Genomic DNA, 72,089 nt, shown 5'->3' on the forward strand with positions numbered 1-72,089 from the left:
TTTCCAGATGTCATATAAATGAAGTCATACAGTTGAGTCTCTCTTCTTTCACTTGGCAAAAAACATTTGATATTCACCCATTTTGGTGCATGTGTCAGTAGTTTGTTCCTTTTGACTCCTGAGTAGTATTCTGTGGTACGGATGTACCGCAGCTTGTTGATCCATTCACACTTGGTGCACATTTGTGTTATTTCCATTTGGGGGCAATTATAAATACAACCACTATAAACATTTGTGTGTAAGTTTTTACGCAGCCATATGCTTTCAGTTCTCTTTGGTAAATATCTGGAGTAGGATTATTGGGTTATATTACAAGTATATGTTTACATTTTTAAGGAACTGCTAAAACTCTTTCCCAAAGCGGCCGTGCCATTTTGCAATCCCATCAACACACATAAGAGTTCCAGTTGTTTTGCATTCTTGCCAGGACTTGGTGTTGTCAGGTTGTTATTGTTTTCTAATTTAAATCATCTTAATAAGTGGGTTGTGATATTCTATTGTGGTTTTATTTTGACTAATGATATTGAGCATCTTTTCATGGGATTGTCACCTATATGTCTTCTTTGATGAAGTGTCTATTAAAATATTTTGTTCACTTTTTAAACATTGGGGTGTTTGTTTTCTGAGTTTTGAGGTTCTTTTTTGTATATATTCTGTACACAAATATTTTATTAGATATGTATCTTTTATGTATTTTATCCCAGTCTATGGCTTACTTTTTCATTTTTTTTAGTGCTTTTCAAAGAGCAGAAAATTTTATCAATTTGTTCTTAACTTTATTGTTCATACTCTTTTTGTCTAAGAACTCTTCACCTAACTGAAGGTCACAAAGATTTTCTCTTATGTTTTTATCTAGAAGTTTTATATTTTAGGCTTTACGTTTAGATCTATACTAAATTTCTAATTTTTCAACGTAGTGTGGTTGTTCTTTTTCTTTTCTTTTAATTTTTTTTTTTGAGATTTATTTATTTGAGAGAGAGAGAGAAAGAGTGAAGGAGAGCCAGGGGCGGGACAGAGGGAGTGGGAGAGAGAGAATCCTTAAGCAGACTCCCCGATGAGCGTGGAGCCTGACCTGGGGCTCAATCCCAGGACCCTGAGATCATGACCTGAGCCAAAATCAAGAGCGCAGTTTAACAAAGGAAGCCACCCAGGCTCCCCTACAGTGTGGTTTTTCTTTTTTAAATATCTTTGTTAAAATAATCTTTTACATAACAATAAAACATCTCTGTGCCATTAATATAAAGCAGTCACTGGCTAGCCTAGGTTTCATTCCAATAGAAGTGAAGGCGAGGAGGGCAGCTTGGTTTTTCTTCCTAAAGATCCCAGACTCATTCAATGTTCCTCTATCCTTAGTAGTGCCCATGGCTCAGAACCCAGGCATTTTCCATCATTTAAAGACACAGTGTCATGTCTGATCTGGCTTACTGGTGATTTTCAGCACATGACAAGTCAAAGAGTTTTGGCTCCCAAGTATGGTAATTCCTCAGGGTATTCCCAGTCCACCTTGGGTTTCCCAGCACTCACCACCCCTTAACCCATCTGTGGTTGCCATCTTGGAAAGACACTTTTTAATTAATTAATTAATTAATTAATGAGAGAGCGAGGGGGGAGGGGCAGAGGGAGAGAGAATCTTAAGCAGCTTCCATGCTCAGTGAAGAGCCTGTCGTGGGGCTCATCTCACAACCCTGAGATCATGACCTGAGCTGAAATCAAGAGTTGGATGCTTAACCGACTGAGCCACCCAGGCACCCCTGGAAAGAGACTTTAAAGATAAGGCATTCATAGCCCTCTAGGTTGCTTTGTCTACAGTCTGCCTTTATTATTTTTTCAAATAAGGACCATGCACAGAGAATATACAGAGGAATCAGCAAATTAATAAAGATCTTATATTCATTTCAATCTGAATTTCCTAGAAAGGAAATTTTAATCTTGAAATTTTGCCTTGCTTTATAAGCACTTAATGAAATGTCTTGACCACCAGGTTTAAAATGTTTAGTTTTAACACTTCATGCCCTAGTGACTAGCCTAAAAAACAGTATTGTTTGTCTAAGGTGCATAAATACGCACTTCATTCAGAGTCTTCTCATGGATGGATGAAATATTTACTTTTGCTAATTAAACCGAAGAAGAAAGAGAGAAAGAGAGAGAGGGAGAATATGAGTAGCTGTGGTAGAAGGAAAGATATTTGGAGGATCAATTCATGTGCGCTCTTCCCTGAGTGGGGGCAGAAAGAGTCAGATCTGAGTAGGGCACGCATACCCCTTGCAGATTTGCTAAGGGACACTGTAGTCTGGGAAAGCGAAGAAGGGGGAGGGACACGATACTCAGGAGAGGCTGTACTGGGAGCATCAGCTGGAGCTAGAGCCCAGACGGAAGTCAAGTCCCATAATCACACTGTTCCGCAGTGCTTCTCATGGCACGCTGCCAGAAGTAGATCCACAGGATCTCGCCAGTCTGTGCTCCAGAACTCTGCTCCTCTCCTTGAAGTCAATCCCAGGAAGTTCAGCGATCCAGATTCTTGTGATTCCTCTAGGGCTGGAGGGTGAGGCCCTGGGCGCCTGTGAGGTAGTGACTGCAAGAAAGGGCAGTGCCCATCCCTGACAGAGGAGGGGCTGGACAAGACCAGCCTGCATGGAGGCTCCCCACAGAGCAGGGGCAGCGGTAGACACAGAGGCCCCGAGCCTGGCGACGGGAGGCGCTAACACACATGTGCTCACACACCACATGTGGGGTCCGAGGCAGCTACCACACGCCCTTCACTCAGGTGACTGGCCAGCCAGTCTCACCTGGGCACCACACCCACAACCGGTCAGTACTTCAGAAAACAGACAGGTAAGAGAGTAAGAACGCTTTGAAAGCAGAGCCCTACATTTGACTTCTAGGAAGGAGAAGGGTGACAGCTGGTAAAAAAAAGCAAGCAGGCAGCTTGGGAAGAGACAGCAATTCAAGGCCTTCTTTATGGGAAGAGACGCTGCCTCCTTCTCTCTGCAGACTGGCCTCCCATGCTTTGACCTTGTGTCTCTCAGGACCACTTCTCAGCCTTCAGGAGATGGATTCTGACATCTATTCCTAACCAGAGTAGGCTGGAAAGCATGAGCTACAGTGCAAAGGTGGCTGCCAGAGAGTTTTTATCCGAGGGTATGGAAGGAATTTCACCAAGAAAGGACCCAGGGCTGGGCAATCACCCCAAAGGCAGATGTCTCCCTGTAGTAACACTTGGCAATTGTCACCTCACACTGTTGGCTCCTGTCGAGCTCATTGTCTAGCTAATTGTCTTCTCACAGGAAGGCCTGCCAACCCAGATTCCCCCAGGCAATTACAATTTTAAAAACCTGAAGATATCTTGTTGCTTTGATCCTTAGGAACATTAAGATAATCTTGGATCTCCTTTTGATCATCAATTACTTTTAGCTGTCTCTGCCCATAGTCAGGGCTCAAAGAAAGGTTTGATAGGAAGCTAAATTTTTGGATGAGATACTGTCTCTGTTTTATGTGAGTCATGGATAATAATGTATGGGTGAATCAGTCTAAAGATCTCTCTAGCTAGCATAGCTCCGTAAGTCAACACTCCTCGTTTCCAGAGATTTGATAAGATATAAATCTGCCTAATTGTGCTATTATTCAGTTCTTCATCACGAGAATATATCTGGAGATTCTGTAATCTCTCTGACTAAAAATTAAGCTATCCTACTGCCTGGAACATCTTAACAGAGGAGGGGCAGGAAACCTAATAATTGCCCCAGTGTGTCTGAAAAGAAATGAGTTGGTACATGGAAACCACACAGATAGAGTAAATCCCGATAGGTATTAATGTTTTTGTTACTATTAATATTGCTACTATTATTTTGATGTAAATCATCAGAGAAATTATCAGTGTTTTAAGTGTCACACACCCACACAAAAGAAAACATTTATACAATGATAGTAACGACAGAACCAAACTGCTCCAAAGTTTACCATTGCAACACATCTCCCCCACGTTATATCACTGAGGAAAATTATTGTCGATTTCCCTCTACGAGGAATCTGGTCCATCGATTATTGTTCAAGGAGGCGTCTCAAATTGTGCCTTCTTTCTCTGCTTCTTTAGGTAACTTTTCCCTCCTTCCTGTAATAGGTCAGGATTCTGGTAAATTGAAGTTTAGGTATCAGATAGCCTCTGAGATACCAACAAGAAACTTAGACAAATCAGAGGGTGTCACATGTCTTCTTTGACAGGGATGACGACTTTCTTCCACCTCAGTTCTCTCTGTAGCTGCTCTGTCACGGAAGCCCAGCTCTTGCACTTACTTTAAATGTCCTCACAATCATCACCAACCCTGAAAATCCCTGCACTGAATTCACCCTCTCACTGTGGCTTCATCTGTATTCCAAAAGAATTTTGTTTTCTTTTTCTTCTTCCCTCAACCCTTTTAATCCTGTAGTTCAAGCAATTAGCTCTACAAATATTAGCTGCAATCAAGGTCTAGCACATGTGGTAATTTTCCCCCTAATAAATCAATCAATTCTTTCTGTGGAGTGTTTTTTTTTTACCCCTTACAGTCATTAGAGAATTACAATGCTACTTGAGGATCACCAGCAACTTGAATTAGTCAAGAAACGTCAATCAAATTTGCCAGATTTTGCTTTAAAGATGAGAAAAATGGGATAGATTCACAAAGGCCCCTTGTCTTAGAATAGGAAGCCTGATAAACCCTTGTTGAATCCCTCTTAGGAGGCCTTGGGAGTATAATGATCCATTTGGAAGAAAATCAAAATCAGTATTACCGGTGACAAATTGGACAAAAACCCAGAAACTCTCATTAAAAAATCTAAAAATTAATAATTGGAATAATCAACCATCTAGTGTCTCTAAGCACTACAATATTCTATAATAGCTCATAGGTTAGTATAGCAAAGAAAAAAAGAGAAATAATCTAGCAAATGGACGAATTTGAATCCTATAACTTGCAAAAAAAATTTTAGTTAAAGGATCATGGGGCCCATGCTTATCATTGTGCATCTCAGAGCTGACTTTTGGGCTGCAAGTGGGGGCTCTTAGGGAAAAAGGGTTAGGGTTAGGGGATCCCATGGCAGAGCTCCTTAATCCCCACTCCTTCCAGTATAGAGCTCAATTTTTATCTCTTATTCCACCCAAAAGTTCAGTTGAGCAAATGGTTTCTCTGGTTAAAAATAATTTAAGAATCACCTATGTAGCCAAGACCTCTCTTTTCATAAATGAGTAAAATGAATGCCAGAGAAATTAGGGAATTCTTAATTTAGTGTTGGATCTGGAACCAGACCCTGGATCACATCTTTCTCCCCAGTGCTCTTCCCTCATGGCGCCATGCTCTTACTCTCAGGGAGCGAATCAGGTGAGAATTCCCATACTTTTGGATTTGGGCTGTTTTTTTTGTTTTTTGTTTTTGTTTTTTGCTTTTGTTTTTGAACAACCATAAGGGAAAAAACTAAGGAAGCCAAATTAGTATGAGAAGAGGCATAAAAGCTACATTGAAAGTAAAAGCATAGTCTGCAATTGTATTCCTTTGTCTATATTGTTTCCAGTCACACTGAAGAATTATATCATCAGCCAGCACCTGAAAGGGGTCATGAGGGAGGGTAGAAAGGCCTAGTTCCATTTTCTTATGTCACCAAATGTATTCCTATTAAGATTGAGAGAAGTAAAGATTTCAGTAGGATACTTGGTGAAAACTTGCTGACATTAATGACTCAAATTCTCAGAGAGACTGCAAGGAAAATGGTGTCATCACTGTCATTCAAGACATTTAAGATGAAATTTCAAAAGGAGGCTGTCAAGCATAATGACTGCCAGGTTCTATTATATCATGCTCAGAGGGTGGATCACACACACTACTATGCAGGCTGTGGGTGGTTGATACTGAAGTTTGAAAGGAAGCTGCAGAGAGGAGGTGGGGTGGGCGTAGGACCCAAGAGGCGCTGCTTCACAAGCAGGACACATCACCGTTGACATTCTCATGGTGACTTGGGGTAAATCTATGATCCAGGGCCTAGTCTTTAGTCTTGGATATGCTGAAACCTGACCCATCAGGATATTGTGACAAGATTGTGCTCTTGGTGCTGAACAAAATTCAGGAAATTTGAGCTATAAATGGTGGTACCCGTTTATTAATTTACAATAGGAATATCCCTCTCTAGTGACTGGATGTTCATGTTTGCATGCACAAAGCCTAGTTAGTAATTAGAAGGCAGCTGTATGAGAAGAGCCCCCGTTTTCAACTGTCCATTGAAATCACCTAAGGTGCTTTAACACTAAGGCCGTACTCTAAAATCAAATAAATCTGAATCTCAAGGATTAGGATGCAGACATTTGTATTTTTAAAATCTCCTCAAGTGATTCCGATGAGCACCCAAGGCTGAGAACCACTGGATTAGAGTAGAGGCCTTCCACCCAGTTGCTGTGAGCCCGAGGACTCATTCTTTCCACCCAGAGGTCCATGCTTTTGCATATCCTAGACCAGTGAGTTGGTTGGTCATTCAAACTTGGAACAGATAGAGGTTTGCCAATTTTTTAATTTGCCAAGTAAGGATATTAAAAATCCAACTATCATTATTTCATTAAAGAAGGGAAATTTTAAGAACACAAAAATTAAGGACACAATTTTACAATAAAAGAACTCACTCTCTTCTATTTTTTTTTCTCATGTTTCTCCAGATCAGGGAAAACTTCACTATAGACTAATACACACGTAAGAACCAGTGTGATCTAACCACTCTCTATGTCCAGAGTCAGGACTTTAATTCTTGGACCACTTTCCATACACGTGGCTGGGTTTGGTTCATTAAACCACTGTCCAACGCCAACTACTCCTCCTTACCATATCCTTCCTGTAGATGTATTAATAGTATTGATTAAGGTAGGTAATTTCTACTCCCAGGCTTGGAAATGTTCTGTCTCTTCCAATTACAGAATATATTGATTTAATTAGCATAGCTCTTCTTAGACATCTTTTTTTTTTTTTATGCAAAAAGGTGGTTTTATTAAAGCACGGGGACAGGCCCTGTGGGCAGAAAGAGTGGCCAGCTCTTAGACATCTTAAACTAGGGTTTCTGGAGTGGGCGCAGCACATGTGCCCCCAGATAACCACTTATTGGGGCCATTGCTGCACCCTTGTTTTGCTAGTGGACAATGATGGCAATTATTCTAAATCCAATGGAGAATTCATTGGGAGGGCAAATAACCTATGGCGAGTTGCTTATTGTGTGTGTCAAGTTACATGAAATAAAAAAAACCTTACCTATATTGTAAACCTAATTTTGAGTGCCTCTGAGGAATCTAGGGTGTGTCCCGTTCTTCTGTGGGCATGGTTTATGTTGCCCCCTTCCTCCCTTGAAGGGATATTGGCATTTTGGGATCAGTTCTATACTTAGTTGTCTATCTTTAACAAGACAGCCTCTAGCAGCTACTAAGAGAGGGTAGCTGTGCCAGGAAGTCCAAGACTGTACCTCAAAGTCTTCCTCAAAGTGCATATAACCTAGAGACTCATTTATGCTGACAAAGGCATAAAATACATCTTCCTTTATTAATTTCTCTTAAGCTAACAGGCTTAAAGGTAGATCAAGAGAACAGAAACTAGCATAAATATGTGCTTTTGACCAGCTGGGAAAGTTCTGTTTGCAGATGTCTGTGTTCTCCAAGCACCCAAGATATGCAATGAATAATGAGCTACTCTGCCCTTATTACTCCCAGCCCAACACAATCCAAAATGAAGAGCTTGTCTTCTCTTCAAGGCCAAGGGCTTTGCTTAGGATAGCGTATAAACCTCAAAATTAGAAAACCAGATTTGAGGGGCTCCCGGGTCACTCAGTCAGTTAAGCCTCCAACTCTTATTTTCAGGTCAGGTCCTGATCTCAGGGTTGTGAGATCAAGCCCCACATTAGGCTCCAGGCTCAGCTCAGCACAGAGTCTGCCTGAGAGTCTTTCCCCTCCCTCTCCCTCCTCCTCTCCCTCCCTTTCTGCTCCTCCCTCCACTTTTGCTCTTTCTCTCTCACTCTCTCTCTAAAATAAATAAATCTTAAAAAAAAAAAAAGGAGATCCGGATTTGAATCCCAGCTCCACTACTCTTGGGCAAGTTGCTTGATCTCTCTGAGCCTCAGTTTCCTTATCTATAAAATGGAGAGATCATTTCTATCACCTTCTTCATCATCACTTTATATGGTAATTATGAGGACTAAATAAGATAATTTAGGTAAAATACTTAACAATGTACCATATATACTAAGTTCTCACTAAAAGTTAACTTTGTAGGTCAGAGCCTAGCACAAAATGCGGCATACGATAGATATTCAGCAAAACTTAACACACACACACACACACACACACACACACACACACTCATGACCTGTATCTTGTTTGCAGGAACAGGAAAAATCTCTTTGGGAATGCTGAGTTAAAAAGCTGTTACAGGACACCTGGGTGACTCAGCTGGTTGAGCATTGACTCCTGATTTCACTCAGGTCATGATCTCAGGGTTGTGAGATTGAGCCACATGTAGGGCTCCATGCTCAGGGGGGAGTCTCCTTGAGACCCTCCCCCCACCTCTCTCTAAATAAGTAAATAAAATCTTAAAAAAAAAAAAAAAAAGCTGTTACTAAATTCTGAACTTTAGTTTTCAGATCTTGACAATGTAACTGGACTCATTTTGCTATTTAATCTTGCTCATGACTTTGTCTCTTGTCTCCCTAACTGATGACTTCTGCTGGACCCTTGCTTTTCTATGGTGAATTCATAGAGCCGGCTATCTGAGCACAATCTCTTCTTTCCATGACAATGCTCTTGTCTTCTTTATAGATTCTGATACTTCTCAGACCCAGAACCTCATTTCCTTGCTATAGTCCTGAAGCAGCCAAGCGTTTTGAACGAAAGCTTTTAGAAATCTAGATATTTGTACCTGTGTGCCAGTAAAAACTGGAATCCACTTCTCTATTGACACACTGATTCTAAATCATGGATCTGGGGGAAGAGAAGTTAGGATGACAAGCCCTGATGGTTGGTCTAGGGCACCCAACTCCGTTCAATATTTTATCCTGCTATGATTAACATTTTTTAAAAAAGATTATTTATTTATTTATTTATTTATGAGAGAAAGAGAGCATGAGAGAGAGCGAGAGCATAAGCAGGGGATAGGGGTAGAGGGAGAAGCAGACTCCCGGCTGAGCAGGGAACCTGACCTGAGACTCGATCCCAGGACCCCAGGATCATGACCTGAGCCAAAGGCAGACACTTAACCAACTGAGCCACCAAGGCTCCCCCAATTAACATTTTCCAAAATCAGTTAATTACCACTAAATATACACGTGTTCTTCCTCTGTCCAAACTCCTCTTCAACTCCCACCAAAAACAAAAACACAACAATACATGAGCTTCTCCAGTTGCTGAAAATTTACCATAGGAGCCAAGCCTGTTTCTGAAAGTTTCAACTCACCCAATCAGATGAAAGACTGGGGGAAAGGGAAGGCATTTATCAAGTTACACGGAGGGCTCCATCTGTTATCTTAGACCTTTGTTACCCAAGGGACACGAGAGGAGATACTCGAAGGCAGTGTGAAAGAGTTTTATTTTACAGATTCTTAGTCCAAAGATTTCAAATTTGAGAGAAGCAGCAGCAGAAAAGGAGAAAAGTCAAGTAGGTGTGATGAAGAAGCTTCCATCCTGGCATTCTACCGACAAGAACCAGCGTCGAGAGTGAAGGTGCCTCTTCGGCCGGGATCTGTCCGTTCAGCCACTATAATAAATGCAGCCAAAGGGGCAGTCACTTCTCGTCAGTCGCAAAGGTCTCGTTTTTGAACCTCACCCTCACAAAAGCCATTTCTCATCATGCCAAACCAACAAAAGAAAGTCATTTTTTGCATGGCTGGGGTGTTAAGCTTCGTGTGCGCCCTCGGAGTGGTGACAGCCCTGGGAACACCGTTGTGGATCAAAGCCACCTTCCTCTGCAAAACGGGGGCTCTGCTCGTCAATGCCTCTGGGCAGGAACTGGACAAGTTCATGGGCGAAATGCAGTACGGGCTTTTCCACGGAGAGGGCGTGAGGCAGTGCGGGCTGGGAGCGAGGCCCTTTCGGTTCTCACGTAAGTAACAATTGCATTTGAATTATTTAATACTTTAGGCATACTCTTTCAACTGTTGCAAGGGATTATTTTTAAGAGCCTTGCCCTATTACAGGCCTTTTAAAACAGATGTGAACCCTTTGAAATAAGTCGGTCTTTTCCGAGAGACTTCTTCTTCCTAGTTTTTATTATTTTGTTTTTATTAATTATTTCATTCTGTTTTTATTATGACAACATATAGTTAATGAGCTGCGATGGAATTAAACTTTGAAAGGATGAGCAATTAAATTCTTAAATATTAATATTTATGCTAGAAATTTCGGTATCTTTTTAAAAGGGGAGGGGCGACCTGGAGAAATAGAAAGCTGTAAGAGAGGATCTTCATTGTGTTCTTTAAAAAACAACAACAACAAAAAGGGATCAGTGTCATGGGTTCCTTAACCAACTCTAGCTGCTTTTCCACCTTGCTCCTGACTTTGTACACTGTCTACCCCTGTATTATCCCTGCTAGGACCTTTCCTGCTGCTAATATTCTTTTTTTTTTTTTTTTTTCCTTTTTTAACCAATTTGAATCACTTGGCTAGAGAAATTTAAAATGATCTGCTATGCTAACTGGGAAAGAAATAGATGCCTATTTAGTATAGAAAATCTGCAACTGATTCACCTTCAAATCATGTAGAGAATATGAGACAGATTTTCCTGTTCGATTTTTGTGAAATGGAAGTGTTACCCGCAGTATTTATAACCTGTTTATCTTAAGAAGGGAATTTTTAAAAAATTACCATGTGAATAGGCAACTCATTAAATGAAAATTAATAAGAAGTCATTTGTTATATCTCTCACAACACACATTCAGAAATTATTATTATTTCAAAAGGGCTGGTTTGGAACAATCTTATGAAGAAACCACCAGTAAATTACTGCATAAATCACTCTTCAGGAAAGGAGGTTACCAATTGAGGCATTTAAAATGAATTATTATTTTGCCTGGGTATTTTTTTTCTCTAGCATAGGTAGAAAGCTAAATTAATTGAATTTATTATTAACCTATGCAGTGTCTAATTAAATTTCAGTGTTGGCCTATTTATATTTCTGCAACATTCCTTATATCTTCTTAGCAGTCATTGGACACCAGCCTTCACTCACATAGGTTATTAGGTGATATGAATTGTCACAGGGCTCCAAAAAATCCCCACGAATTAGTCTTTAGCTTTTCAAAAAATTATCATCACTAGATTTGATGAAGTGAATACCAACTCTTTTCACTGAATGGCTTTAGTTCATTAAGGTAATGGGGCTGTTAGAGTTGCTTAGCTTTCCTTAGGGGGGAAAGAGAACAAAGCAGAATATCACATGATTTGCAACTGTATTAAAAAATAAAAAAGGAAAAAAGATGAGTGAAATGATTTAACCATGAGTCATTGGCAGCTAAAGCGTGAGTAAAGCTTCTCACAAACGAATTTAGACAAAAGCAGGGAACATACAGTGAATTTTCTGGAGCCTTTGCATTTTGTACAGTGAAATAAACTTTACTCATACCACAAGACAGGTTTCAAAATAATATGTTCTCTGAATACTTACTAGACACTAAGCATATTTTGTCTTATTTAATCCTCACACAACTACATTCCTCGGTGGTTTGATGCACGGTTTTTTTATGGCTGTGTTCTCTGCCGGCCCCGTCTGTGATGCGGTTGTTCTAATCACCTGTCCCTCCCTCCTTTGGCTTTTATGAGGACTCAGAGTCAGTGGGGTTTAAACCATACCTTCATCTGTCACAGAATTGCATTCGTCCCCATGATACTCTGAACAATTCCCCCAGCCTTGTGAAGAAAATCTGACATTTGTTTGTTCTGTGGTGACAGCCTCTCTACAGAACCTCTCTAGATGCTAGACCTGTTAAAACCTCATTTATTTCCATGAGACTCAGCAAAGTAGACTTACAGTATCACTTTTTCTGCCTAAGCATATAAATATCTCTTTCAGTGGAACCTGAAAGAAAGTTGGGAAAACTGAATACCTCCAATGGATTCCCTAAAAAGCATAATTCTCATTTAAATGAACAGCTCTCTTGGTGATAAAATCTTCCTAACCAATGTGCCTTTAGAACACACTGCACCCTCTAAGTTTACACTCCTGTTGCAAGATAGCTTCATGGTCCATATCTTCCCACTTGAAATGCCATCACCCTGCCAGTGATGTTCTAACCACGTATTCTGGAAGGAAGAGAGCCCTCTGATATTCTTCCTAAGAGAAAAGTATAGCCCCATTAATGTAAGAGAATGAGAGGCCTAAACCTGTCTTCTCAATAATGGCAAACTTCGAGCAAAATCCAGAACCCCCAAAGAGCTCGGGGTAGATGATTTTCTGTTTCTTCCAGAGCCCAACTTATGATTAGGGCACAATTCCTTTCCCAGAACTTCCACCTTTCTCATTTTCCCTTTAGAAAGTTATTAAGCAAACATATGGATTTTAAGAAACTTTCCAGTGTAGAAGGAATGGAAAAGGCAACTCATCGAAGTATCAGTCACTTCTTGACCAGTTTTCTTCACGTTGTTGTGTTATCATCAGTTAATATGAATTTACATTTCAAATCTGTGGGATTGCTAAATGCTTCTTTGCTTAGCAAACTTTTTCATTTAGATCAGTATTGGTCAACGGAAATACAATGCGGACCATAAACGCAAGCCACATTTGAAACTTTAAATGTTCTAGGAGCCATATTGGAAAAAAGAGTAAAGGAACCACACGAAATTAATTTTAAGGATAATTTTCTTTAACCCAAGATATCCAGAATACTGTCATTTTAACATGTAGTCAATATAAGATAGGAGATATTTTACTTTTTTTTTTCCAGTGCTTAGTCTTTGAAATCCAGGGTGCATTTTACACTTATAGCCCATCTCAACCCAAACTAGCCACATTTCAAATGCTCACTCGCCATTTCAGTGTGGCTAATAGCTATCACAACGGGACAGTGCAAATTTAGCTAGAGATTTACTCTGAGTAAACTCAGCATTGACAGTGTCCATATCCATATTCTAAATGACTTTTTGCTTGGTTCTGCTGTACAAGTTGATGTGTTATTTTTATGGGCAATGCACGTGTCACTTTTAAAACACAGACACATAGTATAACATGAGGATAAAGAATGGACTAGAAAAATATTAGGCACTGTTGTCATGTTTTTTCCTATTAAATGTTCCCTGTTGACCACTCTATCTCTTTTAATTATAACAAGCATCTTCCCTGCCAGCATGCACAGTTATGCTGGGAAAACTTCTGCCTCGTTTACTCTGGCTGATTCTCATCCATTTAGGGGTCAGTGCTTCATTTTCTAGAGGTCACTAGCATTCATACCTAGCACACAATTTCATTCATTATAATGAAGGACTGTTTCCCTTTCAAGGAAACACAACTGGTGGGCTTAATTTTTCCTGATATGTCACCTGTAAAATTTTAATGATGCTGTTTAAATTCTAACTGTAGCCATCAAGAGAAAAACTGCCAGTTTTGAGCTTAGTATGTGTGGGTGGGTTTCTGTTTTGGTGGTTTGAAACACTGCAGAGCATCATCAAATACGATACCCAAGAATCATATGGTATCAATCATTCCTAGATATGCTGATCTATTTATTGCCAAGATAGTTCAATGAGCTGGTAAAAACATATGGAGGGTTTTTTTTTTTTTTGAAATGTGAAAAATAGTATCTAACCAATCGTGTATCACAGCATGCAACTTCAGTCATACTTTTAAAGCATTTTAATTGAGACCTTATGATTGAAAATTTGTTAAAAATCTTAACAGAGATTTAGCCTACTTCATATTTTTAAAAAGCAGACTTTCTTTACCAAATGAGGTACGTCACCCAGATTACAGAGAGGATGTTGAAGCTATTTGTGTCAGCAAGCAGGTGGCTTCTCAAATAGATTTTGGGGTACAACAGTTGGGACTCGGGGTCTCTGCCACCATTGCCGAGAGTCGTCACTGTACCTCCATGGTCTCCTGCGAGCGTGACTCCCCCACCTGCCCCCGATGCTCTACTACCCACCATCCTGCACATCCTGCTTCTCTCCTATCACCCTGCCTGCCCATGGCAGAGCTGCAAAGGTCTTTATGTACCCCTTCTGAGAACACTGCCTGTCCCTCCTCCCTTCCTTAATGGATGGTCTGGTGGGATAGAAACCTGTGGAGTTCACCAGGGAAGACGCCCTAGTGGGAAGAAAGGGGGAAGACAGTTGTACCATTTCACCTCACTAGTGTGGGTCCTCCTGCCTGTTAGCTCAGGACCCTCTTGTCTGGTCTCACCCATTCCAACAGTCCAGCAAATAGAGATTTTGTTTTCCTTCCATTGGAAAAAAAAAAAAGTGATTGTGGGATGGAAGATAGTAATGGTTGAGAAGCACTAGTGTAAAAGGAAAATCTTCAACTTTTCTTGGCCAAATAATTGTTTCCTGCTTTGTCCTTCCCAGACCTTGATGTTCACTCTATTATTTCAAATCACCTTGGATTATAAGTCTTTGAGAATGTGTATATCTCTGCAAGGAGATCCTGAGCCATCAGAAGGCAGGGGCTGGGTATTCTTCATCCCCAAACTCCCTCAAGCAGGACCTAGCACAGTGCAGGTCACAGAAAGGTGCTTGATAAATGTTTGGTAAACAGACACGATTGAGATTAAGTAACCTGAGTTTGAGGCAGGTCTGTGTCACTCACTGGGGATTAGATTTGGAGCAAATCACATTTCATTGGTTTTCAGTTCTTGCATCTGTAAAATGGGAGATGAAACTGGGTGATTTCTAACATCTCTTCTAGTTCAGACGCTTTATGATCTATGTAATGAGGGGCTGGCTGTTCTAGACAAGGTCCTTCCAGCTTTAAAATTGCTTGACCCTTCTACTCTGTCACTTAGAGCCTCCGCTGACAGATTCCAGCCACTATCGTCAGAAGTGGGGATTTTGTGTGCCTTTACTCTTTGGTCCTCAGAGCCCATGATTTTTAAAGTATTCTGAAATACCTACCATTTATCAGGACCCAAATGAATTTTGTTATCACAGTGAATGCTTCTCTTCCTCCCCGTCAAAATCTTTTACTATTTGTGTGGGAAATGGCAGGTTAAAGGAGGAGAAAATGAAGAATGGGATGCTAGGGAAAGAGAAAGAGCAGCTATTAACACCCACACGGTCTAATGGCATTATTGAGGAAGCCTAAAGGAAGGTCAAAATACAGTGAGAGGCTGACCTCCCACTTCCTCCAACTTTTCCCGGAAACTTCTCTTCCATCTTCACTGGAAAAACTCCTCTTTCCTGCATTTGATTTCCTCATAATGGCAAGACATTAGGAATGAGCAGTATGTTTAACACTCTCAGGGTTTTCTTCACCCAAAGGACGAACTGAGCAGACATCGTTCTCAAATTCGTAAGAAATATCAGCCAGGAAAAGACAGATCTTCTTCCCTAACAACTGCTTCCAGTACCCTTACCAGGAAGAATCCCTCACAGAATCAGCCTCGTTTGACAATTACAGTTTTGCATACACGTGTGCACACATGCATGTGCACGCACACACATACACACTCAAGCACACACCTTCCTTTCCTTGAAATCACTCTTCACCCTAATGGTCAGTAAAGTCACTGACCTGGGCTCACCAGAGACATGAAGTTTGGGGCTTCTGGAACTTAACCCTGATGTGTATCAACTTCACCTGTTGGAGGAGGACTCCAAATCATTCTTACAATTTGTCGCTGTGCTTTCTCTTCTAATCTCCGAGGATAACTTATCTTCCCCGAGGATGTTCGGACACCTCCGAAGAAAAAATACTTATTTCAGCCGCCCATTTCCTGGGCGCCTCCGAGGCACCAGGCGCGGGGCATAGGTCATCTCCAGCCCTTATGTGGGAGGTATTATGATGCTATTCCTCCTGAACTAAAATGGAAAATGTAAACTCAGAGAGGTCACAAATTTCTCAAAGTCACAGATCGAGTAGGTAGCCAGCCTGAGACTGAAATTCAGATGCATAGGATATTGGCCACATCTGTCTCCTTACCACAAGCGAAAAGGACACAAAAAAATGAAGAAAATATAAGAGTGCACTTCAGTTTCACACGCCAGTTAAACAATGATGTCGGTACTTCACAACAACTGGATCTTGTATACCCGTGTGATGGCACTTGGCCTCAGCACTTGAATTCATTCACTGCCTCTTTGTCTCGTATTTCAGTGGCCCTGATGTCTAAGCCCTAATCTTTGACCTTTGGAAGGTAAAATTGTCAAGTCAAAGCCTGTTTAATAATCTAGGCTGAAAAAAAAAGAATCTAGGTTGAGCAGGTCACATGCTTAGGGCTAATCTTTGGGTTATGTCATCATATCACCTTGATGTTGACAATTTATGCCGAAAGAGGAGATAACTGATTGCGCATGCGGCTAGCTGATCTAAGCTCACTGCCAATGAACATCTTCATGGTATGATCTTCAAAGTTAGTGACTTGGACTGCAACCATTATTTCGCCACAGCAATGACCAAATGGCAGGTTCTTTCCTGTGGTGTCATGAACGGTTTCAAAACAGGCAGGGACAAAAAGAAAAGCAGGTACACAGCATTTGCTTCACTTTAAAATCTGGCGTTTTATGAGGAGCCAATGGGTTAGAATTAGAGTGTAAGTTAAAAATCTCATTTTGTTTGTTTGTTTGTTTATTTATTTATTTATTTTTAGGTTTTATTTATTATTTACTTGACAGAGAAATAGCGAGAGCAGGAACACAAGCAGGGGGAGAGGGAGAAGCAGGCTTCCCGCGGAGCAGGGGGCCCGATGCAGGGCTTGATCCCAGGACCCTGGGATCATGACCTGAGCCGAAGGTAGATGCTTAACGACTGAGCCACCCAGGAGCCCCCCATTTAAAAAAAAACGAAAAGTAAAAGCTAATTTTTATCTCTGAAGTAGATCGGGGTTTCATAAAGACTTTAAAAAAAAAAAAACCTTATTTAAATTAAACCATGAGAAATTCGCCTTTCAATCCAGTCATGCACCGAACTACCCAGACTGGCTGTGAGATGATACACTTTTTATTCCAGGTATGATAGAGCTGACTAATAGCGAACGGTACCTGGCAGACTAATTTATGCAGGATTCATATTTCGCTCCCTCTCAGCACGTTATAACTGTAGCAAAGCCATTCTCGGGAGTTATCACCCCAACCTAATCATACCCTGTGGATTTGGAGCAGTTAAATGGGTTCTGTTATCAGAGACACATATGCGCCAGAGCAGCGTCGTCCCTCAGCCACCATGGGTGATTAAGACTCACCGGTGGGGCTGCCTCTGAATTGGGTTGAGTCAGGTAAATGCACTTCAGCTGAGAGAAATTCAGGCAAGGTACTGAAAAATGGTATTTTAAATGGTTCTATCCTACCGTCAGGTCTCTTCCTCTGAAGTGCTGGGGTCATGGATTTCCTTCTCCCTGACCATGCGGCCATCTGAAAGAAGCCCGGCTCAATACCTGGGTGTTGATGGCGGCTATTAAAGGAGGTGAACTCACTGAGCTTATGTCAGGGAATAGCTTTCCCTGGATTTTCATAATGACTGGCTGCAGATGGGCTGAGGGCAAAGTCAGATCAAGAGCATTTCTGTAAGAAGAAAGAAATTTTCCCTCTTGTTCCCTTTCAAGAAAATGAATCGCTGAGCACCAAGGGGCCAAATGTAACTTCTCTTTTTACACACCTTTTATGTGGAGAAGGACGAGTTGAGAAGGAAAACAGGACCTCTGCAGCCACCATATGGCTTTAATCTAGTAAGAAGTTGCGGCAGCACTGCTGGCATCATTATCGGAGGCCGTCTTCATTCTGAGGGCTTCACAGATGGTGTTACCTGCATTTTACATCTGGCCAGAGGAAGACAAGAGGGTTGATGAGACCTACACCATCAGGTCAGCGGTCCACAACCCTGGCTGCACCTTAGAATCACTTGGAGAATCTTTAAAACGATGGATGCCAAGGCTGCATCCCAGGCCAATCGAACCAGACTCTTTGGAGGTGAGGCCTGAGGATTGGAATGGTTTAGAAGCTCCCAGGGAGATTCTAATGTATATCCAAGGCTAAGAACTACGGAGGCGGATGGTGGCCAAGACAGGCGGGAGCAGGTGAGAAGTCCAGAGCCCTCCACATTAGGGAAGAGAAAGACCACCAGAAGGAGGGCAGAGAGGAACAGCGGTATTTAGCACTGTTTCCACGCAGGTGGGAGGTTTGGGGATCCTTAGCTTCTACTCCTTGAGCTGCATATTTCCATGAAGGGTCTCACACTTTCCCTACACCCTCCTGGCCTCAGAGGGAATGAGAGATCGGATTGAGGAATCTGAGTAAGAAACAGATACTCGGCTCTCAGCCCTAGAGCCTTCCCCTCTTTCCAAGTCTGCCCACCAGGGATAGGAGCCTGCTCTCCACCTGGTCAGGATCAGGGAGCCAGGACTGCCCCGGACTGGGAGGCTTTCAGCTGTCCAGCCCCGCCTGTCACTGGGTGGGTGAGGCTGCCTAATTCAACAGAACTTGGTGGAAGATCTAAGCCACATCCTCCAGCACTTTATCAGAAATAAAACTAACATTTTGACCTTCACCTGCCTGCCTCCTGTGGAAGGGCTCTGCTCCTTCCAAAGAAACTATCAGGGGTCCCTTTAGAGGTGTGCCATCAGCCTAAAAGTCATTTAAGATAAGTCATTATACAGAGAATGTCCAAGAAATTGCACAAGGGAAATAGAAATGAGGATGAGAGCAATATATCAGATGCTGAGGAAAGTGTGTGACAGGTACCAAAGAAGTAATTAGCTATAAATCTAAGGTTCCTGGATTATTTACAGGAATAGTCACCCACCTGGTCAGGGAGGGAAAAAAAGGTAAAAGTTTGAGCTACCAGATAGACAGTTTGCCTGAATTCCATGTATCTAGCGACTCCTATGGGGGGCAGGGAGTCTTTGGTCTCAATGTACAGATAAGTGCTCTGACCACCTGTGAGCCAAAGAGTTCCCTCCCACCCCCAATGACTGATCATGAGATTTGAAAATGCAGACACTCTCACAGCATTGGGTTCTTCTATCTCCCACTCCTCTTGGTGAAAATACAACTGCCCTGCCATTCTCATCATGTTAGAAAAATATTTAAAGTTACTTACAATGTACATAGAGCATCCACATAAATGATTCCACTTGTCTCCCTTGAAAATTCTGTGACTTATTTCTGTCACTACTCACATTTACACATAAGAGACTTGAGGTATACAGAGGCCCACGTGAGCAGTAAATGGCAAAATCAGATTATTCCCCAACTTTCCTAACTCCAAAAGCTATGCTTTTTTCAACCTGCCATGCTGCCTTTCAGTTAATGCCTGGCTATTTGTCTCTCTTCCCACCAGCTCCTCCGTCCTTCTTGCTTTGGTGTTGCATGATATTCTAACTACCTAATACTCTTGGTTAATGCCTCAATACAGGTTTAGATTGGATTTACTAAATTCCTGTTGAAGAGCTGTAGGATAAAAGATAGGATTGTTAGACTGGAATCAGTAATGGCTAAAAAGGAGAACAAAGTTTCAGGATAAAATATATCAGAGGAACCCAGCAGATAGAAATAAATTCTAAGGCAACTGAAATGAAAGCCATACATTTAGAGATCTCAAATAAAACATGGATTAACGGCAAGTAATAAAGGAACATACTTAGTTTGTAAGAACAAATGGTTCTTTATCTTATTCTTATTACTCTCCAATGATCTATTGAAAACAGCATGACTTTACATGTAAGACACAAATTCTTTGTAAGTTAGACTATATGTGCCCTCAACCCCCACGCCCCCCAGGAAGGGGGGAAAAATCATTGGGGCCTATTATGTGCCTAAGCATTCTAGACTCGGGAGCTATGAAGGGAAAGGAGAGAGGATGCTTGTTCACAATGAAGAATCTGGCCAAAGTGTTTTTAACTGATTGACAATTTGTAAAAGCACACAGGCACATCAGTCAAGACGGACTACATTATGTTTTAGTAACAAGTACGTTCATACCGCTCAGCTGAATCAGCAAAGATTGATCTCTTGCTCACAGTACATGGTCGTCAGAAATCAGCTGGAGGTCTGTTCCAGGACGCAGCCACCATCTGGAATGTCACCAGTTATTAGAACAGAGGGCAAGAATTGTGGAGGCTCTTATTCTAGCAACTAAATCCTCTGACCTGGAACAGACACGTGCCACTTCCATTTATACTTTATTGTTCCACAGCCGTGTCTAACTTCAAAGGGGCCAGGATGTGCAATCCTATCAGGAGCCCAGAATGGGGAAGAACCAGAATTGTAGATGGCTGGAGAGTACTAATTACTATCACAATTATTGTTTTTATCCAGAAAGCTCCAACAAGGAGAATTGCTCTTGGTCAGGGTAAGGCACAGGGGAATTGGAAGAAAGTTCTTAAGAACTAGATTTCACTAGATTGAAGAAGCCATTCTGAACAAAGGAATAGCATGAGCAAAGTTATGAAGAGCCTAATGTGGCCAGAGTACAGAAGACGTTAGAGAAAGGAGCAGAAAGGTCAGGCTAGGGAGGAAGGCAGTGATCAGAATGGGAGAGACTTTGCTGTCACGAGGCAGTGAATTTCATCTTGTAGGCAATGGGAAGCCACTGGAGGGTGTCAAGTGGGTTGGTGACAAGGCAGAAGATGGATTGGAGGACGACCAAAAGAGAGGTGAAGAGGCCAGTCAAGAGGCTCCTCCATCCAGTAGTTGGTGGCCCAAACCAGAGCATTGCCAGAGGGCTGCAAAGGAGGGGAAATATTTCCAAAATAATCAGATGCAAAAAACCAACAGAACTTAGTGACGTGAGGTAAACCCCAGGTTTCTGCAGGACAGAGAGCTGTAGCAATTCACAGAGATAAATACAGACGGAGAAAGTTTAGAGGGAAGATGAAATTCTTTTTGGTCATGTTTAGTGAGGTCCCCTTATAGGCCAGCAACAAGTGACATCCATCAGTTGCACAAACTTGGAGGTCATGGGAGCGGCCTAGAGTCAAGGTAGAGAAGAGAGCTCAGCAGATTAGAGGTGGTACTGGGACCTACAGTGGAAGGAGAGGTTCCACAGGGAGGGGAATCAAATGAGAAGGTGAACAAGTGGGTTCTAGAAAACACCAATACTTACGGGTTGAGGAAGAGGGACTGGCAAAGCAGGCTGAGAAGGGAGGGTCAGTGAGCTGTAGGGGAACCAGCAGAGGGGAAACCAAGGGAGGAGAAACTTTCAAAAGGAAGTAATGGTCAGCAGTCCCAAACACCACAGAGGTGTCAAATAAGAGAAAGTGAAAATAGTCCTTTGAATTTTAACACCACAAGGTCACGGGGGACATTTTCTAAGGCAGTCCTGATAGAGTGGTGGGGAAGAGAGGTCCTCGTAGGAGCTGAGGAGGGAATGGAAGGCCAGGACTCAGAGCAAGGCTGTGGTCAGGCTCCTAGAGGAGCGCCATGGCCAGGCATATATGTGCACATGCCTCTGTGTGTGTGTGTGTGTGTACACGCGTATGTGTGCGTCCGTGGGTATGTTCACAATGGGAGGGTCTGGAGTGTGATTCTCTCCTGAGAGGATAAAGCAGTAGGGAGGAAAATGCTGAGGACAGACCAAAGAGGTAGGTAATGGATTGAGAAGGGACCCTGTGAGGTAGAAAAGGATGAGTGTGACAGCACAGGCAGAAGGCCAGACAGTGGACAGAAAGGAAAAAATTTCACTAAGATTAGAGGGAAGGTTGGGCACGAACCAAAGACAGCATGGCAATGGGGAAGTGCAAGGTGAAGGAATTCCCTTGATGGCCTCTGTTTTCTCTTTGAAATGGAAGAGTTCCATTCACTGGGTGTTTTCAGGCCTTCTGTAAGCTAGGCACACAAACTGAGGGAAATGGAGGCAGGGGTGTGATAGGTGCTTAAGAATGGGGGAGGACTGGAATATCTGACAAGGGACAGAAGAGGGAAAGCCTGGAGAAGACTTGGCAGAATGGCTGGGGGTTGCGGTAGACCACAGATCAGAGGCCCAAGTTGGAATGGGGGCACAGAGGCAAGGGACAGAGCCCAAAGGATAGAACCCCCCCACCAAATGATGGCAGGAGGGTAAATTTCCTACGGAGAGCTCCCCTGGGACTGCATTTGCACTCTGAGCCATTCAGTTATGCCTTACTCAGCTGTGTTTTGTAATAGCCGACTGCAGTAATGAGGGTCTGACCGCCTTTCTCCGTACACTGGGCTAGTTATGCAATGTGGATTTCCTGTCCCCCCGCCCCATCTCCTGTGACAGGTGCCTTCTATTCTGCTATTAGGAGAGTGACCTCAATGACTAGTTTCTTCTAGTTTTCTGTTTCTGATTAGATATCTTGTCAGAAATCTCTGCTTGCAGACTGCAGGGAAGAGAAATTGAGCTTTGAACCAGTAGTTTAATATGTATGTTACAAAATATAACTCACCCTCTTTAGGTTACATTGTATCAACACATGTACAGCATCCTTCTAGAAAGCACTCTGATCCAAGTAACTCTGTTCCTGGAAGTTCATCCAGAAAAGCTAGTCCTGCTCATCATCTACCCCCATAATAAGAAAGAAGGAATGTGCCTGAAGATGTTCGTTACAGCATCAGCCAGAATACTGAAGCCATGAAAGACAACCTGACAGACAGCAGTGCATCAGTTTGATGGAAAATCCATATTGTTACCTACATGAATTAGGAAGGCAACATGGAAAATGCTTATATTCTGAATGAGAAGTACAGAATATGACCTCAAAACCGCATTATTATTATAATATAGGAAATAAATATTAAGATGGACACAGATTTGAAACAAATAAAAATAAAGGAAAATCTTGTTTTTATATTGGTAGGATTGTGGGTGAAATTTTTATCTTAATTTCCATTTCATTGTTATAATGTTCATTTATTTTTAAAAATTCCTCTATGAACAGTTGAACACTTGAACAGAAACACAGTGAGGAGCAAGCCCATCTTCTCCTAATCCTCCTGCCCTGCTAACAAAAAAGAGCTTTGTCATGTTCAGGGTAGAGATGAATTCTTTTACAAATCCCAAACTTTAAACCCAGTTATTAAACAGCCATCAGTTTCCATGTAACAGGTTGACAATCCCCCAAATATGTTGGATTAAAATTTTTCTTTTAATAAAGAGATTTGAAATTCTATTCTGGTTACCAACCAGGTCTTTCAGCTTCTTAAAAAAAAAAGTTTCCTATTATCCCTCTGGTGACTACTCTATTTTATCTCCATTGCCCCAGATTCTCTCCAAAAACTCTCTCAATCCAGTTTCTATTACCATCAGCAGCTTACATCAAGGTCAACAGCAACTGCTGGACTCTGTGGACAAGTTCAGGTTCTTAACCAAAAAATTCCCATCAGACTTAAAGCTGCCAAGCCCCCTCTTTTTCTCCCCTGGCCCTGGGCTCACCAAATGGACTGTCCACTCCTCTTCCTTCCCTTTTTGCCTTTGTGGTCCTAATTCCCTTAGTATAAACCACTGACTTCTACCAAGAAATCCTAGACCTGCTGACCACATCAGGCTCCCTCCCCGCATCCTACTCCAAGCAAAATGTATCCATCCAACATATATGTATCCCACAGCTACATCATGCATCCTCAATGGCTGCCATAATCCCCCTAAGGGAGTGAAAATTGGTTCTTGGCAGGGGGAGAAAAAAAAACAAAAACCTTATTCTTTAAAAAGTGTGTATGTGTATAAAGCACAGATATAAATATAATACAGAAATCAATACACAATATACCTGTGGTATTAAAATTTCATTGGGAAAGGGTGATTAGAAGTGTCTAAAAAGACTCCTGAGGCAAGGAGCAATAATGAAAAAAAAAGTTGAGAAAGACTGATCCACACTGTGCCAGGCATTCTTAGGTGCTAGGAATACAGCAGTGAATAAAACAGACCAAGAAACAAGTCATGAGAGAGACAAGTAAAAATATAGACTTGGTCAGGTCTATATTTTTAACTGCTACGGAGAAAAGTAAAAGCAAGGAAAGGGGTTGGAGAGGTGACTGGGCAGGGGGTGACAACTTGAAATAAAGTGGTTAAAGAAGGTCCCCCTGACAAAGTGGCATTTAAGTCAAGCCATGGAGGTGAGGGAGCAAGCCATGAGGATATCAGAGGAACATCCAGGCGAGGGAACACTATGTGCAAAGGCCCTGAGGTAGAAACACTCCAGGCATGATTGAAGTACAGTAAGGAGGCCAGTGGCTAGAGCACACTGTTCAAGGAAATGGGTAGCAGATGAAGTCAGAGGTCTGACAAGGAGTCCAAACACATAGGTCCATTGTAATGAGTTGGCTTATACTCTGAGTGAGAGTAGAATCCACTGGAAGGGTTTAAGCAAGGGATTGACATACACCAATTCATTGATTAAAGATCCCTCTGGCTGCTGGGCTGAGAGTAGATTGTAAGAAGGAGGGGTGGAAGCAGAGAGACCAGTTAGGAAGCCCTTGCTGTCCTCTGAATGAGAGATGACGGTGGCTTAGACTGGGATGGAGCAGAGGAGACGGAGAGAAGTGGTCAGATTCTGAAGGTCATGCCAACAGGTTTTCCTGATGGATTCAACATGAAATAGGAGAGTAAAAATCAAGGATGAGGCCAGGGAAGAATGGAGCTGCCAGCAACTGAGGTGAAGAAGGCTGAAGGAAGCAAGTGTGAGGAAGGGAAGACTATAGGTGCGGTTTGGGACACCATGAGATGCCTATTTCATATCCCAGGCAACATGTTCAGTAGGAAGTTGAGGACTTACAAGTGTGGGATTTAAGGGGAAATCCAGGCTGGAGATAGCGCTTTGTAAGTGTTTCTAGTAAAAGCCATGCTACTGGATAGAGCACCAAGGAAGGGAGTGAAGAGGGAGAAGAGAAGAGGTCCAAGAATGCAGTCATCCCTAGAGAAGTCCAGAGAGGAAGATGAATCAACAAAGCAGATCAAGATCGTAGCCAGTGAGGTAGCAGAAGCCGGAGAGTGTCATGTTGGGGAGCTGGGGGAAGGAAGCGTTTCCAGGAGGAGGCAGTGAGCCATTGTGCCAAATGTAGCCCAGGGAAGATGGGGACAAAGATTGACTGTTGGGTTTGGCAGCTTGAAGCTCTTTGGTGCCTTGGGAAATGTAGTTATCAGTGCAAGTGCGTTCAAGAGAGAAAGTGGAGGGAGGGAGGAGACTCGAGAATACAGCCAACTCCCGGAGGGGTTTTGCTCTAAAGGAAATAGAAAAAAAAGGAATAATAGCTAGAGGGCTTAAGTGAGGTGTTTTTTTTTAATATTTTATTTATTTATGTTTAGAGAGAGTGTGAGAGAGCGCACATGAGCTGGGGGAGGAGCAGAGGGAGAGGGACAAGCAGACTCCGTGCTGAGCAGGGAGCTGGATGCAGGGCTCGATCTAACCACCCTGAGATCATGACCTGAGCCGAAATCAAGAGTCGGACATTTAACCGACTGAGCCACCCAGGCGCCCTGATATATATATATATAATTATTTTTTTTAAGTTGAGGAAATGACAGCATGTTACTTGTGTGCTGATGGGACTGATCCAAAGAGAGGGGGAAATGGACCTGGCAGAGAGAGAACTCCTCAGCAGTGTCTCTGAGGAGGTGAGAAGGGGTGGCCATGAACAGTGGTGGAAATGGCCCTTGGAAGGGGCACACCATAGAGACTTCTACTGAGCACCTACCCTGTGCTAAGTACTCCATATGCTGAGGTCATGCAGTCCTCACACATTTGAGAGAAAGGTAGAATTTCCTTTTCAGATAAGGAAGTCAAGGTTTAGGGAGTTCGCAGACTTAGAAAAGGAGCTGCAGTGTGAATCTCCTCTGATTTCAGAAGCCCGGTCCCTTCCCAGGCTGCCCCAAGGAAAACCTTCATTTTACAGAGAGAAACAGGGACCCTTTGACCTGCTCCAGGGCACACGGTGGATTAGAGCCTGGCGCTTGATTCTTGGCCCTCTGCTCCATTCTTCTCTCTTACGGAGCTCATCCTCCTCCATGCCAAATGGTCACTTTGGCTGAGGGTCTTGTTCATGTCTGGAAGAGCCTCCTCAGTCCAGACCTTATCCTCCCACTCTTTTTTGGTTTTAGTCAGGTTTATTGCAGTATAATTACATACAGTAAAATTCACCATTTTTAAGTGTACAGGTCTATAAAATTTTGACTAATACATAAAGCATGGAAATACCACCACAATCAAGGTACAGAATACTTCCATCACCCTCAAAATTTCCCCCGTGCCCCTTTTGTGGTCTATCTCCTCCCTCCCTGCCAACCTGGGGCAAAAACTGATCTGTTTTCTGTCATTATTTTCCAGATGCCATGTGGATGGAATCCTACAACATGCAACCTTGTGAGTGTAGTTCACTTCAGTTAGCATAATGCATTTCAGATCCATCCACATTATTGTATGCACCAATGGTCTGTTCCTTTTTATTACTGAGAAGTATGTTATCTTATGGGCGGGCCAAAGCTTGTTTATCCATTCACCAGTTGATGGATACTTAAGATGTCTCCAGTTTTTGGCAAATATGAATAAAGCCACTGTAAACATTTGCATACAGATTTTTGTGGACATATGTTTTTAATTCTCTTAGGTAAATACCTAGAAATGGAGTTGCTGGGTCATATGTTAAGTCTATGTTCAGTTTTTTTAAGCACGGAAACAACTGGATATCCATATGCAAAAACAAAAATTAACCTTGGCCATATAAAAAAAATAAATCAAAATGGATCACGAACTTAAATGTGAACCTAAAACTAAAAAATGCCTAGAAGAAAAACATAGGCAAAAATATCTGTGACCTTGCATGAGGCAAAGACTTCTTAGATTTGACATCCACAACATGATACATAAAAGAAAAACAACTGATAAACTAGAATTCATAAAAATAAGAACTACTCTTCAAAAGGCACTGATAAGAGAATGAACAGACAAGCCACATACTTGGAGAAAATATTTGTGAATTACTTATCTGATAAAGGGCTCATATCCAGCATGCATGAAGAATTCTCAGAACTCAATAAGAAACAATCCAATAAAAAATGCACATAGATATCAACACACTTCACCAAAAAAGATATGTAGAAAGCAAATAAACTCACAAAATGATGCTCAATATCATTAGTCATTTGGAAAATGCCAAGTAAAACATTGTACAATGAGGTAAACTACACACCTATTTAAATGGCTACAATTTTAAAAAGCTGCCAAGTGCAAGAATGCGGAAGGACTGGGACTCTACGCTGCCCGGTGGGAAGGTGAAATGGCACAGACACCCTGGAAAACAGTTTGCAGTTTCTTACAATGTTACCCATGCAGGAGCTGGGGGCTGGGGGCAGGGGGCAGGTGGACAGCAAAGGGGAACCCAGAAGTTTTTGGAACAATGAAATTGTCCTATATATTGATTGAGGTCGTAGTTACATGACTGAGTGTCAAAATTCACAGAAAATAAAAAGGGAGAATTCTTTACGATGTTAATTTTACTTTAATCTTAAAAACGGGGGCGGGGAGGGCATAAAAAGCAAAGACAGCAATACCCCTGTGTGACTAGGCAATTTGACTTCTCTGTGCTTCCGGGTTTTTTGTTTTGTTTTGTTTTTTTAAATCTATACATTGAGGATAAAATAGTCCTGTCTTTATATTGTCGTAAGAATGAAAAGATTTAAATCTCTCATTTATATTTCAATTTATGTTGTAAAGATTAAAACACGTAAGTCTCTCATTTATGCAATATAGGTAAAGACCTGGAACATAGCAAATGCTATATCATTTCTGGCTGTTATTTTTAGTCCTGTTATTATTACTCATGTATTGCTCTTTGAGGAAGTTTGGTGATGAAAGAGCAGAGAAAAGGGCACTCGGGCTGGGGTGGTCTGAAGATGGGGAGAGCGAGGCACATTGACTCACGCAGAGTGGAGGAAATCCATGAGAAGAGAATGAAAGACGAGTCATTCTCAACGCACAGACCAATCCTGTCCTACTAAGGTGGCATCAGCCCTGCTTTAATAAATAACTCCCTTTCACTTGTCAACAGCTAATTAAGTAATTTCTGGAGGCCAGAAGTGACTTGCTGGATTTAATGACAGGCCCTCTGCAGCTCAAAATGTTCAAATCCTTTCTCTGTGTTATAATCCCAAACCTAAAAGAACGGAAAGACCAAACCAACCTACCTCCTCGCTACACCACATCTGATACGGTTAAAGTGACACCTCCCTATATTTATTTGAATGGTCTGCTCTCAGCTTCAGCCAAGCAAAAGTCACGTGAATGTTGGTCGGAAAATGGAGGGCTGTTACCAGAGTTCTGGCCGGTCATGACAGACTCAGGGAATTTTCATCAAAAACAGAAACCAGAGAAAACGTAAGTAACTGTATAACTCGCAGGGATTAGTGCCCTGCTGGGTCACTTTCTCAACAGAGTGGAAATTGTTAGAGACTTCATAAGAATTAGAATGCTCCATGTGACAATTTATTTTAGCTCCTAGCTTTTCTTTCTAGGAGGCAAATCAGTGCAACTTCTTTCTGCCTCGATTTTCAGACAGGCTTCCCCTAGCTACCCTATCAGAGACGCTGAGGTTGCCACTTCTTTTAACAGGTGGGGAGATAGATGGAAGTGGGTTTTTGGATAACTGCTAGTAAAAACCAAATCAACAGCTGATAGAGCTAAGAATAGCAGGTTGGGTCGATGGTACGGTATCAGCAGTTGGAAGCTCAGGAGGCCAGGGCATCGAGGAATAAGATTAGCTGCTTCACTCTGTGCCCCCAGAACACAGGGCGGGGGGCACAGAGGCTTAGCACCCACAACTTGAACGTCCACATTGCCACCCTGCCATTCCTCCAAGCAGCTGAGGAATTTCCTTATTTTATCTTTCAGCCCACCCATCCACATCATTTCTAATTGCTAAGGACTTTTAAAAGTACAACCACAAAAAAGAAATAAAAAAATAAAAGTATAACCACAATACCATTAATATAACCAAGGAAATCAATAATAGTCATGTAATATCATATAATACCCAGTCCATGTTCAATTTTCTCTGGTTATCTCAAAAATGACTTTTATAGAGCATTTGTTCAAATCACAAACAGTATCCATACATTTCATCTAGTAATAAATCTCTGAAACCTCTAATCTAGACGAGTCACAGGAGTTTTTGGTCTTCATTTATCCATTTATTATTTTTTTAGGTATTTATGTATTCATTGAATAGAGAATGCTTCCAAGGTGGTAAAAAAAAAAAAAATCCAAAAGGTACATAATGACATATCTCTCAGTCTCCTTCTCCAGAAGCAATGCTACAAATTTTGTGTGTAGCCTCTAGAAACGGTGTCTGCCCGGATAAGCATGCCTGTCCCTGAGACTGCTCTAGCATGCTGGTTAAGAGCGAGGACAGGAGTTCAAATCTCCATCACTTACTAAGTACAAATCTGGGGTATGTTACCTCACCCCCTGAGCCCCAGTTTTTCCTGTAGTAGGTGGGTTGTTGAGAGAATGAAATCAGGTAAGTACTTAATTATGTGTTATTATATATATTCCCCTCTGGCTTTTTCCAAATGCACATTTCTATTAGTTTGGTTTTTGTTTTTGTTTTTTCACCTCACATATTTTGATGATCATTTCATACCTGTTCTTATAGATTCACATCATTGTTCGGAACATTTTCTTCCCTTGGCTTCTTTGCTCTCCCACCCGTGGATTTGTTCCTAACTCACAAGCTCCTTGGCTGGTTTCTCTTCTCTCCTGTACAGGTCAATCCCCAGGGCTCTTCTCTCCTCTAGCTCCAGTTTCTCCACAGGTGATAGCCATTCCTCTGGCTTTACATACCAAGATGAGGCCATGGAGGCCCTTAGGTCATAAAATTTAAGGAGACATTCATGCTTGAGCTCGTGCAAGAGGGGGTTGATCCCAGAGAGTGATTGTCCCTGTAAGCTGCATGCCCTAGGCACCTTGCTGGCCTCACCCTAGTTTCACCTCCCTAAAAACCTCCACCTTCTCCCTGGACCTCCGGACACATAAATCCTATTTGGCACCTCTACTCGCATTTCTTAGGCGCAACTCAAACTTAAAATGTCTAAAACAGAACTCCTGCCTCACTTCCCGTTCCCATGTCCAGACCCACACCTTCTACTTGTCTATGTCAGTTAATAGCATTACCATTTATTCGGTTGCTTATCCTTGATTCCTTTCTTTCAACAAGTCCTATCTTCTATCTCCAGGATAGATTCCAAATCTGATAACCGCTCACGACCTCTACTGCTGCACCTTAGGTCGGGCCCCCGTCTCTTGCCACTGTGAATACTCCCTGCCTCTGGGTCTCCCTGCTTCCACACCTGCCCTCCTCCCTCCCCTCACCCCCTTATTCCTGCTCTTCAGCAGCCAGAGTGATCTTTTCACATCATGAAGGAGACTGTGTCCCTCTCTTACTTAACACTCCCCAGTGGCTTCCCAGGGAATTCAGAATTAAAAGCCAACTCCTTACCATGGTCAGTTGACCAGGACCCAGTGGGTGCAACAGCCTGATCCCAGTCTCGCAATCCCACTTCACCTCCCCTCACTCACCAGGCTCACGGGCTCGCTGCTGCCCCAGCTGTGTTCCTTTTCCCGGGAATGCTCTTCCCCAGATATTTATACAGCCACTTCCTTCCCGGCATTCAGGTACCAGCTTAGGTGTAACTGCTGACCACCCATATCCATTCACTCAATCACTCAAAATTCCATTGCCCTGTTTCGTTTCTCCATAGCAGCGCACTCTGTGAAAGTGCTTTTTGTTACCATTGCATAATAGCCCTCCAAAGGTCAGGGGCTTAACACAAAAATTTATTAGTTCAACTGCCTAGGTCTTGATGGGGTTGCAGTTAAACAGCAGCTGGGGTTGGAGTCACCCAGAGGCTTTTCTGGGCTGTATGTCCAAGACTCTTCCCTCTGGTGCCTGGTGCTCCTCTGGGTGGCCTTTTTCTCCAGCAGAGTAACTTGGACTTCCCGAATGATTGCTCAAGCCTCCAAGAGAAAAGACGTAGGAACGGCTGATCTTCTTAGAGGCTAGCCTGGGATTGGCATGCTGTAGTTCTGCTGCCATATTCAGGTGGCCAAAGCAGTCACAAACCAGCCCAGGTTCCAGGGGACTGAGGAATAAATTCCTCTAAAGGGGAAGTGCCATGTGTGTAGAAGGAGGGAAGGAATGGATGGCGGCCATCTTTGGAGATAAGCTATGAAATTTACTGGTTTACTTGTTGTCTACTTACTCCCTTTAGGTTATAATCTCCACGAGACAACAGGAGCCTTGTCCATCTTGTATCCAGCACCTAGAACGATGCCTGGCACATACCAGGTGCTCAGTAAATACGTTAAGGAGCACTTGATAAATGTTCAGGAAACTGAAATGGCCTGAATTAAACTTGCCCAGATTGGTCTTGCCAGGTTTGCTGATGCTAAGCCTGCTGATGCCTCACCAGATAAGAGAGACCCTACATTATAAAGGACTTCATTTCCTCTGCAAACAAGAAAAACTTGCCCTGAACACAAAATCTAGAAATAGATTTGGCATGTTTTCTAAGTGGAAAATATTTCTCGTATCACCAGAAATTATTTTCCCACAGCTTGTGCGACATCAAAATATTGAAATTGACTGAAAATACCCCATTTTTTAAATCTTGGTGTGGACTAGAAACAATTTTTTTCTTTTTTGGAGCAAAGGAAACAGAAATAGTTCCTGATGTTTGAACTCCCTCAGATATCCCCAAACTGAAAATGTCATTTCAAGACAGATTAAAAAAAAAAAAAAATACTACTGAGAAATGTCATTAAAAGTTTGGTCATCAACATGTACAGTTTTTGGTTATGAAGCCAGTACTTGTTTATTTAAGTAATTACATATGACCAAGGGCAGAAAAAATTCCCTCAAATCTCCTCTTTGTTGGTCTTTACTGGTGAGTTCTACAGAATAATCCTGTGTTTAAACCTTTTCCTAAATCCCTCGTAAATTAGTAAGTGAGAATGTATTCACCTGAAGGATTTTAGTGATTTTTGAAGTTAAAAAGGATTTAATTTTTGAAATTACATTCACAGACTACCACTGATGAAATTTCTTCTAATCTTTGTTTTATCTTTAGTTTTCCCAGATTTGCTCCAAGTGATCCCTGTGAGCATCCACGTCAATGTCATCCTCTTCTCCACAATCCTGGTCGTTCTAACCATGGTGGGAACAGCCTTCTTCATGTACAATGCTTTTGGCAAGCCCTTTGAAACCCTGCATGGTCCACTAGGGTTGTATCTTTTGAGCTTCATTTCAGGTGAGTACAAAATTCTACTTCTACTTCAAAGTACTTCTACTCTGACACAAAGACAAATGTGCTTTCCAAGGTGTCAAAAGACAGGTCTACCTAAATATAAAGTGACAGTACATAGACATGGATGTCCATTGTAGCATTATATATGATCGCCGAAGTGGAGAAAAACAGAATTATCCAACAATAAGGAATTCGAGATACACATTGTGATAGTCTATATGGATAAATGCTGGCATTAAATTATATCTTTGAAGATGTAATCAAAAGGATGCATGCTTGTATCAAAAAGTTAAGTGAATAAAACTGTGTATAAGATTTTATAACTATAAGATTTATAATCATAAGATTTTATGAACCAAATTTGATTATATATAAATATAGACAACATATATAAATATTTATATTGTACATATGCTCTTTCTAGCCTCCATATAGATACACACACACACACACACATATATATAGAGAGAGAGAGAGAGAGAGCTCATCTATTCTGTTCGTGGTAGTTACTTCTGAGCAGTGAACTTATAGGTGATTTTCTTTTTCTTATACTTTTTAATATTTCCAAATGTTCAATAATGTGCATGTATTTATTCACAATCAGGAAAATAAATAAAAATTATCCAAAAAAAAATTATCCACTGGCTCCATAAAGAGCCAGTGTTCTGCCCACATGAGTTGTCATATTCAGGCCTATAGGTACTTTGTGTAGCCTAATGATAGGTGTATCTGAGAAAAAATAAACTCTAAACTCAGAAATGGGTTCATCAGTAACATGTCCTACTCAATAACCAAGGCTGATGGAAAAGAATAGAAACTCCAGATAATGCCACAGGGTGCTTAGGATATTTTTACCGGGAGAAAAGAAACATGGGAAAATCAAAACTGTACGTGTAACTTGCATGTAGCCATTCTTGTATTGGAGGTCTCTGATTTCACCCCACTTCAAACTTACAAAACAACTTAGTACTTTGTCATATTCCCAGGAAGCTTCCGCAGCGCTCTTAAGGATTCCATGGGGAGACGAGAGAGATTACAACTCGCATCAGCAAACAGTAGATTGAAAATCCCTATTAGTCTGTTTCCTTCCCCGCTGACATTGCCCTTTGGCTGCCCCCGGGGCTCCAGGCCCTTGTGTGTCTGGCCACTGCTCCCTTTCCCCAGCACAACTCAACGCCAGCCACAAGCTTGCCGAGCTCCCTCTCTAGAAAACAGAGCCTTGGGTCAACAGGGGCTCCCTCAGCTCGCAGCGCGAGACAGCCTTCACCCATTCAGCCTTGAACACACCTCCTCAAGTCTTACCTCTTCCACATCTTGCCAATCAAATAATTCACTTCACCAAAGCAGTTCTCTGTCCAGTGGGAGTTCTGTCTCTCACAAGCAGATAACACAGTTTCCAATCGTGCAGAAATGGTGACTCTGGGAGGGCAGAGTCTGTCTTTCTCATCTTTGTATCTCCAGCATGAGCATCCGGCATGAGGCTCCGCATGCAGTGAGCTATTCAATACGTGTTTGCGCACTTGAGAAAGCAAACCCAGAAGGAGATGTTCGCTTGGGCACTCAGTACAGTTTAGAGAAATCAGAATTCCAATGGGATGGGATGAGCAGAGCGGGCCCATGGAGGTGGTAGGACAAGAGCCGGAGAGGGGTGGAATGAAAGCTGTGAAGGAAGGCTGAGGGCTTTGAGATTAGGGCAGAGGAGCTAGAACACACGTACAGGGTGTGGACAGACAGACTGAGATAGTGATTCAATGTCATGGGTAGGTCCAGGTGAGAAGTGGACATTGGCATTACCTCCCCGCCCCCCAACATACCAAACCAAACTGGTAGACCTGGGCGGCGCGCTATTTTAGTGAAGGCCATTAAAGCAATCAGAGGCCAGCCAGAAAACAGAATACACGCTATTTTGACCAGGGGAATATAAGGTTCAGCAGTGGTTATTTAAGTGGGGTCCCCCAGACCAGCAGCAGCATTTGCCTCACTGGGGAACTTGATAGAAAAGCAAATTCTCCGGCCCCACCCCAGACCTGCTACTGCCTCAGAAATTTGGGTAGGGTGGGGGGTGGGGGTGGGGTGGGGCAGCAATGTGTTCAACAAGCCTGATTCCAATGCAAGCTCAGGTTTGAGGACCAGGGCTATCAGGAACTGATGAAACAGGTGTTAGAGGACTGGCGACACGAAATGGAGACCCTAGGCTGACTCAGAGATGATAATCTCAGAAAGCAGCTACCATTCCCAGGGCTGGAGTCAGTAGCCCCCACGTGCTTGAGAGAGGCCAGGGCGCTGGGTGTCAGACCTTTGAGGAGGTGACACTGTCGCGTGACACCAGCAGTGGCTGGGAGGGGGGAAGGAAGGGCTTAGGAAGCCCCCCAGGGCTGTATCCCGCTCGTCCTCCCCCTCCCCCCCCCAGGGCTGTGTATTGACAACAGAACGGGAAGCAGCTGACAAGGCAGAACTAGAGTCGGGGTAGTCTTGACCCAACATCACAAAGCACAGGGAAAAAGCACTGGTTCGAAGCTGAGCTACAAGAGCTTATTAACTGGCACAACCATCTCGCACTCCAGCTTCTGAATGAAATTCAGAAGAGCAGCCCATTTGGAAGACAAATTATTTGACAGTTCTAACGGAGGACCGAAATACCAGTATTTGAAAAGCAAGATGACTCAGAAAATGCAGAATTTAATCCAAGTCCCAGATCTTATCTCAGCCCTTGGCCAGGTCTAATGAAAAGAAAACCTGAGCACAGAAATATATGCGGGAACACACAGACCCTGTGCTTACATTATATCTTATTTATCTTTGAACTTTTTGCAAAAGCAGGTCCTCAATAAAGGTTTGTGGATGAGGAAGGAAGAGAAGGGTCGGAAAAGAAGGAGCCAGGTCCAGATCCATCTTGCAGAAGAAAAAGGCATAGTATTTGTAGCTTATCTGCTTTTTTAAGCCCCAAATCCTTATTTTTAAAAGACCAAAAATTTCAGCAACTTTTAAAAAACTGTGCACAAGAACAAAACATGTTTAAGGGTCAAATGGCCTGATGGTTGGTGACCTTTGGGGGTAAACAGATCACTCTTGAATCACAGACTACCTCCTTCTGCTTCAGTCAACATACAGTAACCAGAAGGCCCTGGCATTTTGGAAGTGTTTATCTGAAGTTGTAAAGTTCACGGAGATCCCAGCTCTACACCCTAATTGTGGACGGATGAGGATTTACAGCCTTATCACAAACACTGTAACTCTGAGCCAGTAGATTCACATACAAAGAAGGGAGGGCCTGTATTAGGAAGTCCTTTTGTTCCCGCGTGAGTCACACTCCACTGGAGACCCCCTTACTGGCCCACGGCGGGGGGGGAGGGGGGAGAGGGAGGTGTGGGGGTGGGCAGCCCTCTTTCACTGAGTCTCCTCCCCTGTTTCTCTGCCCAGGTGGCCTTCCTCACAGTCCGCAGGGAAAACTCCTTCCTCCTTGGACCTCCTTTCTCTTCTTCTCTCACTCACCCCTGGGTTCCCCAAGACTCCCCCTTTCCTTGTGCTGATATCATTCAGGTCTACTGTCTACCCCCTTGCTGGATGGGGACCCAAGGCTTGGCATCCTGAAGCATGAAGATGGGGGAGAAGGAAAGGGAAGGGGTCTTCCTTCCACACGGCCGGAGTCACAGTGCTCTGAGCATCCCCTTCTGTGTTCCAATGTGCACGCCAGACCCTGGAGACAAAGAAGGAAAGGGAATAGACCTGCAGATGAGGCCACTAAAGGTTTCATCGCCACAGTGGGCTCATGCTATGGCCTGATAACATGTTGCCCTCCTGGACCAGATGTTGCTGCTGCTTCTCACGGCTTCCAGTTTGGTCCATCACATTCCTCAGCCTTCTTCGTGCTGCATTTCTGTCCAATGTCAATGTTCACAAGACCCATGCAACTCAGTCCATTTGCTCTTTCTCATCTTGCCAATTATAAACTAGATTTGAGGAATTTTTCCCCAAGTTAGGATTTTAGTAATACCTTAATGGTCCCCCTTAGTTCATTTTGGGCAGTGATTCTCTTTCTGGACTACACACTAGGATCCCTTGAAGAACTTTCTAAAAATGCTGACACCAGGCCCCATGCTATGCTAATTAAATTGGAGTCTCTGGGGGTGGAGTCTGGGTACAGGTGTTTTTTTAAGCTCTCTCGGTAATTCTAATGTGTGACCAGTGCTGAGAACTGTTGGCTGAGGTGAATATATTTCCCTTATTCAACAAATCCTGACGAGGGTTTGAGAGGCCACTGTGTGCCCGCCATTGTAATAGGCGCTGGTGCTAGATGCCACACCAGCCAGGCACACAGTCCTGCTTCGTGGACTCTACAGTCTGGTGGGAGAGTCAAACAAAAGCATTCGTAAGTAATGAAAGATGACAATCATTTCAATAAGGTGATAAACGTGCTGTTAGAATAGAGAATGAAGGGAAAGGGGGGATGGGGCTTTGATGCGGTGGTCAGTAAGTAGTTCCAAAGATACAAAGGAGTTGAGGAACCCCAGAGACTTTCCCAAGGAGAGGAGAAAGCACACGTGAACAGACTAGGGAAAGAGGTCGGCTTGCCGTAGGAATGGAAAGAAGGCCCATGTGCCTTGGAGTAGGTAATGAGGGAGAAATGGCCAGGAAAAAAAAAAAAATCATTAGCAAACCTGTTGATGCCAGTTAATGTCATACCCCATGGTAAATCTTTTAGAATTGATTCTAATTGCATTGAGAAGCTTGCGAAAGATTTTTACGAAGATGTCGGAGAGCTGATTTACCTTGTAAGAAATGTCTGGTGAAAAGACTAGGCTATCGCCTTAGACATGGAGAGAGATGAACGGATTCTAAAAACATTTTGAGAGTAAATCCAAAACCTTTTGCAGGTGGCTTAAGCAAGTAGACAGTGGTGGCATTAACCAAGATGAACAAGACAAGGGGAAGAACAGACTTAGAGTTTCGGGCAAGAAAGAGCTGGAAGGAGGAGCTTAGCACTAGAAATCAATGTTCTCTTCGTGCTATGTCAAGTTTAAGACCCTAGGAGGTATCCGAGTAGAGATAGCAAGTAGCCAGTGGGATATATGAGTCTGGAGCTCAGAGAAGAGGTCTAGACAAAAGACATAAATTTAGGAGTTGTCAGGATATAGATATTATTTAAAGCAATGGAAATGGATGAGATCATCTAGAGAGAGACTGTAGATAGAGAAAAATTGGCGTGGGACCGATCCCTGAAGAACACCGTCAGTTCATTTTTGGGTTGAGGAGGAAGGAGGGGCCAGCAAAGACACTGACTAGGTGTGTCCAGAGAGGAGGAAGGAAAACCAAGAAGCCATGTTGTTCCTGAGGCTCTAAGATGGGGATGTTTCAAGAGTATGGCTGAATGGTGAGCGTTTCGAAAGCATAAATGGGAGAGGAAATGGGAGGGGAAATGGGAGGGGAAGGCAGAATGGGGCAAACAGGGTGGACAACACTTCCCTCAAGGTTTATAATACAGCAGGAGAGAGAGAGAGAGATGTATACAAATTAAGAAAGTAGAGAAAGAGAGAGGGACCCAGAGAAGAAGCAGCTGAGCATAGAAGCAACTGGATCTATAGTTTCACAATGGCACATGGATATATGAGTGTCTGCCTTTCTATATTCCATTCTAGAAGTTTCCCAGTTGATGGTGGAGTCCCAGATTTGCAAGGAAAAGAGAGAAGGCTAGGTAGAAGACTTGCTGTGGATCAATCACAGAACATCCTAGATAGTTCAGTGAATACTCTCTGAAAATGATATGAAAGGTATTGACTCGGGCCTCTTAGAGGTGATGAAAACCTCCAAAATGCAGACTTAATGCAAATTGTATTTATTGTGTCTTCTCTTAAACAGAGGATCGTGTTATGAGTTATACCTAGCAAGGCAAACAAATACAATGACTGCCTTCTTTTAAAAGGGAGATGTTCCTGGGGAGCCTGGGTAGCGCAGTCAGTTAAGCATCTGACTTGATTTCGGCTGAGGTCATCATCTCAGGGTCATGAGACGGAGCCCTCCATTAGGCTCCATCCTGAGCGTGAAGTCTGCTTAAGATTCTCTCTCTCCTTCTCCCTCTGCTCCTCCCCCCTGCTCTCTCTCTCTCTCTCTCAAATAAATCTTTAAAAAATAAATAAATAAGAGGGGGATGTTCTAATACAAGCCTAATTAATTATGATCATTACAACTGTGGCATAGAACATAAATAAGCACAGTCACACATGAAACACATAGACAGGAAAATAAAGAGCAGGACAAAAATAGAAGGAGGCTTACATTATACATCAGGTTTAGTACTCCTAATATCCCGGCCTCTGTACCATGTCTAGGGTATATTATTCTGCAACTGGTGGTCATAGACTATCTGGGTCTCGTTTCCACTTCCGTCCCTATGGAGGAGCTGCTACCCAAAGTCCAAGAAGCCGATACAGGGATGTCCAGGCATCAGCGTCACCAGACCTGAGGAAGGACAGGAGTGGTGCCTTTTCTGAAAGGCAGTTCAAATTAGAGAAAGACTAATTTTTTAGATCATTTCTTCTTTGCACAAACCACCGCTGTCACTGAAATGAAAATATTCTACAAGTTTCTCAATGAAAACATTCTACGAGTTTCTCGGCATAGACTCTAGAAAGGAGGCCCCAGAAGGAGAGAAGTAATACTAGCCAGCCCGTGATGGCAAAGGACCAGGGCTCCTGTTCTGAGGCGGAGGTGACAGCAGGGTAGGAAGAGGATGGTGCTCCAGGTTACTCACGTTGAGGGGGCCAGAAAAGAACTGTCTAACTCACTGTGCCCCATACCCGGCCATGACCCTGGGCCAGGAGATGCTCAATCTTGTTCCATAACAATGGCAAACAGACTCCCGTCTGATTCAAAATGTGCACATGTGTCTTCCTTTCTGTTTGATCTAGAGGCAAAGCCCAAGTCCTTGCTAGGACCTCCAAAGCACCACCTGACGTGCCCACCCCATCACCACCCACCCCATCACCACCCACCCCCACAGCTCACCTCTTACTCCTCTCTGCCTGGCTCTCTGCCTCTCTCTTGGCCCAGACCACCTACCTGGGGCCTCACACAGGCTTTTCCCTCACCCGGAAAAGCTATTCCCCTCAGATAGCTACTTTCTCATTCCCTGACTTCCTCCAAGAGGTGCTAAAATATCACGTTCTCCCTGAGGCACCCCCGGCCACCCCCTTCCCTGCTTTATTTATTCTCCTTCGTGCATGTCACACTTGATAAACACTAGAACATCCTTGCTTCTCTTGTTATTTATTGCCACTTTTCCACTGTCCCCACCACTGACAGCTCCCCGAGGACAGGGATTTCTGCGGGCGCATCCGGGGCTGTATCCCGGCACCCGCAACAGTGCGGTAGACCCCCGATGAATATTTGTTGAAGAAATGAGTAAAGCAGAAGCAGCTCTGGGCCTTTCCTGGCAACAAAGGGTAGCCTCCTTTTCGGAAAGGCAGTTCAAATTAGAGAAAGACTGATTTTTTAGATCATTTCTTCTTTGCACAAACCACCGCTCTCACTGACGGGACATTTGTAAAACCTAAGTCAGATGTGGGCTTTTCCACTCTGCAGTCCCGAAGACGAAGAGAAAAAGCTGGACCCAGCTGGTGGTGTTCCTTCGTCCACACCTACTCTTCGGAAACGCGTGACCAAATCGCTCCTCTTCACGATCTCAAAATCTACTCTTAGATATTAACTTGCTTTGCTTGTCCCTCTGCCCCTCTTCTAGATGGCAGCCAATGGTCTCCATACCACAGTGGAGCCAGAACTGCTCTCATTTGCGGACAAAATTATTGCTGGAGACCTCACCTTCACTAGCTGGCTCTCTACTGAGATTGCACGATTTCACAGAAAATTAGTACCTACACCTGCAAAGCCCTGGCTTTCCCACCCCCATTTATCATCTTTCAAGACTCCTTAAAGAAGGAAATTATCAATTTATCATTCTGTAGAGGAAATGGAATGCCTCTAATATTTGTCATCTATAAGAGAGTTTAAAGATGACGTGCTAGCTTTCTGGAAATGTTGGCCATCGTTTTAAATGGAATTGAAATTCTAATTTATTATTTCCCCAAAATACAATCTTAGTGATAGTAGGAGAATGTATCCGAGCTGTTTTTTCACCCTTGAGGACACATTTTCGCTGAAACCCCTGGTCCCTGGACTCCCACGGATCCTGGCAGGATGTTCCCACCCCTGAAGGCATAGTCAGCTTCAGGGTCAGCCAGGGATGAAGAGGCAGCTTTCTTGTTGGCTGTGACCTTTGTTCCCTATATTGTAAGGGCTGGAGGAGAGAGGCATCCACTTCTGCAGCCCCAGACAGCCGCCAGAGGACAGTCATGAGTGCGCAGTGTCTAGCACATTACAAATGTTTGTTAATTGACTGGTAATTCATTGTGTGACAGCCGTATAACTCAGCTATCCTTTTCAGTCGGGGATTAACTCGGTAATCAGTCATTAAAGGGGGAAAAATATTACAGTACCAGCCAGATGGCAGGGCAATCAAACACATAAAGGAAAATGGCTGGTCTTTCAGTAAGATGCAAGGCAGCAAAACCTGGGTCCTGCGCCTGGTTTTGTTCCCAATTCTAGCTGGAGCAAGTCTTGGCAGGCTTTCCTACGTCTAATGTACTCTAACCTTTCTTACGAGCAGGAGCAGTGTTGGTCAGACGCACAGGTGAGGCAACTGTCCCAATGGCCCCCGCTGAGTTTGGACTCCTGGTATGCCTGGATCCCCGGGAAAAGGAAGAAGGAAGCCTGCAGGCCTGATCCTAACATTTGTGAGGCCTTGAGCAAGGGTGTTAATGACAGCCCACCTACCCCATGTCCAAACATTTAAAAGTTAAAAGCTAATAAACTATTTAGTGAGACATGTTTTATCCTTCTGCCTTGACAAACATCTCTCCATAAGGACCCGGAAGGCCAGATTCAGATTTAGAACTCTGGACCCAAGTGTGGTGATGGAGGCCAGCTGGCCCCTGTCTGTCCACCTCCCTCCCCTCGCTTGGATCCACCCGCACTGTAATGGTATACACGTGTGGACATTCCCCTGAGTACCCAAGCTCTGACCACGCCCTCGAAATAGCTGTTCCTTGGCCATCCTCAGGCCTCAGGGCTCTGCAACACCAGCCGAAAAGTCTGCCCTTGGGAGGACTGACCCAAGGAAGAGTAGATGCCCATGCAGTCCTGGAAATGTGCTCAGAGCTGTTTGGGGAGAAAATTCCCAGGTCCCGGGAGTCCGGTCTAGAGTGTGGGTCAGGAATGGGCTCATCCCATTGACTTCAAGGATTCCTCTCCTTGTGGGAAGGGGTCTTTCTAGGAGAGAGAGGGAGCAGCACCCTCCAAATGTGGGAGCCATAGCAGGAGCCCCCTTGCTGGGGACTAAAGGTCATTTTAGAAAAGTGCCAAGCCCTACTTGCACCATCACCCCCATCCCTTACACACCTCTCTCCATGTGCCTAGTAGCCAGGCCACAAAGAGAAGATACACTTCGTATGTATCTTTTGGTCTGAAAGTTGTAGTTATCCTTGGTCCCACATATCCTTGGTCCCACATGTCTTTTAGAGCTGTGGACAGAGGGAAGCAAAGACAGCCTAATGTCACAGTGAGTCGTTTCCCTGTGTGTCTCTTCATAGTCATGAGGGTGGCAGAAACTCAAGCTAGGTCGCTAAGCTCCGTCTCTGAAATGACAAGGGTGACCTCATGGTCAAACTCGCAGAATCCCAGACCATCCTCTCAACTACTGGACCGTGCACTCTGTTTTGGAGCTCGCATGCTTGGATGATTAGCTGTGGAGAAAGGCTGTGAGTCTGAAGATAGCCCAAGCAACCTTTACTTTAGGAATTTGAAATACAGTCTCACTATGACGCTGTCTCCTTCACAAAGTAGTACCTTTAAAATATTTAACAACTTGAAAAGGAAACCGAGCTTGAATTTTCCTTTCAAGCACGAAGGCAATACAGTGTTTCGCTTCTGTCTGAAATTCACCATCTCCTAGACAAAGAAGGCTCTTCTGGTAAAAGCAATGGCATTTTCTCCCCAATTTTCAAATAAAAGATAAAGAGAAAACAGCATTGCAGCCTTTTTGTTGGATCTAACAAGAAAGGAATAGTACGGTTTTGCCAAGGGAGAGCCCTGGTTTGAAGTTCAGAACACAAAAATAGGCTGACAAATTTTACAAAGGAATATTCTCTACTGCTCTAAGGCTGGCGAGAGTGAAGTTTCAAGAAAACAAGATCATTTGATTATTTGGGGGGGTATATTAGGAGGATGATCAAGCTGATGGGTCAGTCCTATGCAAAATTCTAAAATAGAAGACGTGTGATTTCTCCTTCCCTGCTCACCCCACCCCTCACCCCTTACCCCCACACGATCAATTCTCTCCCTCTATCCCGGCCCAAACCCGGCCTTTGGGAAAAGAATGGGGCCACCATTTGCATTACAGCTCTTCATGTCCAGACCACTCTCCCCACACAGTCCAGCCTCCATTTGCTCGGCTGACTTTTCCTACAGCTACTTCCAAAGAACCTTCCATGATGCTTCCCACCCTCTCAGTAACAGCCACCTATACCTCCCTCGCTGTTACACTCACTGCGATTGGTTTATAATTGTCTTACCCTGTCCGATTATACTCTCTGTTAGAGGAGAAACCACATGCATTTTCTTTAACGTTTAAATCTCCACCACTGTCCCGGTGCTCGGCACATAACAAGTCAAATGGAATAAATGAACAAGCCACTATGTTGCTGTTCCCAGGGTGTTTGAATTAACTGTAATTGAAGAGCAAAAAGCACTTACCCCTCCTAAAGGAGTTGTAAACCTAATGGGAGAGTATTTGGAGGAATAAGGCACTGTGATGCATTCTTTTGGGTGGCCTATCTGATATAGTCAGGTTTTTTTTGGTGTGCGGTGGGGCGGGGTAAGGGATTATGGTAAGGACTTCCAAGATGAAAGGAATACATTAAATTCATAGGAAGAGCTACCAATTAGTAAGCATTTATATGTGTCAATTCTCGATGACAAATGTTAATCGGGCATCATCTTTATTATCCACATTTTATAGATGAGAAAATTGAGACTTGGAGACTAAAATTGCCTAATTTCACAGAGTAAGTGGAAGAATTAGGGTCTGAATCCAAATCGGTCTGACCTAAGTCAGAAGACCACCTAGCAAGTCTCCTATCAACCGGAACCCCAATGGCTTGGGATGCAACACTAGAGGTAGAAGTTCCTGGCATCCTGGCTATCCACTGTGCTCCTGATCTTGCTGCCTGCTTCTGCCCCCTGTGCCATCCACCCATCTGGGGGTCTCCCATTCTCCATCCTCAGTGGGAGAGGGCCTATCAGAATTTCCAGGCACCACTCAGTATGGAGTGCCCCTGTCCTGCAGAGAGCTCACCCCAGACCTCAGCTGCACCAGTTAAGATTAGATTAGGCTACCAATGAGTGGTAAATGGGGGGGAAATAATAATAGTGGACTAAACAAAATAGAGATTTATTTTTCCTTCCCATAAAAACCTAGAGTTTGAAATCCAGGGTTGGTCTAGTAGCTCCAGGTATCTGGGATCCAGACTCCTCCTTTCTTGTTTTTCTACAGTACATGGCTTGCATTTCTGAGGCTACCTGCTCCGAAATGTCTGCTGGAGCTCCAGCCATTGCATCCATATTTCAACTACAGGAAGGAGGAAGGGGGAAAAGAAAGGGCAGGCCTCTGATAGGTGCAGACTTCAAGGAAACATTCCTGCCCCTACGTAGATCCCACCCCTCCGCAACCAAACAATGTAGCCTTTATTCAAGGCAGCCACACACCCAAGTAAAAATCCTGCGTTCTGTTAGAAACATGGAGCACAAATAACTGTTTGCCTCAACACCTTACCTATGGCTCCTTTTGCCCAGGGTCTCCTGTGGGCAGCTGTGGCTAGGTGGGAGCTGGAGGAGAGGGGAAGGCAAGTAGCCCTTCTGAAGGAAGCCCTAGGCCCTTTCATGAGGGGCCTGTATGACTGACGTTTTTCGTACGAGGCCTGTGAAGTATAGAGAAATTTGTTCTCTAAAAGCCACATCATAGCCGTGGCTGCTTTGTAGCCTCATTCCGCCATTGTGCTCTTTTTTTTTTTTTTTGAAGATTTTATTTATTTATTTGACAGAGAGAGAGACAGCGAGAGAGGGGGAGTGGGAGAGGGAGAAGCAGGCTTCCCACCGAGCAGGGAGCCCGATGCGGTGCTCGATCCCAGGACCCTGGGATCATGACCTGAGCCGAAGGCAGACGCTTAACGACTGAGCCACCCAGGCGCCCCTCCGCCATTGTGCTCTTAAAGTGCCCAGCAATCCAGCCTTCTCATCAGGCAGAGAGGAACATCTCCCAATCTTGGTGAGATCGGCCGGATTCTACCCTCCCCACCCCCACCAAGTCGTCTTCACTCAGAGACATAGCCCAGGCCCTTCCACCCATCAGTTGGAGAATCAGGCTCATGATTACCAATTTGAAATTATATATTTTTTGCAGAAGAATGCAAATGAGGATGATGGTAAAGGCTTTCTTTAGTTTGCTGACCCTCTTCCCCGTCTCTTACAATCAGGAAATACTTGTGCCAACACGTTGTTTGTTCCTTCTGTTGCAGGCTCCTGCGGCTGCCTTGTCATGATACTGTTCGCCTCGGAAGTGAAAATCCACCACCTCTCAGAAAAAATTGCAAATTATAAAGAAGGGACTTATGCCTACAAAACGCAAAGTGAAAAATACACCACTTCGTTCTGGGTTGTTTTCATTTGCTTTTTTGTTCACTTTTTGAATGGGCTCCTAATACGACTTGCTGGATTTCAGTTTCCTTTTGCAAAATCTAAAGACACAGAGACAACTAATGGAGCTGCAGATCTAATGTACTGAAGGGCAAATACTTCTGTAATCTTCCAAGTAAGGGAGCAGACTTGCTTTGGTCACTTGGAAATGGTTAATTTTGTCCATCCTTTCAGATGCACAAATTAAAGCACCCAAACCCTCCGTGGCAATGTTTACAAATGATGTACTAAGGGTACAGGCTGCAAAGGAAGGAGAGCAGAAGGAAGGTTTTGGAAGGTTGTTTTACCTGGTGGGAACTGGGTTCTTTTTTTTTTTTCTTTTAAGATTTTATTTATTTATTTATTTATTTATTTGCGAGAGAAAGAGAGAGTGTGTGTAAGCGCCTGCACTTAAGTGCGGGGGGGAGGGGGGGGGAGAAAGAATCCCAAACAGAGTGAGGAACCCTAGGAGGTGGGGAGGGGTTCAATCTCAGGACCCTGAGATCAGGACCTGAGCTGGTGGTGCTCAACCGACTGAGCCACCCAGGAGCCCCGGGAACTGGGTTTTTAAGGCAGTTGACTAGAATGGACAAATTGTTCCACTATCTGCATTTCAAGTGTAAAATGCCTGCTCCATCGGGGAGGAATCAAAAGGCATGAGGAATATATTTTTATACAAACAAATACTATTTCTGATATATCCACACATTTGTTGCCAGAGATACCAAGAAACAGAGCTGGAATCACTTTCCTAAAATGATAGTACATTAAATGAGCATTGATAAAAAGTACCAACATACTTTTCTTAAGTTTGTTTAAAGCACAGTCTTTTTTTTTTTTTTTAAGATTTTATTTATTGTTTGACAGAGAGGGAGAGACAGCGAGAGAGGGAACACAAGCAGGGGGAGTGGGAGAGGGAGAAGCAGGCTTCCCGCTGAGCAGGGAGCCCGATGCGGGGCTCGATCCCAGGACCCTGGGACCATGACCTGAGCCGAAGGCAGGCGCTTAACGACTGAGCCACCCAGGCGCCCTAAAGCAGTCTTATTATCCATTCCTGTCGGTCAAAATTTGCAAACCTCTAAAAGGAATAAAAAGGAAACGCAGTACTTTCAACAGACATAATTGCCGGGACCACATGAAAAATGATTCTTCCTAGTAAACTTAATGCAAAATGACTCATTGGGGCTGTTGGTTCTAACTTTAGTGTCTTTAAGCACTAATTCTCAATTATGAAAATTACATTACATTCTGGGGTTATGATGGTATCATTGTGTCTTGGTTTTTGGTCTGGCTGTCACAAAGCATGACCCAAGTCCATTTTCTTTTTCCTGAATTATCCATGAAATTTATCTGCAGCTGACCAAAGACCACATCTGAGCCTGGAACGGACTCTTCTTCTACCCCCCACCTGCTACCCTCAAGAAAGCACTCAGGAAGAAGCAGGGAGTGACAGAACACACCACCGGGCCCCTCACCACAGCCGTTGGGTACTTAGGCCCCATATGAGAGGTCCTGAAAGTGCTCATTTAAAAAAAAAAAAAACAACTTTTTCCCTTTTGGAGCAATTTATAAGAAACAAATGACTATTTGTATCCCTGGTGAGTAACTTGCTCTGATGGTGATCTGCGGTCCACAGGCTGACGTCAGAACACACCGGTAGTTTCCAGATGCCTGTCCCTACACCTTCATTCAGGAAATAGACCTGGAGAATTTTTTTAAACATATTTATTTATTTATTTTTCGTGGGGGGAGGGGCAAAGGGAGAGGGAGAGACAGAATCTCAAGCAGACTCCGTACTCAGTGCAGAGCCTGATGCACGGCTCAATCTCACGACCCTGAGATCATGACCTGAGCTGAAACCAAGAGTCGGATGCGTAACCGACTGAGCCACGCAGGCGCCCCATACCTGGAAAATTTCTAGAAGACCACAAGTCAGTCTAGCGATGAAAGGGATGTTTATTTTAGCGCAGGCCAGGGGAGCCTGGCACTGGAAGTCTTCACGCAACAGTTAAACACAGAAGCACTGGTAGCTAGGAGCGGGCAGGGAGGCGTAAGGACCTTCTCTGCGTGGATAATTGGCCTGAGATCCCGGAAGGCCAGGTCCCCGCATTCTCATTTGACCTCCCTCTCTTCTCAGAGGTTTGAAAACCTTCTAACACCAAGCTTTCTTCTTTAGGAAACAAGTCCCCGGTTGTTCTCTATTCTGTAAAAGAGAAAACTCGGAGCAGCAGCTGAAAATCTAATGAGAACCTAATAGGCCAACTAACAATAGTCCCTGGACAGAAAGTAGAGGCAGGGCTGCTGGTCCCTGCAAATTGCGCGTACACACACACACACACACACACACGATACAATCCGGGCCCTCGGAAGGGCGCACTCTCACTGTCTCACACACACACACACACACACAGACACACAGTCCAGGCCCTCGGAAGGGCGCACTCACGCTCTCTCTCCCACACACACACACACACACACACACACACACACACAATCCGGGCCCTCGGAAGGGCGCACTCACGCTGTCTCCCTCTCCTCGCTCAGAAGGAATGTGTGGTCGCAGTGGCCTGTGTAACCTTTAGAAGAGGGACCTGGACAGGACTTCTTTTGTGGCTCTGTGAGGATCAAAGGCGCCAGGGAATGACACTCATTATGCGGTGTCGGACCTCCCTCCCTAGGTGGCAGCCAGCAGTCTCCCATTCTCCCGGGGATGCGGGGCCCCCTGCTGGCTCCGGGGCGGCAAACGCATCTCGACGGCCGGCAGGGGCTCCTTCCCACGTGCGGGCAGTCGCCCTCAGCTCAAACAGTGCCAGTGCTCATCACGCTGGGGGAAAGGATGGAAGGGGCTAGGAAAGCCGTGCCAAGTCCTTCGGGGTACGCCCTGCACTGAACGTACGAGACGCGTTCACTGCCGTGGGAGGAAGCTTCCAGACTAAGTGCAGACAGGGCGGGCTGCAAGGTGGAGGAGGGCGCCTCACCTCTGTCACTTTGCGGCCGCCAGTGGTCTTTGGCTCTCTTGGTCCCGTCTGCTCCTGCAGGGCACCTGCTCACAATCACTTTGCAAGCATCCAAGGCTGATCAGTCTGGCTGGGGGCTTACACATGACACAGTCTTAGGGCCGCTGCTCTCCCCTCCCTCTGCCCAGTTTTTGGGACAGGCTGGGTGGGCGGGAGCTGCCCCCTCCCAACCCTGGTGGGGGGAGGCTGAGTTTGCCCTGGCAGCAGTGCGGTGCGCCAGCTTCGAGGCAAGCATGACCTGCCATTAAGGGGGACATTGGTCCGGACCATTTACTGATGGAAACCTGAACAAGAGGCAAGGGAGACACTCTGGGGGGTGGAGAGCAGGGAGCTTTAACCTCTCTCTCAGTTGTCCTCAACCTCTCCCCTTCCAGTAAGATCCTGTACAGGTAAAAGTGTGGTTGTTTTAGAAATGCTTCTTCAAGACCAGTCCCAAGCCATCTGCCCTGTTTTTCTAACTGCCTTGCTGTCCCTGATCCCTTCTGTTTAGATGTTTAGAGCCTGCACCGTCCAGGTGCGCAGTGTGTGATTTGGTGGCACCCAAGTTCTGAACCCCTTTCAACGTGGCAGTCATTCCTGGCTCAGGGCTGATGGCTGGTTTGGCAGATAAGCTGCCTCCTCCAAGTGACAAGGGACAAAGCGATGCGGATCAGTTTAGAGAAACAGGCACCTGCTCCTTAAAACTAGAGAGAGAAAGACTGGGCAGGCACGGGGCCCTGGCTTCTGGGACGAAATTCCCCCTCAGGAAACACCCTGAGATAAAATGCTCCTAAAAATGCTACTGTAAATTTAATAAATTTATACTCTGATTTATAGACATTGTGACACCCCCCCCAATCCCCGAGATAACCAGATACACCTGCAGTGTCACATCCAGAGCTGGGACTCACTGGCCCTATTAGGAAAGTGTGAATGAGTCTGAGGCTGCGTGGGGATGACCCAAGTCAGAAATCTCCAGAGTGCTTCCTGCAGAGCCTAAAGGACAGTATCAGACAATGGTTGTAGAGACCCCGTGGGAATAGCTATGTTCTTGTGAAAATCAGCCAACAATTAAAAGGCAAGTGTCTTAAAGGATTATGTTTCTTTGCTAGAATCTTGATGTGAGGGGTTTCGATCTGCTCTCAGAGTGAATAGAATGGTAGATGTGTCCTCCCCAGTGGACCATGAATCTAATTCTGGAGGAGACCTGGGGGCTCCCACTAGCCTCTGTCCCCTCTGTCCTCCAGTCGGCTTTGTAAGCAGGTGCTCGAAGAGCTGGCCTGGGCCCCTCAAGTAGTCTGAGCGCATGCCCTACAGAAACACGCAGTCTCCGTGCACACAGGCTCCTCCCCACCCGCCACCCCGCGCCTGCCTTCTCCTCGGGTTTGGATTTGCCGTGGACTGTACCTATGCAAAAAAGCATATTGTATCTAATTCCCAGGCATGGATTCCAGGATGCCACAGCTCACCGATTTGCACTTAAATTGCCATCCTTCCATTTAGCCAAGTATAACGAAGGATGGTGTGTGTTGCACATCCCAGGCCAGAAAACCCAAGAGAAGCTGGTGCATATACTTCTTTCCTGCTACAGAGGGGCTCTCTTTGCCCCACTTCTCTGCTGTCACCCTTTCCCCCTGACTCTCTGTAGCAGACAAATGCTATGTGTTCTCCACCATTCTTCTTAGGCACACGGCCGAACCACATTTCCCAGCCTCCTTTGCGGTTGGGGTCATGTAAGAGTGTCTGGACAGATGGGACACAGGCTGAAGTGACTCATGCCACTTGTAATCCTGGCACTGAAGAATATCCTTTACAACCTCCAGCTCTGTCCTTGCCTGGTACTGCAGCTTCGGGGCTCATGGGATCCAGATGGCGAGCCTACAAAGCAGAGGCAGGTTTCATGACCTGCACTGGAGTGTGACAGGAGTGCTAACTAAACTTTCTGTAAAGCCACTGAGTTTGGGTGGTTTTTTTGTTGCTGCAGCTTAGCTTAACTTAGCCTGGCCAACAGGGCCCTCTTTTCTAGCAAGGCTCTTTTCATTTATGCCAATGAAACACTTGTCTAGGCCTCTTGAGTGGTAGCCTAAGGCCAGGTGCACCCTCCACCACCACCACCACCGAGCTCTTGTGTGTGTCACTGTCCTTCAGGAAGCTGTGGCCCGTGGCCACATTACCCACCACCCACTGAAATGAAGACCCACTGAAATGAGTGACTCTTCTGCATAAATATCTAAAGAGGAAATGAACACTTTGCTTATGCTGTTATTCTTCAGGATTCTTTCCTAATGACAATTAATAAACCCTTTGTCATCCATTCAAAACCATTTTATCTTGCATCTACAATGGATCTAGCTGTGCATAAGGCACCGAGGATTGTGGGGAGGAAATGTAATAAGAATGAGAAAAAACATTTAAAAAATCTTTTGTTGAGAGCAGAGAAAAATATCCTTCAAGACTCTCCATCCTTATTTTCTTTTTAAGGCTTTAATTTATTATTAAAGACAGAGTTTTTAAGTTTGCCAGTAAAAAACCCAAACTAATCCAGTGACATTCCTTGACTACATTAATTACCAAAAAAATCAACAATTATCCTAGAGTTTCAATTTTCACAAAATGGTAAAGAACTGTCTACTTAATTAAAGAATGCCAAATAAAGTTCTTTAATGTGTCTGAAAGAGCGGGGAGGGCGGTTCCATCACCATGTGGGTTTGGAGGTGTCACCCAGGTGGCACTTAGTCAAGCAGCCATTTCCCCCCCATATCACCAGGTCCCCTCAGTCTCTCCCTCCTGAGGGGTCAGGGTATTTGGAGGAGGGATATTCCACAGTTCTGGGTCAGACGAAGCCTCAGTGAAGTCTTGGGGCCCAGAATAGTGTCCCTTCTACAGGTCTGTTGGTGGGAGACCTGCTCCCTGCTGTCATCTTGGGCTTCACCTGGACGGCAATGAGGATGACAACTGCACACGAACTCAGTTTCCCCAATGTTCTCTGGTGCTGGAGAAGATGGTACTTGCTCCAGCATAGATTCTAGCTTTAATCTAGGAGTACCTCCTCTCCCCCTCCCACCCATCCCCAACCCTAGGAATTTTCTAGCTAGTTTGGAGACAAAAGCAAACATATTCCATAGGAATGTCTCAGACTGTTTCACACCTAAACTAGTGACTATCGAACTAACATCACTTTTTAAGTTCACCAGAGTCACCCCCTTTCCCTAAAGTTTATGTGTTGGACTGGGCAGAGGTCTCTGGAGTACAGGTAAAGAAATGAAGTGAGCACAGGGGAGCAGAAAAACACAGCAGACAAACAGTAAAATATCCCTCCACACACATCAGCACTAAACTGGAAGCTCTTTGCTTCAGATTTTTTTTTACTTCTTAGCACACTTCATAGCTGTCTGCCCGCCCCCAATATGCTTGCTATTGCCTTCCTTTTTCTTTCTTTTTTTTTTAAGATTTTATTTATTTATTTGACAGAGAGAGACACAGCGAGAGAGGGACCACAAGCAGGGGGAGTGGGAGAGGGAGAAACAGGCTTCCCGTTGAGCAGGGAGCCCGATGCGGGGCTCGATCCCAGGACCCTGGAATCATGACCTGAGCCGAAGGCAGACGCTTAATGATTGAGCCACCCAGGCGCCCTATTGTTATTTCCTTTTTCAAATACATAAATATAAAATATATGTATGCTATATCAACTAATCCTCTCTTCTTTACATCAAAGGAGAGAAAATCTTCCTATTTTACTTAGTATCTTGATTGGGGAGCATTTAATACAAGAAACAAAAACCCACTTAAAACATCTTAAGCAAGGGGCGCCTGGGTGGCTCAGTCGTTAAGCGTCTGCCTTCGGCTCAGGTCATGACCCCAGGGTCTTGGGATCAAGCCCTGCATTGGGCTCCCTGCTCAGCGGGAAGCCTGCTTCTCCCTCTCCCACTCCCTCTGCTTGTGTTCCTTCTCTTACTGTGTCTCTCTGTCAAATAAATAAATAAAATATTAAAAAAAAAATCTTAAGCAAGAAGCAAGAGAGTGAGAGCAAGAATGCATGGGGTGACAGGGGTTGGGCGCGGGGAGAGAATGAGATTCAGAACCGTGCAGTCCAGCCCCTCAGGATCCACTCCCTCAAGCAGAGGCCCACCTGTGCTCACACAGCTGAAGTGAGGGAGGGATGAGTCTCAGCTGCTGGAAGAGCAGGGTATGGAGTGCGTGCGTGCGTGCGTGCGTGCGTGTGTGTGTGTCAGGAGAGTTCTAGCAGAAGAGCATGTGAGTTTGGCAGGTACCCCAAAATTACCCACCATGGTTGGTTATGTGATTCTGCATCCTACATATTAATCTTTACTCCTAGGAGTCTTTTCGTCTAGTTTCTCACTTTATGACTGACCATCAATCCTAAGCCATTTCTCTGTTTTCTAAAATCAGAGAGAGACACATTGAGAGAAAGGTGTGGAGACATAGCTTAACTTTTTTCTGGGTATCTCATTCACAGATATCCCAGTTGACCTAACAGTACTTCCTTTACAAAGCCCTTGATGGTTTTTACTGACTAGGCAAAGCAGTTTCATTTCTAGATTTCTTCATGCTACTCAAACATGACAGAATGTTTCCATCCTTCCTCTGGTCTTCCCTCACTTCACAGACGCCTATGGCCAAACCTACGTGCACAGAAGCAGCTGGGTGAGCAAAATGGCCCAAGCTGAGATTGTTCTGATTATGTTTACAAACACACATTTCTCTGCAAGAAGCTAACGTCAAGCCTTCTTATCTCCCTCCTGCCTTGCTTCCAGCTATTCTGTGAATCACATTAAAGTTCTTTATCTCATGAAACACATGCGAGATCGATAGCCACACCTTTCCCGCGTGTTTAATATCTGCTGAATAAAGCTGCAGGGACTGACTTACCATGGGCATCCTTGCCCCTAGCTATTGCCTGACAAAGACTCAGCCATTCAATTCAAGGTGGCAGCTCTCCCGGCCTCATCAGTGTGGCATTTTGCTTGTTAAAGTGGTCCCATAGCTCAGCCACAGAATAGTCTGTTTTTGGATGATTCTTAGAGAAACGTCCTTCTGGTCTTAGTATTAGGATTCACTGTGCTTCTCCCAAAGAGCGGTGGTTATTTATTTGTTTCAATGGTATCATTACCCGCTGTAGGTTAGTCACTGAAAAGCCGAACGCCACATCTGTGGCTCACTTGTTGCTGTGTCTAGGATCTCAAGGGTGCTTGTTCTATCCTTATAACTAGCCTTATTTCTGCTGGGCTTTGGCTTCCAATGCTTTTTAAATTTTCTAAAGTTATTATCTCTTCTACTTCCACTTTAATCTTGATGAATTGTATACTACTGTATAAGTTGCTTTAAGTTTTTTAGAACAAGGTGGCATATAAATTTTACAAATCTAAGACTGTTCATCATCCTAGGACTACAGGCCATTAAGGAGAGATGTAAATAAAATATAACCCCATCCTAGGGGCGCCTGGGTGGCTCAGTCAGTTGAGCGTCCAACTCTTGATTTTGGCTCGGGTCTGAAGGTCATGAGATCAAGCCCCTCATCAGGCTCTGCCCTGGGTGTGGAGCCTGCTTGGGATTCTCTCTCTCCCTTTCCCTCTGCCCCTTCCCCCACCCACGTTCACATGTTTATGTGCATGCACTCTCTCCCTCTCTCTCCCTCAAAAAAAAAAAAAAAAAAAAATATATATATATATATATATATATAATATATATATATAATCCCATCCTTAACATGCTTTCACTTTAAATCAATTCTGTGTTGTCCACTGCTGAATCCCTGGTCTGTAGAACAACAATCCCTGACATGTATTAAACACTTGATAAATATTTGTTGAATGACTATGGCCAATTTTCAACCCTCCTTTCTGTTCCAGAAAGCTGACAGCTTCCTTTTTTTTTTTTTATTTATTTTAGAGAAAGAGAGAGAAACGTGGGGAGGGGCAGAAGGAGAGGGAGAGAGAGAATCTCAAACAGACTCCACACTCAGTGCAGAGCCTGATGCAAGGCTCTATCTCATGACCCTGAGACCATGACCTGAGCGGAAACCAAGAGTCCAATGCTTAATTGACCGTGCCACCCAGGCAGCCCAAGCTGACTGCTTCTAATCTTTGTTGGAGTCCCTAAACCGAGTCCCCTCCCTACTGTCTTGCATGTACCCCTTCTCGATTTCCATCTAACCATAAATCTACCAGGGCCTTCATGCCTTCATTTTGAAGGGAGTGATGCTTTTGAGACATACGGTCGATTACATTGCCACATCTTCCCAATCCTTTGCCAGCAACTGCCCACAACACATAAGAGAAGATACTGTTGTCCGTTCTAAGGAATGAGTCAGATGATTCATGAGATAATGATTAAGCTCTAGCCATGTGCCCTAATGGAAAGAGAAGCACAGTATTGGTCCCTGTTCTTAGAACTTAAATCAGTTTTCAAAAATCACAGAAACAATGCTGCTGCTAAAATACAGATCATTTTCTCAATAAGTGAATTCAAGTTGAGCCAGCTTGTTGAAGTTGGGGAGAGACTTGGTTCGAGCCCAAACTCCTGCTCTCACCAGTTCCACAAGGCTGGAGCCCACCTAACTTTTCCTGACCTTTGTGTGCTTATCTGAAACTAATCTAAAGGTCTGCAGACTTCCCCAGTAGATGAACATAAATATAATCATCCTGGATTTAATTTCTAAATTTTGATGGCTCTTCATAGTCAGCCCCCTGCCAAATAAAGAACCAAGGCATTGCTCCCAGCCCTCTCTGCCACGGCCCTCCCATTTCATTCTGGGAGTGTCTAAGTTCTGTTTCCTCAGGAACAAGTCTGTCCACACCAAGGCAGCTCACAGCCTACCTCGCTCCCAGGCCTCTGTGAGGAGACTATTTTCCCAGAGCAAAGGGACTGTTCCGCAAAGGAACAATGGATCCAGAACGCACTGAGGTCTGTGACAGAGTGGGGGTGGGGGTGGATAAGAGCCCCTCCTCCACTCTGTTACACACGTTGTCATCTGTTTTCGCAACCAGCATTGTTTGTGTCTGGGATGTCACATATCTTCCGAGAAATCTCAAAACCAGACCCACAGGCTGAGCATGACACAAGGGCTTGCCTTCTCTCCTGTCACAAGACCCTTTTCTCTCCTCTCCAGATACCCGACTACAAAATTCTCTTCTCCAACCCAAAAGGAGAAGCCTCATGCGTATTAGCTCTTGTCAATGTCATATCAATGCATCCAGAAGGGTCCCCAACTCACATTCTTTAGAGTCAGGATTCAGGTCACACAGCATGGAAGATGATCTCTAGGATCCCTCACAGCTAAAACAGCCAATGACTTGAAGGAATCCAGCTCTTCTTGAGGGCACGGTTCTGCCAGGCCGGGCAGCACATCACTGCAAGCACAGACTTCAGGGGCATGAAGGTGAGCAGAGGATACTAGGGCCTGCCATAACCCAGTGGCCCCACATCATGGGCATTTGGGAGTCTGTTCTGTGTGGGGTTCCTCCGTGCAGACCAGAAAGGCAAGAAGGTGGACAGTCAGTATTTAGGCCATCAGTAGCCCTTGCTCATCTAATCTTTGAGGTTTCTTCTTCCCTTGTTTCTCTTCTTCTTTTCTATTAGTACTACTTTCCATTTTTCTTTAAAAGGCTCCCTTTGGAAATTGGAAGTTTCTGTGTAGGGCACCTCCAAATCTGCCCCTTGCTCAGAAAGTTTACAGCTGCATCTTTAGCATTTTGTGAATTGTAACTATTCCAGAATCCAAGTCAAATTAATCACTGCCTTTAGCTGAGGTTTCTTCCACCCACTGAAGGTAAGGAGCATTGTGTTGGTTTAGCAAGCTGAGGTAAGAGCCCGAGAAGGCATGTACAATGCTGATTAGATCTATCTGGTGGCGGCAGTGTGGAGAGTGCTCGGCGTCCGTGGGAGGCCAGCTGCGTAGAGGCGGCATGGGGAAAGCAAGCACAGAGCCCAGGGAGGGTCGTGTGGGCTCTCAGTTCCACCATTGCTGAAGAGAAATGGCACAGTTGGATTTACACTACGGAAGAAACACCTGCTAGGGCCTGTGGAGGAGGGATTGAAACAGAGACTGCTCAACCAGGAACATTTTACAGAAACTCACCCGGGAGAAGAGAGGTTGCCTCAGGCCGTGGAGGGATGCAGACATGTTTATGAGGCAAAGTAAGTCGGGATTCAGTGATTGACCAAATGTGAGGAGTGAGGAACCGGTTGTCTTTGCCGTACTCAGAGTTCAGTTCAGTCTCTTTCCCTAACTGCAATAGCTTGAATAAAATCTCTCCTGTCATTTTTAACAAGTGTCTGGTGAAATGTGTTCTACTGTACTGCCGACGAGCTGCACAAATGTCAGGAGGTGGATGAGGAGCGAGGGGACAGAATGCAGGACTGGAGCCTCAGAGGTGGGGCCCACGGACCAGTGAGGCATGCGAGAAGCCACACAGGAGGTCTAGATGCTTGAGAGGGGCCTCAGAGGGAAGCAGAGATCGCCCGAGAAACACATGAGGAGCCAGGTCTTCTGTCTTCAAAAGCCAGATAGCTAAGCCTGCCTGTGATCACACAGTGCGGCGTGGGTGTGTGCCAATGTGGGGGTGCACACGGTGCACGTGCACACAAGCAATCTAGGCAGCCACCTGTGCAGTCCGATCTCAGGTAGAGGTGGAGAGGGTTGAAAGATCGTCCCTTCCTCCAGGAAGTCCACCCTCATCTCTTTCCTGATACATCAAATCCTTTTATTGGGGGAAAATATGGGTTTTTTTTTTAATGTAATTAGAATTAAGGATAACATGGTCACTGGAGGAGAGGTAGACATCCAAAAACTCACATGTTTTCAGTGTCAATGATTGCTGTTGGAGCCTTTTCTAATGGCTAATTTTGATTGGGAAAAAGCATGGCAACAGGAAGAAACCCATAATTTACCTTTCCCTTTGAGAGGTGAAAGGGCACAGATTTTTAAGATGAGGGCACCAAATGTTAAGTTTTGCCAAATTTCCCAATAATCGAATTGTTTAGCTTAAGGTTCTTGTAAGGAAGAGAAACTACTCTAACAAATGTCAGCAAAGAAGCGAAATGTATTGAAGAAATAAGGTATCTCACAGAATACAAAGACTTGCTGACTTCCAGGACTCAGAGAAGACTTCAGGACTCCATGGACTCTGGAAAGTCCCTGCAAACCTTGGCCACTAAGAGGACTCTGTCATCATTGGCTGACCCTTGAGTCCAAATGCATGTTTCCAAAAGACACGATCAAGCCAATTTGGGCCAAGATTCTGTGTCCGAATCACCCAGCTGTGACTGGGATGTGGTCCTGTGCAGACAGATGGCTCATAGGGGCTCCCTCTGTGAGAAGGTCAGTGTGATCACATTCAGGGACAGGACAGTGAACCAGGGTTCCCTCCACACATTACTTTCCACGAATGGTGCTTTTTGTTTATAAAAGCCCAGGCACTTCCCTACGACTCTTCACATCCTCACTTATCGCATAAGTAGGTTGAGCAAGGGCTCTTTCCTGTGATGCAGTGATCCTTCTTCCATGTGAGGAAGATGAGGCTTACAAAGCTTAGTTGACCTACCCAAGGTTACATCCAGGCTAAATGAAGGAGGCAAGACTAAAAACCCATGCCTCCTGAACTACAAAACCAGATATGTGACTGTGGGTGTGGGTGTGGGTGTGGGTGGGTGGAAGGGCTGGGTGACTGCATGGACAGGAACGCATGCACAATAGGTGAGTGGGTGTCTGGATCAGAACCACCAGACCTGAAAGAATGTGGTCACATGGGATCCCACACCAAGCTGTTTACAAGAAGATAGGGAAAAGGGGAGGAGGGGTCAGAATACAGACCTAAGAGAGGGAAAAGCAAAAAAATAAACTTAGATCAAGAGGGAGACTCCTGGAGTTTGCATACAAATATAAATGTAAACATAAATACAAACATCCAGGGCAAAGGCTTGTCATTGTGCCCCAACAGCTATTCTCTCCTTACTGTATACTTAAAATATTCCTAGTAGAATGAATGGCTGCCCAGCTAAGGACTATATTTCCAACCTCCCTTCCAATTAGTGGCCACACAATTCTGGCCTGTGAAAGAGAAGCAGAAGTGACACATGCAAATACTGTATCATGCCCTTAAAGGGCATGTCCTTTACCTTTTTCCCTCTCCTGAACTCTGGAATGCAGAGTTAATGGCAGGAGGTGAAGCAGCCATGTTGGACTATGAGATGCAAGCCAAGCATGAGGATGTCAGAGCCACAAAATGGAGGTGTCTGTGGCCTGAGGCCTGGATGCCTGATGATTGAGAAGCCACTATACTAATCACTGGAGAACCAGATTTATTTTCAAGTCTAAGAAATAATTTTATGACAGCTATATTGAAGAATGGTAAATGTGTCCATGATTGATGCACATGCTAAAAATACAAAAAAAAAAAAAAAAAAGTTCATTTGACTAGGGAATTAGTGGTGATTTCTGTGTCTTCTTTATTTATCTACTTTAAACTTTCAAATGATTTTTTACCAATAAAAATTTTATTAATAAAATGTATTCCATCAATTGAAATTTTTAAATGCCTGGAACTTTTAACACAACCATTTTTCCCCGAGGAATTTTTTTTTCTCATAGGAAAACTTGTTTCTAAGTGTTTCTATTATAAACACAGCTACAATGGCTGTAATTTTATGCTTTCGGCAGTTGTGTGAAATTTTTCATAGACCCAATTCCTTTTAAGTACAAATTTTTAATCACTGGTTATGAACATTAAATATTTTAAACTTTTCACTACATCAAAAACTAATGATGTAATGGATGGTGATTAACATAACAATAAAAAATTTTAAAAAATGTTTTAAACTTTCATTATGGAAAACTTCAAATATATCTATGATTAGACAAGGTAATATAATGAACTCCTATGAACCTATTACACATTTTCAGCTACCGACTCCTGACCAATTTTTTTTTTTAAATCTATACATCACCCACTTTCAACCCTACCCAACTGGATTATTTTGAGGCAAATTTTCAGACTATTTCAGATTATTTTGAGGCATCATTTCATTCATTAACATTTTAGTATGGACTTCAAGATAAGGACTTTAAAAAAAAAACACATGATCACAGTACCATTATCACACCTAAAAAATATCAATAATTCTTTATTATTATCAAACATACAGTGCTCAAATTTCCCTAATTATCTCATAATTTTTTTTTTTTGTAGGATCCAAATAAATTCTACAGATTGCAATCAGTTGATGTTTTTAATGCATCGGTTCCCTGGACTTTGATGGTAAAACCCCAATGAGCTTCTGGTTCGTTGAAGCTGCTATTATTCAGGTTCTCTGTCACAGCAGGAACATCCTAACACCTCACCTCTTCACTAGGCCTGCAGGAGCCTCCATCCAGAACCACTAACTGTCGCCACTCTTAGGGCAAACCTGTGGCTCATGACCCTGGTCCCCAGGCCTGGGCTAACCCAGCATGAGGGCAGGGCCAGAGTCTAGCACCCCATCTTGTCTTGGGCCCAGACATGTCTAGTTTTTTCAGGCCACCACAGGGCAGCAAGCAGGATTCCTTGGAAGTGCTGGATTTCCTGTAAGAGGAGCCCAGGCGTGGTTCACCCGAAGCCTGGAATTTCTTGCCCAGGCTAAGAGGGAGCTGTGCTAAGAATTGGTCAGTTTGTAAAAGGAGTTACAGGGACCTAAGAGACAATCTAGCTCAGGGGTCAGCACACTTTTTCTGTAAAGAGCCAGAGAGTAATTCTTTTAGGCTTTGCAGGCATTAACGGCCTCTATTACAACCATGCAACTCTGGTACTGAGTGCGAAAGCAATCACAGGGGGCAGGCAAACAAATGAGCGTGGTTGTGCTCTGATAAAACTTTATTTGTGGATGTAAATTTGAAAAATCATAATTTTCATGAAATATTATTATATATTATTATATGTTACATCTTACAACTATATATCGTTATAGTATACTATGATATATAATATTTTGTGTCATGAACTATTATTCTTTTCATTTGTTTTTAACCATTTAAAAATGCAAAAACCATTCTTAGCTTACAAAGCCATATAGAAGCAGACAGCAGACTAGATTTGTTGGCTTATGGGCCATAATTTGCCAATCCCGGATCCAGCCAACGTTCTCATCTCTTTTACTGAGAATTAAACTCAAGACCAGAGAAATGAATTAATTCACCCAAAGTCACACAGCATGCTGATGACAAAGGCCAAATTAGAACCCAGGCCTTCATCTCTCAAAACGCACAAAAGAGTTGAATGATTTGCAAGAACAGTCTACTTCAGAACCATTCAGAGAGGCCAAAGACAGAGAGCTGAAGCTTATATTCAATGCCATATGGATACATAATGACAACAGAAAGCCCGACTGCCGGGCCGTCTCCTAGTAACCACAGCCTCTCTGATGAAAGATTGCTCTGACTTGTTATTTATAACTTATTTCCCAATAGGGAGGGTGAGTGATTTGTTTATATTTAGTTCAGGGGCCAAGGAAATCCTGATCTACCATCTCAGGATAGACGCAAACCTTCTAGCCACAGCTGCCAGGAGATGGGTGAAAGCAAAGGGAACTGCAATGCACAGTGTTGTCCCCGTTACCAACAACAAGGGTCACATATAGCAATCACTGACTGCCTGACACAAATAACAGATGGTGTGAGGGGAGACGGGGAGGGAAGGGATGCATTCCTATTTATACTCTATGGAGGCAGTCATTATGAAAAACCTTTCTGCACCTTGTTCAGTACTTGGAGCATCTGTTAATTTTGCCTGGCTTTTGATGTTGTTAGCGTTACTTTACTTCTGGTTCCTGGAATTACATTCCTGAGAACGAATTCTGCTGTCTCTGAAGGGGCTTTCTTGGTTCCATAGAAAACTGAGTAATCTGAAGTCGGAGGAGAGGGTACAAAGTATTACAAAACCTCAAACAGCCTATAAATAAAGAGGGCTTATTGACCCGAGTCAAGAGATTCTGGGTGGAGTTAGGTAGAATTGACAAATGAGGCCCAAATCAGAGAAGGTAAGCACTAAAGCGGTTATCAGGTGTTGTCCAATGTCTTATTTTACCTCCTCAGGCCCAGAGAGGGTTAGTGACTTCCGTAAGATCACACAGATTCAGTGAACCCACATCTCATTCCTCGCTGCCCCACGACCTTTTGGATACCTGAGCAGCCTCTAAAATAAGACAGAAAATATCTCAGGGCAGGCAGATGTGAAAGACCAACAAGATGAATCGATGCAGAACCTCTACTTCCCTCTGTCCACAAATATAAAGAGACAATTATGTGTCATTGCACAGAGGAAAGAAATGAAAAAGCTATATTCATTAAAGAATGAGGAAGACAAGCCCTAAAACAGTAACCCATCTCATTTGTGTGGTGTTTTTCAGTTAACAGAGATGTCTCATCTCCCTGAGTTTTGTAACAACCCTAGTCAGGTGGTCAGAAGTACCAGAAATTGGCAGCAATTGTCCCTATTTTGAAGACAAATAGCTAAAAGACACTGAACACTTGCTATGTGGCACTGTTCTAAATGCTTCTTAGGTATTAATTAATGAATCCTCATAGTGAATCAATAAGATGGTTAATATTATTATATCCATTTTACGAGAGTAGAAACTGAGGCACATAGGTGAAATGATTGACCCAAGATCACTGCCATCATGTACATGTGGTGGACGCACCCTGGGGAGACACCCTCCGCCCCCCCCCCCACCCGGACAAGTGTAATGTCCTCCCGTGGAGTGCTGGTGGGACCTGTGACTTGCTTAACAGAATATGGGATAAAAAAGGGCATTACATAATGATATAGGGGTCAATTCTCCAAAAAGACATAAGAGTTCTTAATGCGTAAGCACCTAACAACAGAGCGTCAAACTATGCAAAGCAAAAACTAATAGAACCTTCAAGGAGAAATGGATTAATCCACTATCATAGTTGGGAACTTCAACACCTCTCTCTCAGAAATGGAAAGATCTAGCAGGCATAAAATCAGTGAGCACAGAGTTGAACTCAACAGCACCATCAATTAACTGGATATATTAACGTATATAGACTGCTTCACCCAACAGCAGAACACACATTCTTCTCAAGCTCATATGGAACACTCACCAAGATAGATCACGTTCTGAGCAATAAAACACACCTGCCCAGTTAACTGGTTGACCTCTTACAGTTGTTATAAAACTTAACAAATTTAAAAGAATAAAAATCATACAATGTCTGCTTGCAGACCACAATGGAATTAAACTAGAAATCAGTATAGAAAGATAACTGAAAAATCTCCAAATATGTGGAGATTAAACAATGCATTTCTAAATAACACATGGATCAAAGAAGAAATCTCAAGAGAAATAAAAAAATATTTTGAGCTAAATGAAAATGAAACACAACTTACCAAAACCTGTCAGATGCAGCAAAAGCAGTGCTTGGAGGGAAATCTATAGCATTGAATGTATATATTAGAAAAGAAGAAAGATCTAAAATCAATAATCTAAGTTTCCATCTTAGGAAATTAGAAAAAGAAGAGCAAATTAAGTCCAAAGTAAGGAGAAGAAAATAAATAATAAGAATTAGAGCAATTGAAAACAGGAAATCAATAGGAAAAAACAATCCTGAAACCAAACCTGGTTCTTTGAAAAGATCAATAAAAGCAGTAAGTCTCTACCCTCAGGGCACCTGGGTGGCACAGTCAGTTAAGCGTGCTCGGACTCTTGGTTTTGGTTCAGGTCATGATCTCAGGGTCTTGAGATCAAACCTCACCTCACCTCAGGCTTTGCACTCAGCATAGTCTGCTTAAGACTCTCCCTCCCGGGGCGCCTGAGTGGCTCAGTCAGTTAAGTGTCTACCTTTGGTTCAGGTCATGATCCCAGGGTCCTGAGATCAAGCCCCAAATCAGGCTCCCTGCTCAGCAGGGAGCCTGCTTCTCCCTCTCCCGCTCCCCCTGCTTGTGCGTGCTCTCTCTCCCTGTCAAATAAGTAAACAAAATCTTAGAAGAAAAAAAAAAAAAGATTCTCCCTCTCTCTCCCTCTGCCCCTACCCACCTTCCCTCTAAAATAAATAAATAAATCTTTTTTAAACAGTAAACCTTTAGCCAGGCTAAGCAAGAGAGAGGACACAATGGCTAATATCAGAAATAAAAGAGAGAACATTACCACAGATTCCAGGGACATTAAGAGGATAATAAAGGAACACTATGAATAACTCTATGCTCACAAATTTAATAACCTAGATGAAATGGACCAATTCCTTGAAAGGCACAATCTGCCAAAACTCACAAGAAGGAAGAGACAATCTAATAAGCCAACAGAATATGGGAAAGGTGAGGGGATATTATTCCCATGATTATGTTACCTTATTCAACAAAGGTGAAGGGCTTTTGCAGATGTAATTAATGTCCCTAATCAGTTTGGACTTTGAGCTAATCAAAAGGGAGATTATTCTGGGTGGGCACTTTACTTACATTACTAGTTTATTATAAAGAATATAAATTAATATCCAGGTAAAGAGGTACATAGAGTGGGGTCCAGAGGGTCTCAAGTGCAAGAATCTCTGTCCCCAGTGGAGTTGGGGTATGTCACCCTTCTGGCACACGGATGTTTAGGGGTTTTATGGAGGTTTCAATTACACGGGCATGATTGATCAAATCATCGGCTATTGGGGATCAATTGATCTCTGGCCCGTATCCCCTCCCTGGAGGTTGGGGGCTAGGGCTGAAAGTCCCAGGTGGTCCTATCACTCTTTGTCACTCAGGAAATTCCAAGAATTTTTAAGAGCTCTGTGCCAGTAACGGGGAACAATAACCAAATATGTATTTCCCATTATACCACACTGGCCTTTAAGGTCTTTCAGATGAGGACTGGGGCCCACATGAGTGAGTGACCAACCGAAGGCCACATGAACTGAGGGACTGGTTGGGACCAATATCTGCATTTTCTCACTTTAGGACTTTGACTTCTGGGGCTCCATGATGCCCATGATGCGACTCTCAAAATACATAAAGCCATGAAAATATCAAATGTTTAAAGGAGAGTTTTTAACATACAGGAGGCAAGAAAACATCGGTTAAAGATTAGGAATTTTCACATAAGTTGTATTCATTATGATTCTATGAATTAAGCCAAAGGAGCCACCGCAAATGAAGCTCAGAGAGACTAACTTTTCCAAGGTTACCAAGTCATGGGGAAGGCCCTGGGGTTTGACACTGGGCCTGACTCCCTCTTTCTCCTCCTCATCTCATCACCAAAGAACAAAAAGAGAAGATATCAGCCATCTTCTAGTTTCCAGTGGACTGGCAGAATTCTTTTAATAAGGAATGTAATCAGGAAATTTCCATCTCCACAGAAAGTAGAACTAAAGAAAATGAATGATAATCAAAGCATAAAGGATTTAACTTAATCCTAAGGAAGAGCTTTCCAGGGGTAAGGTTAATTAAATACTAACGAGATTCTGTTTAAAAAAAAAAAAAAGTCAAAAGTTTCTAAAATTTTACTTCTGGATTTCTGTTTATGAAGCATCATAAGAAAACAGCAAGAAGAAAGGCTGGGGATCATTTTGCAAGCAAGTCAAAACGCTTACAAGCCCCATGTTTTCAAATTTGACTATAAGGCTGACTGAGTAAAGGATTGTAAAGATCAATCACAGCTTTCTGGGAAACTACAGCAAATGTTAATCACATTACATTTTTACACACCAGTTTCCAAGTTTGGAGTAGATACTAGCTTTTCTCATGAAATCATTGGTATTATTTTTCAAATTTATCAACAAAGAAAGCCAATGGATTCAGACACAGGTTTCTGCACTCACGTAGTGCACTTCCTTCATAGGGGAACGATTCCGGACCCTCCACCATCACCCACTGCCCTCACTACACGCTGCAGGAATCCTCCTCTCCCCCCACTGGCCCTGCATGGTTCATGCTCCTGCCTTGTGCTGCTGCGGACCAACTGCACAGCTGCCCGGGCTCCATATTCAGCCCCAATCCTTTGCCTCAGCAGGGACAGTGTGGGGACAGGAGCTTTAGGTGACTTCACGTGCCATGAGGTAGGAGCAAGGACATAAGAATGTAGAAAAGGACAATCCCAGAGTCCATATATTTCTGCACCCCTCTCCTGCCCTGTCCTTCCAACCTGGCCCAGGATCCCCAATCCCACCTTTCCTTTCTACCCCACTTCTTACACCCAGGCCTCCTGCTCTAAGTCTGGACAAAATGGCCAAGAGAGCGGTGGTTTCCTCTGGATGTGGCTGAATCGCATTCTTGACTCTTGGTGTATTCCAGAGGCCAGCCCTTTCCATCTGTAGAGCCCTTATCAACAACATCTAACTGAAAAAGGAGAGAATGGTAAGGAAGTAAAGGCAGTACTTTCTTCATTAGAAAAGAGCAGAGCCATGAATTCTAACTTGAGAATAAAAGGAATAAGAGGGGTTGAGCAAGGGATGCTCACCAACAATGATAAAAGTTGGGATATGTATCAAAAGTCTTTAAAATGACCATACCATTTGACTCAGGCATTCCACTTCTGGGGATCAAACAATGGGAAGATAAATCAGGTCTAAATAAGTGGAGTGACATACTGTTTTCAGAGTAGAAGTCTTCATATGGTAAAGATATGAAAGTATCCCCACTTCACAGATGAATAAACTGAGGCACGGAGAGGTTAAATAACTTGTCCGAAGCCATACAGGTAGCAAGAGGCGAAGCCATGCTTCAAAACTAAGCACTTTGGACCCAAAGGCCATGTTGTTACCCACTCTGCTCTCCTGCCTATGTCCTATGCACCTACAGCCTTCTGAGCCTGTGTTCACAGTGTTTTCCTCTCTCGGTGTGTCTGTTTCCACCACTAGAGAGAGCAGGAACCTCATCTTATTCACCTTGGCATTTCCAAGTGCCTGGCACATAGGAAATACTCAAAATATGTTTATTAAACCCAACAGAACAGTTTACTGGTTAAGTTGTCTATTCACTGGGATTTATGCTTCTACCTTTACAGAATAGTCTGTAAAGAAGGACAGAGACACAAACAGATTTAATAATGATTCTTAAGAAAAAGGCTTTCTTATGATCTCACTGATACGTGAATTTAAGAAACAGGGCAGAGGATCGTAGGGGAAGAGAGGAAAAAATGAAACAAGATGAAACCAGAGAGGGAGACAAATCATAAGAGACTCTTAATCATAGGAAACAAATTGAGGGTTGCTGGAGGGGAGGGGGATGGGGTAACTGGGTGATGGACACTGGGCAGGATATGTGTGGTAATGAGCACTGGGTACTATATAAGACTGATGAATCACAGGCCTGTACCCCTGAAAAAAATAATACATTATATGTTAATTAATTGAATTTAATTAAAAAAAAAAGATAAAGGCTTTCTTAGCTACTTTCCTTTCTTGGTTTGGGGTTGTTAAACAATTTAAATGAAAGATGCAGAATTTATTTTTTAACATGACTTTCTAAATAGGGAAATCCAAGACATTTCTCATTATATTATTTGAGAGCAAGGATCACATAATTTCTTATTTTTTTCTATACTGGGAGTGCCCAATAATACTGATGCCACTATTAAAACTATAAAATTATAAAGAGGGGGACAGTAAGGCTTTAAAAAAAGGATTTGTGTTTAGAGAAGGGAAATAAAGGAATTATTTGTGCCTCTTATGTTTACAATAAAAATATGAAATCTGATAGAATTTTATGGGACTTGTGAATATGAAATGGTTCTACAACCACCAAAAGTTCATTTAAGAAACTGGAGGTAGAGAAGTCCAAAGCAAAACCATGGACACCTAAATCCACCTGTGGTCGATTTAGTGACTTGCTGTGTTTTAGGGTCTCTGCCGTATTACATATAACCAATCCCCTCAGCCCTGACCACCCTAGTCATAATAAATCCAAATTGCCTCTTTGCCTTGACCTCTCAGCATTCTCAGGATTTTACAAAACTCTTGATCAGAAATGTTCAAAGAGGAAAATGACCTCCCAAGACTCAGTTCTGATATTCAACCAAATCCAAAGAGACAAGATAACTTTTGCTGGTAGCGAGTATTTGTTGTTGTTGTTGTTTTTAAGATTTTATTTATTTATTTTGAGAGAGAGAGCACAAGCAGGGGGAACAGCAGACAAAGGGAGAGAGAGAAGCAGGCTCCCCACTGAGCAGGGAGCCCGATGCAGGACGGGATCCCAGAACCCTGGGATCATGACCTGAGCTGAAGGCAGACACTTAACTGACTGAGCCATCCAGGCACCCCCAGTATTTGTTTTTGATAAACACTATTGTATTGCTCAGGGCTCTCCAGGGAGAGAGACAAAGAGAGAGAGAAAGAGGTCTTTATTGTAAGGAATTGGCTTACATGATTGTGAAGGTTGACAAGTCTGAAATGGGCAGGGCACTTCTCTGGCTGGAGACTCAGAGAAGAGTTGACGCTGCACTCTTGAATCTGAAGACTATTTAGAGGCAGAGTCCTTCCTCGGGAGACCTGCGTCTTTTCTCTTAAGGCCTTCAGCTGATTGGTTGAGGTCCAACCTCATTTTGAAGTATACACCACTTTACTCAAAATCTACCATTTAAATGTTAAGCACATCTAAAAAAAACCAAACAACAACAACAAAAAAACCTTCATAGCAACATCGAGATTGGTGTTTGACCAAAAATTGGGTCCCGTAGCCTAACAAGACGACACATAAAATTAACCATCACAACAATGAATAGTCTTTATTATGCCAGTTACTGCAGTTACATTTCCTTCAGCCAATAGGACATGACATCATTTTATACCTCTCCCTGAAACAAATCAAACCAGTCCTTCTTCAAACTGTGTGCAAGATTTCTGTGTACTGTGTCAAACATCTGTTGGCCAGTTTCTTCCTTGGCCTCCATATGATCCAACAGTAGTTGATACAGTTTTTAGATATCAACAGGATGGCTTTTACCCCCGCCCACCCCCCCACCCCCCGGCTAAGTGGCTAAGTATTTCTATACCACAAACATGTCCACAGAAGCATGACAGCATAAAGTACTATCACGTTCCACCAGGATGGTATCCTTCGTCAATTAAATTATCCCATTGCTTTAATACAGAGAAGTAATTGCAATCCTTTTGTTTATAAATCTGCATCTTGGATTAAACATTCATGGTGTCTATACAGGGAAGAATACACAAAGTATTCCACCTCTAATGAAAGTTGAATGGTGATCTGATAGCAGGGGCTTACAGAGAGCACAGAGCAGAAACTGCGTGGTGTCACCTACTTGCTGGTCAGAAGTCGGGGCTGCCCTCCAGCTGGCCAGTGTCTCGCTTCCCCACTGCCAGACCTCTCTCTTCCAACCTAACAACTCCCTTCTTCAGTTCCCCACCTTCCCCAAAGGACTATGCAAGTCCCGGACCAGGAACAATGCTCCCGGGAGCTGGATTTGGAGGAAATAACCAGGAAAATTTCATTTCTTGACAAATGGCGGCAAATCTTTAGTTGTCACAGGTAAGATGTTCTTGTTCTCTTGTTTCTCTAGAACCAGAGGGATTTCAGGTATTTAAGTAATCAGCTTTTATGCTCGCTACATGAGAAGTCTCCATTATAGATTTACATTTAAGATGCTTCATTTGTGGAGAGAGTCTTTGCTAGCAAGGTTGGGTTTGAGGAGGTTTGAGGGTTGAATGGATTGAGTAATTTACTTGATGTTTTCTCTTTCATTTATAGGTTGGGAACCAATAATACAACTCTTCAGGTAATTACTTTTCTCAAAACCAATGTGTTTTCCTCTAGTTGCTTCTTTGAACAATCACATTAATGGCATAATCTGCATTTATTCTATGCACATAATGTCACTCAGGCACCCGGCATTTAACATGTGAACACATAAAACTAGAAAGCCCGTTGAAATCTTGTGCTTTCTTTTTCCATAAAAATCTCTTCCTACTTTTAAGTACTTTTCATCATTAAGAATACCATATGGTGGGCGCCTGGGTGGCTCAGTTGGTTAAGCGACTGCCTTCGGCTCAGGTCATGATCCTGGAGTCCCTGGATCGAGTCCCACATCGGGCTCCCTGCTCGGCAGGGAGTCTGCTTCTCCCTCTGACCCTCCCCCCTCTCATGTGCTTGCTCTCTCTCATTCTCTCTCTCTCAAATAAATAAATAAAAAATCTTTAAAAAAAAAAAAAAAGAATACCATATGGTTATTATTTTAGAAAAAAGTAATATTAGAATCTAGAGTTCTTACACTTGTGAAATAACACTAGATTCTGACATCCAAGTGCTTCACTGTTCTTGAAGAAAAGTAATTTTGAAAGTAGCTATCATCTTTATTCAGCTTCTGAAAAACTGTTTCCTTCATCATTTTCAAATAAGGCAAAGGTGACTGAATTCAGGTGTTACTAGGTATTTTAAAATCTGTTATACGATATAAGATGAAAGATGTTTTTTATCTCCTGTAACCTGAAAAGGTTACAAGGTAATGAACTTGGTATTTCAGATATTAATTCAATCTCTGAACAAACACAGCACAAAATGTGAGGGTGATTTTCCTGGCACTAATATATGATATGATCAAACAACTGAATTATTAATATTTTAACTGTAACTTTAAAGCATCTTCCTCCAAGTAACCTGTGATCAAAAGCCTTATTTGTGCTAAAACTTTCGTAACCACAGTCTAAATTAGAATCAGGGATTTAATGCTTCCATTTTAGTCTTAGAAGTATTAAGTGGAAATAGCTACCATTTGGGAGAATAGAATATTCAAAAGATAAAACTATCTTTGAAAGGAAAAAAATAAATAAATGTCAAGTTACGCTTTATACAAGGTGAGGGAAACCCATCGCTACAAATGTAAAGATTTTCCATTTGGTTTACAGAATGCATCATATCACAACAGTAGTCTGCAATTTGGATGCTGTGTTTCTGAGATAAGAAAGCGTCTTAGCCTCTAGGAATCCAGAGAACTAAGAAGGCAGTTTCCTTCATGTTTCAGCCTCCAATAGGGCAGATTTGTTTCACGACATTAGTATAGAAGTTAGGTAAATTGGAAGAAGACTTGATGCTAACATATTTAAATGCCGTAAGAATCAGTCAAGAAAAGTAAAAAATAGATTTTTTTTTCTTAAAGGTAGGGGATGGATTTTTTAAAGAAAAAAATTATTATAACTCACTTATTAGGGAGCAGGAATCTGAGAGAATTAAAAGGAGGTAACCTGACTTCATTTACTGGCCAGTTAACTACACAGGGAGGAATACCTCACATAGACTGGAAAGATTCATTAATTGTTGATAAAATGTTGTCTTCTCAAAACAAGAGACGGTGACATTTACATTCTTCTCTAAACATAACATCAAGTCAAGGTCTTGATAGCATTAATTATGTTTCCATAGTTACATTTAACCTCTCCCAGTCACATAAAACTTATGAGAAACCCCTTTGACACAAACACTGGGATTTTTCTGCCTCTTTTATTGCTATTTATCACAATTTTCAGATGTCTGTAAAAGGGAGACAATATTTTCTGAACACTGCTATTTCAGAGAGAAAGACAGAGAAGGGGGAAACCAGGTCATCACCAGCTCTGTTTGCTTTGTTTTTTGGTGGTGGTATTTTACACAGAATCATGGAGGCAACCATACATCTGCTGATGAAACTGAAGATAGAACAGGAATACCTCAGCCCAAAGGACAAGGACATTTGCCACCAAGTAGCCTTTGTTCTATCCCCAAACCCTCTATCATCTCTTCAAAATCCGGCGGCTTTCCTATCTCCCTGGCAATGGCCACGGTAAGTATAGCTTGTCAATTAAACATGAAAGGAAACGTAATCTTCCCCAAACAACAAGGCTGGGGAATCTTATCTGCTGTCATGTGAGAGTATTATTGAAGATAAGACTACAGACGGTTGTGATTGGTAAAAGGAGAATATAATTAAAATGACTTATTTATGGTATTTTTCAAGGACATCGGTGATGTTACAATCTTTTCCTCCCAAACTCGGAGAGTCTCTAGTCACTTCCTTGGTCTGCCGATTAACTTTGAGGGAGTGAGGGAGTTGAATTCCAACAAATCACTTTATAAGGTAAGATAGGACAGGTGACGAGTGCTGCCAACCACCGCACAGAAAGCCATGTCGCTGTGTGAGGCAGGGCCCTGTCCTCGCGGGCAGGTGGGGGGCAGGCGGGGCACCTGTGCCGGGCCTGGTGCTGGGACAAGGAGCTGATCTCAGGAAATGCTTTTCTGGGGCTGCCAACTAACAGGCAGATTTGAAAAGAACCTGACATTGAGGCTTCAAGTGGATCTGGAAGCTCCTGGTTCTGTGGACCATTTGCTCAATTCCAAACCGGATGCGTAGGGGCAAAGGGCTATGGCAGAGACCTAGCAAGGAGGTGAACTAGCAGACAAGCCAGGGCTGGAGCCAATGCCTTGGCAACGGACCAAAGGCCAAAGGCCCAGCTGTCAAGGTCAAAGAGGCATGATTGGGAACTGGGGAAGCTAAGCCCTGGGTCAAGCCAGGGGGAAAGGACCAGCTAGAGTGAGAGATCCCTTCGACTGGATTGCCTCCAAGATAGTTCTCTCAGTCATAGTGAGACTCGGGACAATTTCTTCTCAGGACCTTCACACTGACACTTTAACTTGCACACTGTATCCTGGAGCCTCAGGCAGAGACTTTTCCTGGGGGCCCCAAGAACAAGAATTGGAAGCAGCACTTCCTGAGGGCATGCTGCCCTACACCTGGGCAAGCTTGCAGAAAGCACCCAGGACCAGATTGGTCACCTGGGCGAAAACCAACAGCACTTGCCCTGTAGTAGGCCTTCCGTGTATGTTATAGTTCCACAGTCCGTGCACTGCACACAGGGTTCCTGCTGAGAGGGGTGAGTGGGGCTTGGAACCCCTGCTGGGGAAACCATCCAGTCTCCACCTGCTTTTTGAGTTGGCCCTGACTGCAGTATTTCCAGCCC

At 43.5% G+C, this 72,089-nt stretch overlaps 2 protein-coding genes across 2 annotated transcripts in view; both read left to right on the forward strand.

Moving 5' to 3' along the window:
* Positions 1-9,807: 9,807 nt before the first annotated feature.
* On the forward strand, positions 9,808-45,264 carry CLRN1 (clarin 1). Its single transcript, XM_036095579.2, has 3 exons — positions 9,808-10,088; positions 32,199-32,378; positions 44,999-45,264. The coding sequence occupies exons 1-3, from the start codon at positions 9,836-9,838 to the stop codon at positions 45,262-45,264; spliced, it is 699 nt and encodes a 232-aa protein (XP_035951472.1). The 5' UTR covers positions 9,808-9,835.
* Positions 45,265-68,524: 23,260 nt separating this feature from the next.
* The window catches only part of MINDY4B (MINDY family member 4B), a 23,978-nt gene continuing 20,413 nt past the window's right edge, over positions 68,525-72,089 (forward strand). The window contains exons 1-3 of the mRNA XM_078059139.1: positions 68,525-68,631; positions 68,851-68,878; positions 70,748-70,915. Coding sequence (XP_077915265.1) covers positions 68,525-68,631; positions 68,851-68,878; positions 70,748-70,915 — 303 coding nt within the window. The remainder of the gene's footprint in view (positions 68,632-68,850; positions 68,879-70,747; positions 70,916-72,089) is intronic.

Source organism: Halichoerus grypus, chromosome 1 (genome assembly GCF_964656455.1).
Source record: "Halichoerus grypus chromosome 1, mHalGry1.hap1.1, whole genome shotgun sequence".
Lineage (NCBI taxonomy): Eukaryota > Metazoa > Chordata > Mammalia > Carnivora > Phocidae > Halichoerus > Halichoerus grypus.

Excerpts from the sequence above, each read along its gene's own strand:
- CLRN1 (XM_036095579.2), top strand. The coding sequence starts at position 9,836 with ATGCCAAACCAACAAAAGAAAGTCATTTTTTGCATGGCTGGGGTGTTA. Across the intron at positions 10,089-32,198 it reads GAGGCCCTTTCGGTTCTCAC|TTTTCCCAGATTTGCTCCAA; the intron begins GTAAGTAACAAT and ends TTTTATCTTTAG. Across the intron at positions 32,379-44,998 it reads TCTTTTGAGCTTCATTTCAG|GCTCCTGCGGCTGCCTTGTC; the intron begins GTGAGTACAAAA and ends CTTCTGTTGCAG.